Source organism: Myxocyprinus asiaticus, chromosome 33 (assembly GCF_019703515.2).
Source record: "Myxocyprinus asiaticus isolate MX2 ecotype Aquarium Trade chromosome 33, UBuf_Myxa_2, whole genome shotgun sequence".
Taxonomy (NCBI): Eukaryota; Metazoa; Chordata; class Actinopteri; order Cypriniformes; family Catostomidae; genus Myxocyprinus; species Myxocyprinus asiaticus.
Window position 1 is genome coordinate 11,608,051 of NC_059376.1, and position 62,364 is coordinate 11,670,414.

Consider the following 62,364-nt stretch of genomic DNA (forward strand, 5'->3'; position numbering starts at 1 on the left):
CCTGGCATTTATAAAAAAGAAATAGTAAACTAGTTAACACTGTTGTGATTGAGTTTATGCCACCGTCATTACACAACTTGTCCCAGAGTGACAACCCCAGGATTATTTCTAAATATTTAAAATGTTAGAAATAAAATACATTTGTGTTAAAAAAAAAAAAAAAAGAGGAATATCTTTCAGTGGAGCACAACAGTCTGGTTTCAGAAGTAAAAGTCCCATTCATTTTCCCCACAGAAAAATGTATTTTCAACGGTAACACATAAACCTTTAAAGATATACTGTACCTACAGTGAGCTCCAAGGTTTTTAATAGTATATGCTTCTGTTAAAGCCACCAGTCCACTTTATTTCATATTCATTTAAAAAACAAATGGTTTATTAGCAGAGTATAATTGATCATTCGCTAAGCTCCGCCCCCCTTTGCTACTGTTGCACACTCTGACAAGCTCTGCAAAACTCCCCATAGGAATGAAAGGGAGATTACCGTGAATGGCGCGGTATTTGGCAAAATATGGCCGGCATTATCAACCTTGAATGTGGACCACTTCCAGTATCAACCATTTCCAGCTATTTTAGCAATACAAAAATACTACATTATGCTGCTTTATATTACAGGCTGGCAATATACATTACCGGTCAAAACCTTTGAAACACTTGACTGAAATGTTTCTCATGATCTTAAAAATCTATTAATCTGAAGGCGTATGCTTAAATGTTTGAAATTAGTTTTGTAGACAAAAATATAATTGTGCCAACATATTAATTTATTTCATTTTAAAATTTAAATTGAATAAAAAAAAAAAAAACGTTTTTGAAATTGATGACTTGGACCAAATAATAAAGCAGCCAATAAGTGCCCAACATAGATGGGAACTCCTTCAATACTGTTTAAAAAGCATCCCAGGGTGATACCTCAAGAAGTTGGTTGAGAAAATGTCAAGAGTTCATGTCTGCAAATTCTAGGCAAAGGGTGACTACTTTGAAGATGCTAAAATATAACATAGTTTTGAATTATTTTGGATTTTGTTTAGTTACAACATAATTCCCATTGTTCCATTTATGTTATTCCATAGTTTTGATGACTTCACTATTATTCTAAAATGTGAAGAAAAAAAATTATAATAAAGAATGAGTAAGTGTTTCAAAACTTTTGACCGGTAGTGTATGTCGTCATATTATTATCATTAATTATGATTTTCATGAACTCATTGGTTTTGAACGCATATAGTTTTACCGTATATCGCATTTTGCCATCGTTGTATCACACTGTTGCACCTGCATAATGAATGAGAGATCAGGCACTGACAAAACAGTCCTCTGCACCGTCTGACATGCCTCCACAAACTTTACACAAACAGCAGAGAGAAGAAAGCCGCTGGGCAAATGCTGCTTTAACTTTCTTTGCACCAAAACTCCATCTTGTTTCATCTTGGCAAACTAATAAACGCATTTTACTCTCCGTTCTTGTCAGAGAGCATTCTCTCTTTCTTAGCGGTGTATAGTAAACAGATCACACAGATCAGGCATTCAGCGTGGCTTATGAAACATCGCCTTTGGAAATAAACACATAAAGGCATCATTGGAGGTTATGCAGGTACATATAAATGGAGGTTTACATGGAGACAAGAAACACTGCATCGTCACAATCTCAGTAAAGAAGCAGATTTTATTACCATCTCTTCAATACAACACACAGCAACAAGTGAATGATTTACTTACTCTTTTCCTATAAATGCTGAAGTTAGAAAATTATCCGACATTAGGCCATCATTCTGCTGTACATCCTGTGGTTGTGTGATAGTTTATAAACTTATATCACTAAATTCTGGTATTGTTATCCTTCTATTTATTTACATTGCGGTCAATAATAGCAGAACTTTTACACATTTGTCAGAAATGCAGCTGCTGCTTACTTCTTATTTGCAAAATAAGGTGGATAGTATGCAAAAAACAGTATGCTAATTGAGTAGTATGTCCGAATCCTCAATATTCATGAAGCAGTAAGCGAGAAATACCCTGAAGATATACTATTTCCGTGTATGATTCTGAAGAGCGGATCGACTGGACACTTTAAGATCCCATAATCCTGGGGCCTGGGTAGCTCAGCGAGTATTGACACGGACTACCACCCCTGGAGTCACGAGAATCCAGGGCGTGCTGAATGACTCCAGCCAGGTCTCCTAAGCAACCAAATTAGCCCGGTTGCTAGGGAGGGTAGAGTCACATGGGGTAACCTCCTCGTGGTCGCTATAATATGTGGTTCTCGCTCTCGGTGGGGCGCGTGGTGAGTTGTGCATGGATGCCGTGGAGAACAGCGTGGGCCTCCACACTCGCTACATCTCCGCAGTAACGCACTCAACAAGCCATGTGATAAGATGCGTGGATTGATGGTCTCAGACACAGAGGCAACTGAGATTCGTCCTCCGCCACCCAGATTCACTCGCCACCACGAGGACTTAGAGCGCATTGAGCATTCCAAATTGGGGATAAAAGCAGGAGAAAAAAGGATCCCATAATCCCTCAGGAGCTGAGGTGACGTCACATAAAAAACCTTGGATTTAAAAGAGTCTGTAAGTGCTACATATATTAAGATAATTGTTCCTTGTGTTTAAATGGAGCTTGTTTCACAAAACCAGAGCAGATAATTTTTGCGGTTGTTGTTCTTACATCATATATGCAGGTCATGGGTCAACGCTCACGTCCCCGGATGAAGTATGTGTCGAAATCTATTCATACTACTCGCATACATACCTAAAAGTACGTACCGTTTTGGTGGCAGATACGTACGTCCTTCATCAAATACAGTAGGGTACAATGAGACACAAAATGTATCAAGGTCAAAATGTTTATTTTTATTGAATATTGACGGAGCAACATAATTTGTGTGAAAAGAAATAATAACGGAAGGTTGTTTCGATTAAAATTTCGTTTTTTTTTTTAAAGGTGGTGAGGGAGCCTTTTACCCCAGGAGGAAGGCCCCTAGGGGGTTTAAAGTGATATCATGTAGATACTGGGGCAATAGTTATAGGGCACAATTTGTCAACTAATGCAAAGAATTTTGAGACACCAAGATGCTTTTTTTGAGTAACAAATTAAGATGATGCTTACTCAAAATAACTACTTCAGAAAAAGTCAACCATTTCCTGTTAATTGTAAACATATGTGACATTTTATTACATATCAAGTATTCTATAAACAAACTATTCTCTATTATGATCAGATGAGTCTGGATGTGAGCTCACTTTGAAAAATGTTCATAACAAATCTATTCCCCCCACAAATCTACTCCCAAAAAAAAAAAAAAAAGATGTGCTTAATAGGGGCATTTAGCCCCTGCAACATGGGGGGCTAAATGCCCCTATTAAGCACATTTTTTTTTTTTTTGGACAGTTATTGAAAAATGTCTGATTTAATGACCTTAAACAAAACTGAAAATGATAAATAAGTATTTTGTCGGTTTCCTCCGGGTGCTTTGGTTTCCCCCACAGTCCAAAAATAAATGCAGTTAAAGTTAATTGGAGACCCTAAATTGCCCGTAGGTGTGAGTGAGAGTGTGAATGTGTATGTCTGTGTGTGCTGCCCTGTGATGGATGGCCACCTGTCCAGGGTTTTTCCCTGCCTTCACCCCGAGACAGCTGGGATAGGCTCTAGCATTACCCGAGACCCTGGATAGGACAAGCAGCTATAGAATAAAATATTAAAATATTAAAATGGTGGGCTATAGATTATCTTACATCTCTCTCCTTAGGTCAGAGTGTGGGGGTGCAATGCTCCCATCTCTTAAAGACAACAGTGGAAGTCACGGCTCCCCCATCAATGGCAAGCTGCGCGGCGTCTTCCTCAGCTGCAACACAGAATTCGACACAGGCCTTCCTCCTAAGGACTCTCCGTACGGCCCCCTGCGCTTCCAAATCTCTGCTGAACGTCTCCTCAACCCGAGTACTAACCTTTACTTTGCTGACTTCTACTGCATGTACACAGCTTACCATTATGTAGTCCTGGTGCTGGCCCCTGCTGGATCGGAGGGGGATAGCTTTTGCAAGAGCCGCCTCCCATTACTGGATCTAACGGCCAATCCATTTCTAACATACACCCCCGGAGATAAACCGGTGTTTTGCCATTCCAGTGATGTTATACTGGAGGTGTTGTATACAGAGCCTTTGCTTTTGGAGCATGGCAACCTGGCACAGATTAGCGGCCACCACCAGCTCATGAGCCTCTCCACTGCAAATGCCAAAAAAGACCCAAGCTGTAAGGTGTGTAATATCAGTGCGGGGCGTTGAACTGCCTGGATTTAGTTACTGGAATTGAAACCACACAACTGGACCATGTTTAATAATGAGAACCTTGCTGGTGGTCGTCTGAAAATGGAATATGCTGAAACACCACCGACAGTCTCATTCAAATCAGAACAAATATTCACGTTATATAAAAGGCAGTAGTGCAGTACCATTCACCATTTTAAAATGTGTAGAAGGCTTTGCACTAAAACAGATAAATAAATAAGTGGGAACAATGGTAATTATGAGTAAAATTGTTATTTGTTAGATTGAAAAAGGTCATGGTCCTGAAGGTCTGGCTCCATGCAAAAATTTACAGAAAGCCAAATATGGGTCACATGGTATGAAGCTATGGGGGGGGGGGGGGGGTTGATATTCTTCCATTTTTAAGAATATATGTGATAAGAATATGTGATTTCTTTTTTATAGAATATGTGATGTTTTTGAGAATATGTGATATCATCTGAAAGCATAACAACTGAACTTTTAAGAAACACCATTCAATGAAGCATTTTTTCTGATAGACAATATACTGTTAATATACACCAATCAGCCACAACATTAAAACCACCTGCCTAATATTGCGTATATATATATATATATATATATATATATATATATATATATATATATATATATATTTTGTTTTTAAATTGTTCTGGACTGTTTTGGTTTGTGAACGGCACAAGTTTCTCTTGTAAACAATGACGCGCTTCCTGACTCCTCCTCCACGTGACGCGTGGCCTTACCAATGAGCTTACGTCATCCCTCTCATGAGCGCGCATCACAGAGATGCAGAAATATGCATTTTGGACCGTCAAAAAATGGAGTACATTCACTTGCATTGTTTAGAGGAGGAGACCTGAAATGAAATCCTAAAAGTCTTAAATTCTGTTTTGATGAAGAAAGAAACTCAGATACATCTTGGATGGCCTGTGGGTGAGTAAATTATCAGCTAATTTTCATTTTTGGGTGAACTATTCCATTAATGTAGTGGCTGATCGGTGTACTTAATACTTTATATACTGTTTCTTATGCTTAAAACACTGCTTTAATGTCAAATATGATCTTACTTGAACAATTTCAGAAGCTTGTGTCACTTCTCTGTCAACACTGTTGACTTGGTCACTGTTATTTTATATATATATATATATGCTACAAACATCATTATTAATCTAAAATAATTAGAATGGCCTAAATAAAAACATGGCAAAGTTAAAGAACAATAACATAGTTTATAAAATGAGATGTATACTATGACATATGATTATTATTGTCACACACACGACCCTGTTAAAAGAAGCTCTGAATGTCTGTCCCAGTCAGATATATTTTGGCTGGTGCCTGTTGGTCATTCAGCGTTTCTGTGAAAAAAAGACGTCATTAAAGACGTCCGAGATGAAAAACTCGCTAAAAGTGACCAAAACGTAAAATGTTTTCATCTGTTTAACTTACAGTAGTCAAAGATGACTTCTCTTTTCCCTCCAGTCTTGTCTCAGGTAGATTGCATTTTGTCAATAGCTCAGTGTCTGCTGCGCTAAAGTCTGGCAGGCTGCTGGGCTCATTAATATTAATTACGTTGTCTGCGTTTATCTGAACTGATTTGCTGAATCAAAATGCGGACGGTGACTTGTAAGCGCTAGCCAATAGAATTACCGCTTTGCGTTAGTTCCGCCCACTGCCAAAGCAACCAGCTGGCAGAGGCTTCTGCTGGGTCTTAAAGGCTTCGGGTTATACAAACCGCTGTAATGTTTCCCTTGCACCAAGATTGAGCAAAATAAACGTCTTCAAATATAATTATTTCTCAAAAAGAGAAATAATAAAATGCATTTCTAAAATTGATAGTGTAAAATATTAATTTGAAAGTGTTAAAGGGACAGTTCTCCCAAAAATAAAATTTCTCTCATCATTTACTCACCTTCATGCCATCCCAGATATGTATGACTTTCTTTTGCAGAACACAAAAGATTTTTAGAAGAATATTTCAGCTCTGCAGGTCCATACAATGCAAGTGGCCAGAACTTTGAAGCTCCAAAGAGCCCATAAAGGCAGCATAAAATTTAGTGTAATAAAGCTTGATCTCATGAACGCAGAGGAGACTGCTGATTGCAGTTACCATTTATAGTGAAAATGGAATTATATTTTGGTTCTCACCCAAAATCAAATGGATCACTTCAGAAGACAGTAATCACTGAATATGCTTTTTCTTTAGTTCTGATCACCATTCACTTGCATTGCATAGACAAACGGAGCAGAAATATTCTAAAAATCTTCATTTGGGTTCAGAAGAAAGTCACACACATCTGGGATTTCATGAGGGTGAGTAAATGTATTTTTCGGTGAACTATCCCTTTAACAATCTAAAGATTCAGCTGGGGCAGTTTCTGAAATTTGGATGACTTGACATAACCCATTAATAAGAAAGTAAAACTAATGTTCAGATCCACAGCCTCTCAATAGTGAAACATCTCCTGCTTATGACGATAATGATCAACAATAAATAATCGTAATAAGTGATAAAATACTTACATTTATTTGATAAAATACACCTGATAGTAAAATATTAAATTACATTATCCAGTTTCTGCAATATTTTTAGCCAAATATAAACAAAATGCCACGTTCCAAAAATAAATGTCTAAAAAACAGGGGGTAAATACTCCAATAAGCCTCCTAGTGATCAGGGCACATTTAGTCAGTTCTTTGTGCTAATCAGGTCAGCAAGCTGTGTAAACGGCACATTTTGTTATCAGTTTCCACACTTATGTGTCACAAACATGTATACAGTAGTTTCTGCCATAATTATTATCCCATACAGCATCACTAAATCCACATGGCAAATAGGACACGCAGAATTCAATCCGTCCTCGGGAGTCCATTTGTTCAGGAACTGTGATGTTAAACTCGAACACGTCTGTTCCCGGTTCACCATAGCGCTGATCCAGGTAAGTACACGGCACGTCCCGGTAACTGCGCCAAGTGTCGAAAGTAACGCGAATATGAACCGCTTTCTCGAAGCAGACATTCCTGACGCGCACGGTGCCCAGGACGGAGCGTTTGGTGACCTTACAGCTCTCCAAAAGCACCATGTTTTCCTGAAGGCGACTTCTGAACGCCTGGAAATCGACGCAAGGCTCGTCAAACCCAAGACGCAACCTCGATGTCTCGAGAACACGGTTCAGCTTCTTCAGCCGTGGCAAGGGCTCACACGCGATTTTCTCTTCTTTCTCGGAGAACAGGCGCACTGTGATGAGAGAAAGCCCTTTGGAGTCGGCAAACGCGACGCGCTTCCCCCTGCGGCCGCTCTTGGTGGTTGTTGGGAGGGCTGTCGGTGGAGGGTGTCTGTACTCTAATACCGGCAGACGGGTGATACAGGACCGCAGAGGTTTGGGAGAGGACACGGCGAGCAGGTGGTTGATGCGCGGGGAGCTTCTGCACCTGAAGCCGATGGCCAGATCCACAGACATCACAGAGACTGGCAGAACAGGGCTGCCCAACCTCGATATCACACTGTGGGGTAAAAAAATAAATAAATCTAGGCTAAATGCTGATTTACACGGCTCTCGTTACTTTATATCTCACTATTGTCATTTTACTTCATTCAGGCCAGCATGGCGTTAAAACTTACTTTGCACATGTCATCTTTACAAATGTAATCGGAAGTCCTGTTACAGTTCCTTTTTTCTCAAGTCCTCACGCTGACCTTACATTGAACTGAAAAAAATAAAAATAAATAAAATGCATTTAAAACAGTTAGCCTATAAATAAACAATACAAATATTTTAGATATTTATTCAGCTGGAAGGTTTCATCATTAAGCAATAGTTTTTTTCACACACTAAAACATTAAATAGACATATTTTACCCAAACAAGTAAACAAAACAACCGAAGTCATTATGGCCAATAAAGGATCTTACTGTGCTTTTATTGTGACCATTGAATCATCTGATGAAAATCTCTTGATTTATAGCCTATGTTCAGTCTGAATGAGAAAGAGTGAAGAAGTTCTGTATGACTTTGACCAGCTAAAGCTTCATGTGCGTCACTTCATCTTTTATAGTAACTTGATCCCTCCTCCAAACTCAAGCCAATCAGCTTTACAAACATCAGACACAACTTATCAGCTATTAATCACCTGCAGATCTGTCTGAAGAGTACGAGAGGACAAAGGCATTTGAGTTCTTGACAAATAAACATGAACTTTTTCCTTTTGGGAGTCTAACGTTTATATTTCCTATTGACACACTAAAACTGAAGATATAAATAACCATCTTAAGACAAATGCTTTTGTGAAACAACTTATGTGCCTAAGATTTTGCACAGTACTGTATATATAAGACACTAAATAGCAACAAAAACTTCCACAACACATTCCTAAATTTATGTAGCTAATTAAAATCCATGAAATTATCACATTTATTTTTCGAGACAAAGTACTCATTTTCAGTTTTGTTCAATGTTATTAAATCAAAACTTTTTCAAAAACTGTCCAATAACTGAAAGGATAGTATTTGTGGTTAAATGCCCCCTGTTGCAGGGGCTAAAGGCCCCCTATAAAACACACTGTTTTTCTGAAGTGGGGCGAATAGATTAGTTATGAAGAATGTTCAATGTGGGCTCACATTGACTGATCCAATCACAATGGAGATTCATTTGTTTACCTAAGATGTTATGAAATGCCAAATCTAATTGGCAGCGAGCTCCCCCACCCCCTGGCGGGCGGCAGTGGCTCCTTCGTCTCCTGGCGGACAGCAGTGCGCTCCTCCACCTTCGGGCGAACCACTTCAGTACCACCATATCATACCTCCTCGGCGTCGAGACCCTCCCCCAGCGGCGAGGTCTTTTCTGATGGCGCGTCTTCTTCCTATCTCGGGTTTCGGCACCACTGTGGCAGACATGCCTTCCCTACCAAGGGGGAAGCGAGAACCGGAGTGAACAATCAACAGAGCTTTAATTTGACATACAGTGCTGAACTGAAGCATAACGACACAAACACAAGCACGTGTGTCTCTCTCTCTCTCTCTCACTGGTGTCCCCGGCCCCTCTTTATCCCTCTCCCGGCTGATTGAGCTGATTCAGCGCCGAGCACGCATCCTCACAGCCCGGCCACACCCCCCTCCTCGTCACAGTTAGTAAGCGATTTTATCACACTAAAATCATGTTTACATGCATGTTGTTTACATCTTGTGGCTATACTTTTGAAACTGTATTTTTTTTTTTTAATTAATTTTTCTCCCCAATTTGGAATGCCAAATTCCCAATGCGCTCTAAGTCCTCATGGTGGCCTAGTGACTCGCCATAATCTGGGTGGCGGAGGACGAATCTCAGTTGCCTCCACGTCTGAGACCGTCAATCCACCCATCTTATCATGTGGCTTATTGAGTGCGTTACTGCGGAGACCTAGCGCGTGTGGAGGCTTCATGCTATTCTCCGCGGCATCCACGCACAACTCACCACGTGCTCCACCAAGAGCGAGAACCACATTATAGCAATCACGAGGAGGTTACCCCATGTGACTCTACCCTCCCTAGCAACCGTGCCAATTTGGTTGCTTAGGAGACCTGGCTGGAGTCACTCAGCATGCCCTGGATTCGAACTTTCGAACTTCCAGGGGTGGTAGTCAGTGTCTTTACTCGCTGAGCTACCCAGACCCCCAAAACTGTGAGTATTTGAATGTTTACGAATTGGCCCCCATTTACTTCCATTGTAAGTGCCTCACTGTAACCAAGATTTTTTTCTTTTTTTTTTTTTTTTAAGAAAAGGAGGAATGAGTCAAAATGTATTTTTGTGCTAGTCAACATTATGCCACAAATGTTGTCAATTGAGTTTAACTTGTACTGAACCCGGAATATACCTCTAAGTCTTAGTTTTAATGAATAATACCAACCTTGTTGCCTCTCCAGATGGGATCATGTCATGCCCTGGCATTCATGTGTTTCCTTGAATGGTAAGAATGATGATTGTTGCTTACATTAGGCATTTCTATTTAGAGCTGTCTGAAAATAAAATAAAAACAAATTCATGGTGTGGCTGTAACAAATTATTCTGAATAAGGGTGAACCAAGTCCACCTAAAATAATCAAATTATTATTGGCAATTCACCCTTGAATTGCCCAGTTAACAGTGTCTTGAAAATTATGCAAAGAGCCCTCTTTATTTCTTAATGATAAAGTTCTGTCATCATTGACATGTCTGAAAATTAATGCATTCAAGTCAAAGTGTACTGAGTAATATTTTCAGCCATTCCACAGAATGAAATGGACTCTTTCTATCCCTGTTTGAAGGAAGCGGTGAGTAGAAAAAACGGGGATGATATTTTTATTTGATGTGATTTATGTAACAGACAAATTAACATAATTATGCCTTAGAATAATGAGGAAAAGCATGAAAACTCCTGAGGTCCAGTTACTCGTCAAACAAATCGGTGTGTGTGAGTTTTAACCTCATTAGGCTTCACACATTCTTCATGCTTGAGTTTCCTTCATTAACAAACAGAGTGAGAGTGAGGGAGAATAATACGATTACAGCAATAGAGAAAGGGAGAAAATTACAATAACTGCCATATTAGACATGCAGTTTAGCACGTAGCATGGATTAACTTGGTTTGAACTCTTGCCAACTGATGCCTCAAACACAGAAGTGCAAAAAGATTCAGTTACTCTCAAATGATTCTAGTTAAAATCAAAACCAATCAAACTGCACAATCTGATGCATCTTTAAAAAAAGAAAAGAAAAAAGTCCTCTTGAAGATCAGTTATCTGTCTAAATATCCACTCATCCACATTTTATTTTTTAACAATGATAAAATTCACTCTAAAACCTATTTACCCCCACAAATATCAGTGATTAATGCTAGTAATGCATTTTACTATTAATTCACAAACTACAATGTTTGACAAAGAAAGTATATTTTCAAGCTCAGTAAGCCAACCTATAATTTGTTCTTCAGCAAATTTCTCTATGCTTATTCCTTACAGACCCATTACAGAAAAATTGATAATTACATTTATGCATTTGGCAGACGCTTTTATCCAAAGCGACTTACAGTGCACTTATTACAGGGACAATCCCCCTGGAGCAACCTGGAGTTAAGTGCCTTGCTCAAGGACACAATGGTGGTGGCTGTGGGGATTGAACCAGAAACCTTCTGATTACCAGTTATGTGCTTTAGCCCACTACCACTTAATACATGGAGTATGCATGAAATATGACTAAAGAGGCATTTTTAGAGATGCCTAAATATTTCAGTATTTCACCACTTAAACTTATAAATTGAAACAAGAGAAATGATCAGATGTGTAAATCTGATCTAGGGAGATAATGGGGGGACATGGCCTCTCCAAGTTTAAATGAAAAAAGTTAAGACAAGCTAAAACAAGTTCTTGTTTTTCTTTTTTAATCTCTTTTAACATGGAAATGCATAAGAATGAATCTGGAAGTGGGACGTATTCAAGTAGATCTGTGAGCATCACAGCAGAAAAGACATTCTAGAAACTTTAGATGGTGCAACAAAAAGGCTAAAGCATGAATATTTAGTTTTTATATGCCTGATGTTACATTTCGGTATGCCTTTGTTTCCAAATAAGTGGTCAAGTTAAGGTGCTACTACTTCCTGTCCAATATAACAAGATATTTGAGTCTTCATTCCAGTATTTGTACAATAGCTGGATCATGACCTCGTTTGACGACAGCAGATGAGCAGTTCCCTATGAGTCATGCCAGAGATGATGATATGCAGTGTGGACTTCCGGTGTCACAAATGGGTTCGAAGCTGTAAAAATAGGAAGCTGTGGCAGAGGATGTTGAGGCTGTGACAATACGTTGAAAAGCTCTGATGGTAAAGTGTGAATTAGTGACATCAGTTAATTATTAGTAAGACTGCAATGTGTTTTGTAGTTAGAAAATGCTTGTTTGACAAAAAGGAGCTAATAAGAGTACACTGAAAACCCTATTATGTTGACTTAACTGATTGAGTAAACTCATTCTCTCAATTAAATTAAGTAATGGCGTCTCCAAAACTTGTGAAATTAAGTTCACTTAACTTGGTGTTCATATAGAATGGTTATCTTAACTTAAACTATTTAAGATAACTAGATGTAATAGACCTACATCAGATTTGCTATTTGAATGTTGTTGTTTCTACTTAATAATTTTAGTTGAATTGACTCAAATTGAGGTCAAACAAACACAGCTCAAATAAAGGAGATTTTAACTGATTCTAGGTCAATAATTAAATAAGTAATCTTATTTCTCCATAAAAATGCATAAACACTTCTACTACAGTATCACTTACACAGAGATCTGAGATAGGGTCCATCATGACCAAAGGGGACACAGATCGCCCTAATGATGACATCACACGAAACAACTATTTGAAACAAAACAACATAAATCATAATATAAAAGAACAAAAACCTCTATGAATTCTTAATAATGACTATTTTAATGCCCCTATAGGTTCCTTTTAGACCAAGGAAACAAAATTAAATAATTCAAGCGCAAGGCATTGTGGGTATTCGTTTAAGTTATTAACGCTTTAAATCTTAAGTCTTTAGATTTCAAGGAATTTTGAGTTATGAGCCCAAAACTTGACATTTCAAGTAATGTTTAATTAAGACAACTTGATTTTTCCAGTAATGACAACATTAGGGTTTACAGTACATATTAGCAACTCTAGTAAGTGAGTCTACGTTTTACACGAAAAGTAATGAAAACACATTTTTCTTTGGGATAATGTGGACCGACGAATTGCTTACAATAAGACCAGGAATGTGGATTAAGAAAGCAAACAGGATTTTGATTTCATGCCAACTTTAAGCACTTTCTTGATTTTACAGTACATAAACTGTCAATTTGATAATTTTTTTTAGCATTTTTGGTTTAGTTGGCTATTTCTATGACAAAAGAGGTAGAACTAGATGAGAGTCATATCCCTTGATGAGATTGCATCAATGTGGCACTGGTGAATCCACCTATTTCATAATACTGGAAGAACACATAAAATGATGCAAGTGTTGACCTGCAGATAGAAGTTTCAGCATGTGAACCTATCAGACATACAGTAATTACCAGGTATGTAACTTGGAATGGAATGCACATACTCATAATTGCAGAAATGCATTTCTCAGACATTAAGTCATATCCAACGGCTGGTATGAGATGTAATACAGCTGCACCAAAAAGTCTTTGGACACTTTTGGATAATTAAGTCACATTTAAAAGTGTATGAATTTAATTGCATTAGATAACAAAATATCAAAGGAAGTGTGACCTTTAAACAAATTATGCGAGAGCTTTTCTTTTAAATATATATATATATATACAGGTGCATCTCAATAAATTAGAATGTCATGGAAAAGTTCATTTATTTCAGTAATTCAACTCAAATTGTGAAACTCGTGTATTAAATAAATTCAAAGCACACAGACTGAAGTAGTTTAAGTCTTTGGTTCTTTTAATTGTGATGATTTTGGCTCACATTTAACAAAAACCCACCAATTCACTATCTCAACAAATTAGAATACATCATAAGACCAATAAAAAAAACATTTTTAGTGAATTGTTGGCCTTCTGGAAAGTATGTTCATTTACTGTATATGTACTCAATACTTGGTAGGGGCTCCTTTTGCTTTAATTACTGCCTCAATTCGGCGTGGCATGGAGGTGATCAGTTTGTGGCACTGCTGAGGTGGTATGGAAGCCCAGGTTTCTTTGACAGTGGCCTTCAGCTCATCTGCATTTTTTGGTCTCTTGTTTCTCATTTTCCTCTTGACAATACCCCATAGATTCTCTATGGGGTTCAGGTCTGGTGAGTTTGCTGGCCAGTCAAGCACACCAACACCATTGGTGTCATTTAACCAACTTTTGGTGCTTTTGGCAGTGTGGGCAGGTGCCAAATCCTGCTGGAAAATGAAATCAGCATCTTTAAAAAGCTGGTCAGCAGAAGGAAGCATGAAGTGCTCCAAAATTTCTTGGTAAACGGGTGCAGTGACTTTGGCTTTCAAAAAACACAATGGACCAACACCAGCAGATGACATTGCACCCCAAATCATCACAGACTGTGGAAACTTAACACTGGACTTCAAGCAACTTGGGCTATGAGCTTCTCCACCCTTCCTCCAGACTCTAGGACCTTGGTTTCCAAATGAAATACAAAACTTGCTCTCATCTGAAAAGAGGACTTTGGACCACTGGGCAACAGTCCAGTTCTTCTTCTCCTTAGCCCAGGTAAGACGCCTCTGACGTTGTCTGTGGTTCAGGAGTGGCTTAACAAGAGGAATACGACAACTGTAGCCAAATTCCTTGACACGTCTGTGTGTGGTGGCTCTTGATGCCTTGACCCCAGCCTCAGTCCATTCCTTGTGAAGTTCATCCAAATTCTTGAATCGATTTTTCTTGACAATCCTCATAAGGCTGCGGTTCTCTCGGTTGGTTGTGCATCTTTTTCTTCCACACTTTTTCCTTCCACTCAACTTTCTGTTAACAGCACTCTGTGAACAGCCAGCTTCTTTGGCGATGAAAGTTTGTGGCTTACCCTCCTTGTGAAGGGTGTCAATGATTGTCTTCTGGACAACTGTCAGATCAGCAGTCTTCCCCATGATTGTGTAGCCTAGTGAACCAAACTGAGAGACCATTTTGAAGGCTCAGGAAACCTTTGCAGGTGTTTTGAGTTGATTAGCTGATTGGCATGTCACCATATTCTAATTTTTTGAGAGAGTGAATTGGTGGGTTTTTGTTAAATGTGAGCCAAAATCATCACAATTAAAAGAACCAAAGACTTAAACTACTTCAGTCTGTGTGCATTGAATTTATTTAATACACGAGTTTCACAATTTGAGTTGAATTACTGAAATAAATGAACTTTTCCACAACATTCTAATTTATCGAGATGCACCTGTATATATAATTAGTGGATGTATGTAGTCAGATCCTCTTAACATTAGGTGTTAACACACAGGTGTCCTAGCAGAGTGACCACATGTGTAGTTCATTAAGTGTTCCACTAATGTTTGATAACCAAAAAGAGACCACATACCTTGTATCTTATCATTTGAAACCAACTTCTTTTTGTAAAATGCCTTGCTTTAAAGGTGTTATATCTTCCTTGAAATTAAACGCCACTTGGTTTGGCATTTTCTTATATTGCAAGGACACGCATACATTTTTAAATGCATACATTCCAAAACTAGTCCCAGACAGACAGCACAAGCATGATGGCGCAATACGGAAACATAAATAATACAATTTTATTTTAAACCAGTACAACCTCAGTGACCATTTAAAAGACCACATAAACTCAGCAAAAAAGAAACATCCCTTTTTCAGGACACTGTATTTTAAAGATAATTTTGTAAAAATCCAAATACCTTTACAGATCTTTATTGTAAACAATGTTTTCCATGCCTGTTCAATGAACCACAAACAATTAATGAACATGCATCTGTGGAACAGTTGTTAAGACACTAACAGCTTACAGATGGTAGGCAATTAAGGAAACTAAAAAGACCTTTCTACTGACTCTGAAAAACACCAAAAGAAACATGCCCAGGGTCCCTGCTCAGCTGCGTGAACGTGCCTTAGGCATGCTGCATGGAGGCATGAGGACTGCAGATGTGGCCAGGGCAATAAATTGCAATGTCTGTGCTGTGAGACACCTAAGACAGCGCTACAGGGAGAAAGAGGGACAGCTGATCTTCCTCACTGTGGCAGATCACGTGTAACAACACCTGCACAGGATCAGTACATCAAAATACCACACCGGCGGGACAGGTACAAGATGGCAACAATAACTGCCCGAGTTACACCAGGAACACACAATCCCTCCAACAGTGCTCAGACTGTCCGCAATAGGCTGAGAGAGGCTGGACTGAGGGCTTGTAGGCCTGTTGTATGGCAGGTCTTTATCAGACATCACTGGCAACAACGTCGCCTATGGGCACAAACCCACCTTCGCTGGACCAGACAGGACTGGCAAAAAGTGCTCTTAACTGACGAGTAGCGGTTTTGTCTCACCAGGGGTGATGGTCGGACTCGTGTTTATTGTCGAAGGAATGAGCGTTACACCGAGGCCTGTACTCTGGAGCGGGATCGATTTGGAGGTGGAGGGTCCATCATGGTCTGGGGCAGTGTGTCACAGCATCATCGGACTGAGCTTGTTGTCATTGCAGGCAATCTCAATGCTGTGCGTTACAGGGAAGACATCCTCCTCCCTCATTTAGTACCCTTCCTGCAGGATCATCCTGACATGACCCAACAGCATGACAATGCCATCAGCCATACTGCTCGTTCTGTGCATGATTTCCTGCAAGACAGGAATGGCAGTGTTCTGCCATGGCCAGCGAAGAGCCCGGATCTCAATCCCATTGAGCACGTCTGGGACCTGTTGGATCGGAGGGTGAGGTCTAGGGCCATTTCCCCCAGAAATGTCTGTGAACTTGCAAGTGCCTTGGTGGAAGAGTGGGGTAACATCTCACAGCAAGAACTGGCAAATCTGGTGCAGTCCATGAGGAGGAGATGCACTGCAGTACTTAATGCAGCTGGTGGCCACACCAGATACTGACTGTTACTTTTGACCCCCCCTTTGTTCAGGGACACATTATTCAGTTCAGTTTATGTCTTAGTTGTTGAATCTTTTTATGTTCATACAAATATTTACACATGTTAAGTTTGCTTAAGATGTTTATTTTTTTGCTGAGCTTATATGCAAACCAGCAACTTCCCTTTTAACAGAGAAAACCACAGCTTCTGGTTTAATGGTTAGAGTGAGAAATTCACAATTCTGAGAAATTCTACGACAACTATGCAATTGGTAAGTGACGTAAAAGTTGCAGGAACAGAACCCAAGATACAGTAATCTAGATAAAGCCAATTCAGACTTTATTCAGTCTTAAGCATTTTCCATATGAATACTGCAGTGTATTGTTTTGGTATATATCCATCTGTCAGACTGCATATAACAATGTCTTATTTTTTTCCCGCAGTTATAATAAGACGCCTCCCTTTTATGACAGTTTTGTGATGTAAATTTGCCTTTTTTAAATTCAAATATAGATAGATGTTCAGGGTCCAAATGACAGCAGCTTTCTATTGTCTGTACAGAGTTGGCCATCAGTTTGGCATCCACCACGTAAGGGGCCAGAGTACAGAGATGATCTGTTCCTCTGTGGCATCTTCATTCTGTTGCTGAAGTTCTGTGAGCTTCTAAATAAGTTGCACAGCACCGTTGGCCACTAGAGGTGCTATAGTACGATAACGCATTAGATGCTGGGAACCTTCGTCCAAGTCCACAACATACTCCCTGATAGAGAGAGAGAAAGAGAAGAAAAACATCAGTAAAAGAGATCATAAAAAATACTGTTCTGACAACAGTCCAAGAATTGTACACGTTTAAGAATTCAGTTGAATTGCTTTATTGAATGAAAAGCTGTGGTTGATTTGATCCATCAGGAATTCAGTTAGGTCTGACACATTGTTGGAGGGGATGAAAAAACAAGAGGGCTTGGTGATGTCAGCGAAAAAGAAAAATCGATTTAGATATGGAGCAAGTTATTACAGCCTTCGCATTGAGACAACGCCTTAAGATGCTGTCTAGGTAGGAAGCGCACTTGGTTTTGTGTGGTACTCCTTTGAAAGTGTGCTTTTTGAGTTGAATGAAAGTGTCAGGTGATAATACCTCTGCTCATCTGTCTCAGGTTCCACAAGGATGTTCTCCTGCCTCTCCTTCACTCTCAGGAACACAAACGAGTCCAGACATGGCTCAGGAACTTCATGCCATGCAAACATAAACAGATTAGCCAATTTTCAATCATTGTAACCTACCATTTTAATCATCTGATAAAAACACTTTGGTTACAAGAAAACAGGTTGCTGAACTGGACTCCCTGTATTTTCTGGTTGGCAAATCTCAGAAATTCTATACATACTGTATATAATTGTAAATATAAGCCTGCATTCTTATGGTTTTTTTAATGAACAAGAATTCGTTCAGAAGTGTTGGTTAACTGTCTACACAAGGTCAAAACAACATTTCATTCTCAATGGCTCTTACCAGCCTTCAGCATGTCAATGCTCTGCAGGTTTGGGGGCATGTGTTTCAGAGCCACGGCTCGAAGGTACACCTCTGTGTTGGCCAGATACCTAAACACACAAGACATGACTCTTTAAAGGAATGGTTCACCCAAAATTATCATTCTCTCATCATCTACTCACCCTTATGCCATCTCAAGCTCATATGACTTTCTTTCTTTTGTATGCGGAACACAAACCAAGATATTTTGAAGGATGTATGAGGTGTTGTTGTTCATTCGATGTAAGTCAATGGGGTCAAAAACATTTTATGAAGTCCAAAAAGGAGATAAAGGCAGCGTGAATCAATGTCTTCTGAAGCGATACGATCACTTTCGGTGAGAAAAAGACCATAATTTTAGTCCTTATTCAAATCTTGACATCCAAAGTCTCCTTTGAGCGTTCATGAGAGAAGCTCATTCACACACTTCCTCGCACTTGATGCATTTTGCCAGGTTCACAGTTTTCACACTCAGTTGGGCTATTTTGAAAATGCAGACGAGAGTTAAAATTATAGGATCACGAGTTTAGTTTTTTTGCGGTACTTTTCAAATGTACTGCGGTCGCCAAAAGGTTGATGGTAAAAACTAGGAACATGAAAATACAACATCTTATTGATATGTAATGATACAGAGATTGAGGAATTGGCAACCGCATGCAGCGTCAAAGAATCATCATTTTGAAGCTTTGCACTTTGTCACAATTGGGCCTGATGTCTAGATTTAGAGTAAATAAGAACTTTAATTTTGGTCTGTTTCTCACCCACACCTATCATATCACTTCAGAAGACATGGATTAAACCACTGGATTCTTTTTTTTTTATGCTGCCTTTATGTGCATTTTGGAGGGTCCAGAATGAATTCACTCACTCTTTAGCGAAGGCAAACTCCTCGGGAGACAAAAACGAAGGATCCCCGTCCGCACGTGACTTTTCCTTTTCCAAAATATGAGGGAAAAATTTCTCTATCTGAACAGCCAAAAAAAAAAAAAAAAAGACAATAACATAAACATGTACTTTATATAAAAGCTGTTAAGTAGAAGGACTGTCCATTTGCATAAAATTGTCAGTAAACCGATTAGTAAATATTTTCTTAATTTAAAGGGATAGTTCACTCAAAAATGAAAATTCTCTCATCATTTACTCACCCTCATACCATCCCAGATGTGTGTGACTTTCTTCTGCTGAACACAAATTAAGATTTTTAGAAGAATATTTCAGCTCTGTAGGTCCATACAATGCAAGTGAATGGTGGCCAGAACTTTGAAGCTCCAAAAAACACATAAAGGCAGCATAAAAGTAATCCATGCGACTCCAGTGGTTTAATCCATATCTTCTGAAGTGATATAATAGGTGTGGGGAAGAAACAGATCAATATTTAAGTCCTTTTTTTTTTTTTTTTTTTTTTACTATAAATCACCACTTTCAAACAACCCTCCCAAGCGCTCTTTTCTCTTATGTGTTCTTCTCTTGTTTTTGGCGATTCACATTCTTTGTGCATATCGCCACCTACTGGGCAGGGAGGAACATTTATAGTAAAAAAGGACTATATCTGTTTCTCACCCACCCTTCTGAAGATATAGATTAAACCACCTGAGTCGTATGGATTACTTTTATGCAGCCTTTATGTGCTTTTTGAAGAATCAAAGTTCTGGTCACCATTCACTTGCATTGTATGGACCCACAGAACTGAAATATTCTTCTAAAAATCTTTGTTTGTGTTCAGTAGAAGATAGAAAGTCACACACATCTGGGATGGCATGAGGCTGAGTAAATGATGAGAGAATTTTCATTTTTGGGTGAACTATCACTTTAATAAAGATTTGGTTACCTTCTGTAGTCTTGAGCGGAGGTAGCTGCTAAGAACAAAGCGGATACGATCGATCTCCATGCGATGCACACTGGCCTTCACATCGCCTTTCCTCACCCTCTGGAGATTTTCCTCCTACAAATACACACATAACCACAAAAATTGAAGTGTAATATTTCAACAAACTGAAATGATAAATGTGGTGCACTGATCACTATATTCATTCTGGGCATCATTTCCTTTGTTCACACCTACCATGTGTGTGAGCTGCTCCATCACACACTCCACCAGCTCTGATTTGTTCTCCAGCAGTTCTGGGGAAAACTTCTCATTCAGCCAAGCCTGAAACAAAAGGGATGAAAACTTATATTCTTCACTCGTACAGTATCATAGACAGCATGATGACTGACACATATTATAAAACATTATTCTTGAATTTATCTTTCTATTCTTCAGTAGTACTAATAATTTTTTGCTCCCTAATATATGTGTGTGTGCCACCGTATTATTTTACACTGCTTTTGTTTTGTTTTTTCTTATACACTAAGCCCAGAGAGTGCAGAGCTGTAGGCTAATCTAGGCTAAATGTGTTTACTTTGAACTTGAAGCTACAATATAAGATTTGTTTCACATTTGTTGATCACTACATAATCACCATACCTCCATTAGTGTTTTATATATATATATATATATATATATATATATATATATATATATATATAATATGACTTTACTATTAATCTAAAATCTGGGAAATAATCATTTGACTAGTATTGTACAGCATTTTCTCGTAACTACTGAGCTTGTTGTTAGCCATTTTTCTGATAAACATATAATGCTGTATTCTGTGTTGATGTACAGCTGAACACATTAAAGATCATCTCTCACCTCCTCCAGTTTGGCGATGAGTTCTGCTGGAGTCATTACATCCTCTTGGCTCTCCTCTGCTCCACTGAGATCACTAGCATCGGACAGAGCATCTGCCATTGTAATATTACAGTAACACCCTAACGAGATCTTACAACACGCAGTTTTGAGTGCACACTAACAGTTTTGCCAACTGACAACGGAGTGGAAGTCTAGTTGTGTTGTTAGTTTGCTAAAAACTACACTCCCAGTGCATACTGTCCTTACTTTACAAAAAAACTGAAAGTGAATCCCCTTCTCCGAGCTGTTTACCTTCTACGGAAGGAAAACTCCTGTCCTGGTGCGGATTTTCGCGCCAAAAAACGACAACATGACAGGATGATGACGCCACCATGTGCTCAAGCTGGTTAAAGTTGCGCTTTTCTGCGCAATAAGCGCCAATAAAAAAATACAATAATAATAATAAATATAGTAATACATAAATGCGTAATAAGCACCAATAAAAATGATGATGATGATAATAATAATAATAATAATAATAATAATAATAATAATAATAATAATAATACACAGATGCGCAATAAGCACCAATAAAAATTATTATAATAAAATAAAAATAATATTTAAAAAATTCCAATTAAATTCGAGGTGCCAGTAGCATTTATACCAGAAGCGCTTTTGTAGTGCACATTTAGTTTTTTTCTAGTTCCATTAATTTTAGGAACAACAAAATTGTTCAAATGAGTGCGTTTTGAGAGACTTCTGATTTTGTGAAATTATGCAATTCATTAACTCTATAAGAAACTCTTTGAATAAAACAGCAATCAAAATCTCAATATTTAGAATTTTATAAAATATTTGTGATATTTTTTTTCTTTGCATTTATCTCTCTTTCTATCTGATGTTTTATTATCTGTATTTTCTATTGTATAATATTGTTGTTTCTTGAATTTATTTATTTATTTTTATTTTTTTACCTTTTATAAAAACGGGTTTATTGAAAAAAACTATTAAAAAAAAAAAGAAAAAGAAAAGAAAGAAAGAAAAGAAAAGAAAAAAGTGGATAAACTTATTTTCAACTTTCAGCACGCCAGACGTCCATAACGCTAGATGTTAGCATTGCGCTTTTATCTGCGGTGTTCTTCATAACGCTGCACAAGCATCTGTGACGCAGTCAGGTGTTTGACGGTGAGAATGGCAGGCTGACTGCTCGTGAGATTAGCGGCCCGTGCTGTTTACAGCCGCCGGACTCTCCCGCCTCTCGGTAGGTATGCTGCTGAATGAAGAGATTTTTTGTTTGGAAAATGTGCGCCTCAATCGGCTTAATATCTAACCTGAAATTTCCAACCTTAATGAAAAGTTTGCTGCTTGTGCACGTGCTTAAATGCAAGCTTTTGATTCGTCACTTAGTGTATATATATAATATATATATATATATATATATATATATATATATATATATATATATATATACACTATATATGAAGGACTTTTTCTATATGTCCGCTTTGCAGAGTTGTCAATGGACTCGCACTAGCTCTTTAATCCTTTTTGTTGCTGTCATCCGATTTAGTCGCCATTGCACTAACAAGAGATGTTTACTGCACAAATAATAGTGGCAGAATTAAATTAATTTTGTTTAGTCTAAAGAACATAAGTGTTTGCAAAGTAGCAACAACTATATAAAATTTGCAGGTAAAATGATTGTTAGAATTGTTGTAAACTCAAATATTGATGGATAAAAGAAAGAGATTGTTTGTAATATAAATATATTAGATATTGTCTGTGTGTGCGCATGCGTATGTATGTGTGTCTGTGTGTGCATGTATGTGTTTGTGTGTCTGAATGTCTGTCTGTCTGTGTGTGCGTGCATTTAACCTCTTGAGACCCCAACGTGGTTGCTGTGTGTATTTTCATTTCCCTTTTTGATTTGCAACCAGTAGCCCATAATAAAAATGCAATAAATGTATTCTTTTTTTTATATTTTTTTGAAGAGCAAATAGTTTTCCTAAAAATTGATGTCTTGTATATGGGGACAGCAGGACTAAGTTGTGACATTTTAAATAATACCAAGATATAGAAAGTCAGATTTTTTTTTAAATCAAATTGTTCATTATTTTTCCAGGAGTGTTGGTTATACATGTTTTGAGATGTTACAGATATTACAGCTGATTTTTATGTTACAATTCTTTTTTTAAATGTTTTATTTTTTGTACTTTGACAACAAAACCTCAATGTTCTCTCTTCGCACTGTCAGACAAACAAGTGATAGCCAGTGCTGAAGCATTTTACCAATCAGAAATTAGCATAATAATTCTGATACAATTAATGGCAAGCATCATCCAGTCACTGCCAACCATGTCAAATGAAATTTAGCATAATAAATTCTGAATCTATGTACTGATTACCATTGACTCATGTCTGGCAAAAATGTTGAGTGGTCAAAACATCTGCAGCTTGAAACTGAACTTTTGGTCGGATGTTAAAAGTGTATGCTACGGTGGTCATGAAGTGCAAAACAAAACAACATATCATAAAACACAATGACAAAACAACATTTCAGAAACACATCTACAAATCATAAAACACTACAGCAAATCCGAAAACAAAAGAGCAAATCAGAAAACGCAACAGAAATCCAGAAACAAAACAAGTTAGAAAACACAACGGCAAATCAGTCGAAATGGAAAGGGTAGGTACCATAACTGCTCACCTGAGACCCCAACTGGCTGCTGTGTGCATTTTAATTTCCCTTTTTGATTTGCAACCAGTGGCTGAGTGAATGAGACCTGGTCCTTTCTTCAGGATTGGTTCAATGATGTATAAAAGTCCATGCCAAGAAGTCACAGACTGAAAAACTAAATCATTTGGAGTGTTTTCTCTCTCGGGAAAACAGTAACCAGAAACTTTATAACACACAGAGTAAAGACAACGAGCAGAAAATGTTAGTTTTAGGGGCCGTTTACACGACAACGTTTTAAACTAAAAACTGAAAACTTTTTATGCACTTTGGCTGTTCGTTTACATGACAACGACATTTTGGGGCCTGAAAACACAAACTTTTGAAAACGTGTTTCAAAGTGCAAGTTTTTGAAAACGATGCGGTTATCGTCTCAGTGTAAACATACAAAAACGCGAATTTGTGAAAACGATGACGTCATGCGCACGCGTATTACGTGTTCAGCCTATAGGCATGCGCGCGAGTACTTCAAAACAACGTGCGAGACATTCAAAACTACAGTGGCGGACTACAGGAAAGTGTTTGTGCTGCTCAAGATTTTGAGTTTATTGATGCTTCTCCAGCAAAGTAATTGTAGTAATAAAGCAACCTCATCGTCCGTCCAGACAAAACTGCTTGATGCTTTCGCCATCTCCATTGTTTGTATTTACCGCTCTGTGGAAGAATGCTTATGTGCGCAGGTGCGTTGTGTTTCTTTACAAAGTGACATCGCCAACTACTGGCCTGGCATGCATAATACAGCGTTTTTAGTCGTTTTCACGGATCCGTGTGAACGGGGTCGTTTTGACAACGTTGTTGTCTATACGCAAAACTTTTCAAAAACGCAAAGGAAAAACGTTTTTAGTACATTGTTGTCGTGTAAATGTATCCTTAGGTACAATGTTCATCTATAGTCTCATGGGTCATCTAGTGCGTAAGGGACCGTCTTAAAATCCACAAACTGTGCTAAAACATTGGTGACGTCCAAGCGTTCATTCAATTTGCATGTTCTAACTTAAAACACTTGTTTTTAAAACAAAATTATAAAGGTTCTGGTTGCTGCCAATGGATAGATTTTCCAAGTATATCTAATTATATGGATACAGTATTAAATTATTTGAGAAAATACACCACTAAAATTCATCAAGATGACATTTTTACATTACAAAGTTTGTAGCAGGCTGCCAGTGGTGTGAATGACTAACATTGTTTTTTTTTATTTGTATTATTGTTATTTAAAAAAAAAAAAATAGTACTATGTATGTATAGTTCTACATCCTGGGAGAATCTCACCTAGAGTAAGTCAGCATATCTAATAGCAGCCTTCTACAACCTTTACAATATGAAAATAATATCTTGGTCAAATGTCAGCAAATTAGTTTTTTCTAAAATAATTCAACACTGTACTCATAATTGGACATGCTGGTTTCAAATGTAGAAAGTGAGCCATCACGCCAGCAGTTTAATGCAACCTTTAGGATGAGAAAGTGCTTTAATAACAATGTTTATGTTAGTATATGCAAGTCAATTTAATGAGCGTTTGGACACCGGCGTTTTAGCGCAGTTTGTGGAATTTTTAGATGGTCCCTTGCACACCGTAGATATAAAGATCGTATCTAATCGTACTTTTCCTGCTCGATGTTTTTGCGCTTTGTAATAAAGTTTCCCATTACTGTTTTACTGAGTGACAAACCACTCACATTTGAATTGGTCATGTATGCTTGCTGTTCAGCATTAGCTGCTTGAACATTCTAGATTTGCCTAAAAAATGCAGTGCATATTTGTCCTGTTGGATATGAATTATTCATATAATCTGTGACTTGAAGCATTACAAAAGTTTGCACATTTTTTAGCAGTGGAGATAGAGAAGTTGTCTCTGCTTTGCTTTTCAAATGTTAAGACCAAAATGTTACATTCCTCATTGTGTGGGACTCAAAATATGTTCAGTTTACTTTTGAAAGTCTTGAATTTGAATTCTCCTTGTTTGAACATCCTTTAAAATAAATCTGCCATTTCAACATGTATGGTGTGTCTTGCATTGTTTGTGCATCCTGGTGCTATAATCTTAGCACTTAATTCACAGACTTGACATGATTGTGACAAATGTAATTTATACAAAAATATTTTTTTTACATGCAATATACAATTGTACATTACAGAAAAATATTCCATACCAGAGGACAACTCAATTGTGGAGGACAACTCCCCTCCTGAAACACTGCTGGCATCCCATTGGTTGAAACCCTCATGGCCTTGGTGACATCAACCAAAAGGGAAAGCTGGTACAGAGGTCGCAAGTTATTACATTTAAATAACAGATTAACAAGACGAACACTTTTTTTCTTTTGAATAACGTACACTGACGAAGCGCGTACAATACCAGGAACGTGCAAGAAAGTAAAACGTGTCTTTTGATTTCATGTTAACTTAGCACGTAGTCCAGAAGGCCCTACAGAAGTCTTGACAGCAAGGACCAGTGGTTTTGCATTAGATCAGTATGGCTGTAGCCCTGCCATGCTGTACCCAGCAGGTGGATGCCAGAGTGGTAATGGATAAGGGTAGGAGGGCAGAGCAGTCTCGTAAGCCCCAGGAAAGGAGTTGCCTGCTGGCGGACAATGCATAGAGTGAGTCTGAGAAGGAGGGATGGTTAGATGGGTTGGAAAAAGGACCGGTTGTAGAGGTAGAGTTTTCAAGTGTTCGGCTAAGTTTCCACGAGGCCCCTCTAAGGCTGCCAGGTAGGGCATTGTCAGACTAGCATGGGGGTGATATAGATACTGCTGGGTAGGCAGAGGCTTGGGCAACACTGTCTTTGCCTTTTCTTTTCTGTCCATAATGCGAAGTGGAGATGCCACTGGTATCTTCTTCAAGTAGGCTTCATCTGTGCTGGGCCTTTTTAGGTGGTGCTGGTGGTAGGAGATGTGGGGTTTAAATGCAGGCTGTAGTGACACAGACCTGCAGGGATCACAGGGTAGGACTTTGGAGAAGCTGGAGGCAGGAGGAATCCAGCAGGTTTTGGTGGTGTATGAAGCAGGCGAGGGGAGCCTGTAGGATGTAAATCTGCCATTGGATTTGCCATCCGAGGTCCATGCCGAATGACTTCTCTGGGAATCCTTAGAATATGGCAGCCCAGCAGGCAAGGATTCCCGGTAGTGGTGGTGGTAGTTCATGAGTTCTTTGCTGGTGGGGTAACAACTGAGAGGTTTACATAGTCCAGTGCTACCGGCCTCTGACGTCGGGAGTGAAGAAGAGTGAGAGGACGTCCTGCTCTCAGTCTCTGCAACAGGAGACTTCTGACTTGTCACGGCTATGCAGTCTTCAGAAGAGATAGAGTAGGGAGAGGGGCTACGGGAGAGGGAGGCAGACGGAGAAGAGACCGGGAGGGGTGATCCATCGGAGGAGTGGCGGGTGCGAGTGGAGGAGGGGCAGGTGGGAGACTGGGAAGATTGGGAAAGCTGAATAACTGAGGGTCGCTCCAGTTCTTGTTCTTCAGTAGTCCCAGAGGTGGGCACAGTGAGGCTAGCCTGGGCAAGTCGCTTCTTTTTCTCCAGCGGAGAGATGACTTCAGCTGGGGTGGAAGTCTGAAGGAGGGGATTCTCCCTGGAGCAGGTGCTAGGATAGGGACCATGGACAGGGATTGTAGACGACTGGTCAGTGTCTGGGTGATCAGAAGATGCTGACCATCTGTGATGGGAACATGCTCCTCTCTCACAGTGATGTTCTGATCCAACTTTCTCCTAAGAACAAAAAGCAACACACTTAAGGACAATGAACAACTGGACAATCTAAATATACAAAATGTGCTAAAAGACACATCTTGTGGCGCGCCTGTGGAGATACCATGCATATTTCAGCTTCAGATCGGAAGTTACTGAACTGGGCATTCACAAAGATTTTTATCTTACCACTAGGAGTTCTCCAAAGAGTTCCTAGCTAAGAGTTTTTGCTTAAAAGTAGGGGTGTGACGAGATCTCGTGCCACGAGATCTCACGATATTAAAACGTGACGATATTTCTCGTTGAGGTGAAAAGCTGTCTCACGATATCAGCATGATGGAGTGTGAGGGTGAAACTGGCATAGAAGATGCCCCCGCCACTTTTAAATCGTTTGTGTGGCAGCATTTTAGGTACCCGGTGGAAACAATAAACAGCGACAGACAAGACACGAACAAAGGCTGTGTCCCTTTGGAAGGCTGCATCCTCTGGAGGTCGCATTTATCGGCCGCATATGTCATCAAGGCTGTCTCGTTTCATTTTTTTTAACGAGTATCAAACCAGACAGCCTCGATGACGTATGTGGCTGACACATGTGACCTCCAGAGGACGCAGCCTTCCAAACGAGACACAGCCAATATGTAAGCACTGTAAGAAAATAGTGCCATACACTGCGGCTAACACAAGCACTATGCAAAGACACCTACAGAACCACTGCATCTCTCAACTAAAATCAACCAGGTCTGAAGAGACTCATGAGAAATCATACAGGAGAGAAGCCAGTCAGTTGAGTTTGTGGCAAAACCCTTTACAGTGCTTTCATACTGTTCAGTCTTTTACTGCATATGATAATTCATACTCAGAAAGTAGAACTGAAGTGAGATTCATTACGAGATGATTAGTTAAAACATTTCAAAATGCACCTGCATTGTTTTGCATTTTGTGACTTTCAGTCGAATAAAAGACTATTTTTCCAGTCATATACACTACTGGTCAAAAGTTTTGAAACACTTGCCTGAAATGTTTCTCATGATCTTAAAAATCTTTTGATCTGAAGGCGTATGATTAAATGTTTGAAATTAGTTTTGTAGACAAAAATATAATTGTGCCACCATATTAATTTATTTCATTACGAAACTAAAATGTATTTAAAAAAAAAAAAAGTTTTTGAATTGATGACTATAATAAAGAATAAAGAAATAATAAATAATAAGCAGCCAATAAGTGCCCAACATAGATGGGAACTCCTTCAATACTGTTTAAAAAGCAACCCGGGGTGATACCTCAAGAAGTTGGTTGAGAAAATGTCAAGAGTACATGTCTGCAAATTCTAGACAAAGGGTGACTACTTTGAAGATGCTAAAATATAACACAGTTTTGATTTATTTTGGATTTTGTTTAGTCACAACATAATTCCCATAGTTCCATTTATGTTATTCCATAGTTTTGATGACTTTACTATTATTCTAAAATGTGAAGAAAAAAAATTATAATAAAGAATAAGTGTTTCAAAACTTTTGACCGGTAGTGTATATAGTGTTAAAATATTGTCTCGTTCTCGTGAACCCAGTATCGTGTATCGTCACACCCCTACTTAAAATCTATTCACAAAATTGCTAAGAGCAAGTTTTACTTAGGAAATCTTAATGTAAGAGTAAGGCGGAGTTGACTTTGTTGCTATGGATGACATCACATTTTATTAGCGCACATTATGAATTGTTGGCTGATGTGCGGTCTGGAGAGGGCATATAATTGATGATTCTGCTGACAGATGACAGAAATTCCCAATTCATCCGTGTTTCCCTTTGCTTGTGGCCAGAGAGCACAAAGTTGTCAATTTATCTCTGGTGTAATTGGGTTGTTTCGGTTTGTGGGAGAGTTAACTGCATCTCTAATTAACTTTGCAATAATGAAAACACCATCATGATTCAGAAGATACCTTCTTTAAAGGTCAATGTCAATATTATAACGTATATAATATTATAAAGTTATATTATTAAAATACATCGGCTCAACTGTGATACAGGCGATAACTTTTTAAAATGTTGATGTCATAATATTCTAAAACATTGTTTTTAATGTGAAGTGACGACAGCAGGCATGCTTCTGTGGTTTGTGAGTCACTCTTAGGGATTTTAGAAGTCCTCAGGAGGACTTCTAAGCTGTCATGTGTTTAGGAGCTACTTTTAGCATTAAAATGCTTCATGACTTACTCTTAGATTAAAGTTTTTAGAGGCCTAAAATTAGAAGTGATACGAGCCTAATTTTTTGCTTAGAGTTGCTCCTAAATTTCTGCGTAAGGAGCTCCTTTTAGCCTTAAGATTTTTAGTGAATACAGACCCTGGTTTGTAATATGTGTAAGAAGCAGGGCTGGGAACCGAGATCTGGTTCTTATTTAGAGCCGGTTCCATTTAAAATAAATAATGATTTTCATGACTTTCGGTTCTTTTTTTTTTTTTTTTTTTTTTAATTTGGAATGCCTAATTCCCAATATGCTCTAAGTCCTCGTGGTGGCATAGTGACTCGCCTCAATCCGGGTGGCGGAGGACAAATCTCAGTTACCTCTGCGTCAGACCATCAATCTGCGCATCTTATCACGTGGCTTGAGCGCGTTACCGCGGAGACTTCACGCTATTCTCCGCGGCATCCACACATAACTCACCACCGAGAGCGAGAACCACATTATAGCAACCACGGGGAGGTTACCCCATGTGACTCTACCCTCCCTAGCAACCAGGCCAATTTGGTTGCTTAGGAGACCTGGCTGGAGTCACTCAGCACGCCCTGGATTCGAACTCGGGACTCCAGGCCCCCTGACTTTCGGTTCTGTTAACGGTTCTCAAACGTTGTATTTTTCTGCAGATGCAACACTTTGCTAAAATACTCTGACAGTGTTTCCAGAAACATACAGTGTGACCAGTGTAGTATGATTCCTGAACAAATGACTCTTCTGGGCCAGTTCTTTTGAATCTATAGTGTCAAGCATACAGTGTGGCCAGTGTAGTCCGACTCCCAAATGAATGAGTCTTATGAGCCATTTTTTGAGCCATTTTTTACATACAGTGTGGCCAGTGTAGCCCATTTCCTGGATGAATGACTTTCATTAGTTTTGCTTGTATCTACAGCATGAAACGCACAGAGCGACCAGTGTAGTCCGATTTCAGAACAAACGTGTTTCATTAGTCGGTTCTTTTGAATCTACAGTGTGAAACATACAACACGGCCAGTGAAGCCCGATTCCTGAATGAATGAATCTTAGTTGCCCGTTCTTTTGAATCTACACCACCAAACTTACAGTGATTCCAACCAAACTAATGACAACTATAAGACATTTATTTTAGTGAATGAAAAACTAACTGAACTGCAAGTCATTCATCTTGTCTGACTAAACCAAGAACTGTTCCTGTGTAAAGTAACTTGGATTGTTGTCGATATGTAAACACTTTTTGCAAGAATCTGTTCTACTAGAGTTTAAAATGATCTCATCATTTGGTAACAGTCTGCTGAGGGCACTAATTTACATTTCTTATTTACAAATATTTCTTCCTCAAAAGTACTAAAAGAATCATTAATGGAACCATTAAGGAACTGGAATCGTTAAAGAGTTATCGGAACCGGATTAGTTCAATCCCTTCATTCACCACCCCAGAAAAGAGTATATTGTACATTGTCTGACAGAGGGGTGTTTTGATGTAAGCACATTTCTTTCTGCTCACCTTGCACTCTTCCCTCTCCATCTTCCTCTTCCTCTTGCTCTCTGGTTTACTTCCTCTGTTCTCAGGGCTCCTCTTGTACTGTTTGCGAGGTTTGGAGGTTGGCAGTGGTTTGTCCTCTTCTCCTTTCAGCTCCCGCTCAAAGGGCAAAACCAACCTGCACAAAGTAAGAGTTGGCACATGACACGAGTCGTTATTTCGAGTCCTGCTCACTTCCTTCCTGTTCATTTTCCACAATTTCTTGTCTATCTCCACTATCCATATAAATGAAAGTAGAGGAATGTTATAGGTTAAATATGAGTTAAGCTCTACTGACAGCATTTGAAGCATTATTTTGATTACCACAGATAAATAAACAAACAAAAAAAAAACGATATATAGCAGTTGCTCTATTGATTTAAATTGTGAGTGGATTTCTGTCAATGTGTTTTTGTTTGTTTTGAAAAAAAGGGGATGGGCAATTAATTTTTTTTCACCGTGTGGTAATCGACAGCATGCCACAGACACTGTTAAAAGAACTTTACTTGTATTTATCAGGAACATTCCTTTAAAAAACGAAGGGCCTTTTTCATGCAATGCAAGCAGAGCAAATGTGTGTGTAAATAGTTAGTAAAACAATTCTTTAATTCTATGGGATAAATTATGTAAGATTTGTTTTACTAACAATTCACACGCAAATTTGTTCTGCTCATGTTTTGTGAATTAGACCCAAAGAACATTCTCCCGATATGAGCACAATAAATGTCCATGGTCCAAAATAAATGCTAAATTTGATGATTTTGGCCTAATGTAGATGCTACAGTGTGACGCTGAATGTGTCTTTATTTATTGCTAAGCAGTTCTAGTACAACTATCAAACAACAAAACACAGTTATGTATAACTGTGTACACTATACACAGAATAACACACTGTTCTTGTTACACAGTTATCGTATACTGTGTATGCACACAGTTGTATGTAGGAAATACTGTCAAGCAGTTATCACTTTCTTGAGCATAGCTGCCTGGTGCATCTGCATTTCAACAATTGCTCGTTAACAGTTTATAAGTAATCTTACCTTTCGTAGTGTCTGCGTGTGCACGTGGCTGCACTTGTACTGCCTGGACTACCACCCAGCTCATCGTACACATTCTTCCATAGCCTTCGCGCTGTTACCTGTGAACACACACACAAACACACACACATTACTGTAAGTTATTATGCACCCTCAGCTGCAAATTGCCCAAGAAAGCTGTTCTTGCTCAGTCATATGCTGATCCCTAATAAAAAGGCTTGACATCTTAAAACCCATATGTCTAAATGTGAGAGATAACTGCATAATGTGAACAAATAAAAGGCAGTCAGTCAGCATAAACATCATCCATACGACTCCAGCTGTTAAATTAATGTCTTCTAAAGCGACACGATCACTTTTGGTGTGCAAAAGATAAATATTTAAGTACTTTTTTCAACTCTAAATCATGCTTCTGGTCAGCAGTGTTATGCGCGCGTGACGTAATAGCGCTGGCATTTGAAACACGCGAGAACTGAGGCACGTGTGACACATCTGGAAGAGCAGCGCTGTTTACAAGTGAGAAGGAGGAATACTGGTTCTTGAGTAGCTTGGTTGGTTTTGGTTTAGATCTGTTATTATCTGTTTATTTACTCACAGTAGTGCATTTGTGTGCTTATCCTGGATGAGCTTGGACTCCACCCTCTCTTGAAGCGTTGGATTATAGTTAAAAAAGTACTTAAATATTGATCTTTTTTTAGCACCAAAAGTCATCGTATCGCTTTAGAAGACATTAATTTAACAGCTGGTGTCATATGGATGACCTTTATGCTAACTGTCTTTGATTTTTGGACCTTCAAAAGAGAAATCTCCATTCACTTGCATTTTAAGGAGCTACTGAGCAGAGATATTTTTCTATTTTACTTCAAATGTGTTCTGGTGAAGAAAGAAAGTCATCCACACCTGAGATATCATGAGGGTGAGTAAATAATGAGAGAATTTTCATTTTTGGGTGAACTATCCCTTTATCAAAAATCAGATTTTACTCAGATTTCAAACCAGCAACGAAGGTAGTTTATGGCAAAACATCCTTTGAAGGTGGTTCAGTTTGGGATTGACAATTGGATTTCATGTGTTTCTTCTCTATTATATTCAGACTCCTTCAATTTAAACTTTTTGCCCATTTTATCATCCACCAGGCAAAAATCATAAGTCCAATTGCTTAGAAAAGTAATAGCACATCTCTCCTCATCAAGATGCATGATTTAAGCTATTATTCATTCCTGGAGCACAAATTAGTTAGGGATTAGTTACTTGGGTCAGGGACTTCAACAAACCCCTAACTCTAAATATGACCAATAGTGGTAGTGATGCATGCCTTAGCAAGCACCACTAATAAACAAAATGCACATTTTGTTTTCTTGAGGACATACGTGTATATTGCATGCACTCACTGCATTATTAGTCTGATCAGCTCTTGTCATAGTGGAACTTCATGATTAGTCACCGTTTAGTTTCAGAGTTCCTCTCACATGTACATACCCCAAATATATTTTCACAGGCTGATAAAGTTTTTCAGCTGTAAGATGCTTATACCGGTCTCGCTGTCTGACAAATTGCTGAATTCAGTTCATGGAAAAGTTACTTTGAATTAACAGGTGCCACTCATCTCAAGTCTGTTACTGAAATAGTAACCACTGATGCAATAATGGCCTTTGTTTCTTCAGCACTACTCTTTTTAAAGCATGCGGTCAGACTTTCCACTCTCAGACCCAATTCGCATAGAAACAAGACCCCCTTCGACCAAGACTGAAATCAAATGCAGACCAAGACATAGTTTTGACTGACCACACGCACACTTTACAAACACCTTAGCACCTCAGAGTGAGTGGAAAGTTGAGGGCGAGAGAACAAAGCTTTGTAGTAGCAGGTTTGGGCAGAAAGAGCTATATAGAGGATAGACCCCTTGTTCTCATTGTGGTCGTAACGGTCACTGCCGTACACAAGGTGTGAACTGCAGCCATCATAGTTTCCACTGTGCAAGATCAAGATGCAGATGCACAACCTCCTTCTAAACTTCCTCATTGGACGCTGAAGTGTTGGGCAGTTGGCAAAAGGTGTTGCATAGTTGCACAATGTTTCGGCAAGATAATGCCATCAAGTGCATGAGTGAGAGATTATTTCAGAGAATAGGTTCGGTTGTGAAAGGACTGTCTGGAGGTTTGAGGTTGCATGTGACACTTACTGCATCATATCCACCCAGTGTCTCCACAGCTTTGTAGATTTTCCACAGGTTGACTGGAAAAGAGAAATAGAGACATGCCTAGTTCAACACACATTTTAGTTTCAAATCCAAGTGATGAAATGTAGATACATGCTTAAGTCTTATGTTTTTGGTATCAGTGGGTCTCAACTGGTTGAACGTGACTAAAAAATGGGTTGCAGGACTGTTCTTGTCACGGATAGCGGAGGAAAACAATGCAAAATGAAAAAACTAAAATGCAACTAACTATATAATCATGCATAATTAGGACAACAAAATAAATAGGCTAATCAAAGGAGAAAATGCCAATCTTGACAATTGGGGCCAATGACTATTGGGGCCAATCGTACGGCAAATTAAGTAAATGCAAACATGGACAGGTTGCGTGACATGCCCACATCCTCAAAAACCATAAACCAAGGTAGAAAAGAAAATATGACCCAGACTACTTTAAATACAGGTTCATGTGCAGCTAGGATGAACATGTTTTTTGTCGACCACAATTTTTGTGTTGAGAATTATTAGCTTCCAAGAGTGTTCAACCATTGAATTTTAGGGAAATTTCTACACTAAACACTTAATAATTATGAATACTGTACAATCTATGCAGTTCTCTGTATATTTACAAATGTAAATGTTTGTCTACTTTTGTAAAGTAAACACCACTGGATTAAATGGCCTGCAAAATTATGGACTCACTCTGTTTAAAACCAAGGTGAGGAATTCTCTCTATAGGTGTCCCTCTCTCCTTCATAAAACGGTACAGATTGGTCACAAATGTCCTCTCTTCACTCTCGGATTGGTTGTTTCTGGACCCCTCCTCGCTGCTATTGGTGGATACCAAATTCTCCATATCTCTGATGGTCTAGTGACAAAAAATGTTGCACCATTAAGTTTTAATTGCATATTTTCTGAAATTTTGGAATAATTTTTACATTGTAAATGGTATTTACTTTTAAAAAGTGCTTCACATGTGAGACCATGGTCAACAAATAGCAAGCATGTAATTCAGAAAAATCTTTAATGGAAGCAGCATCTATTCAAATACACTAGAGTGCAACAGTGAGCATGTTTACATGCACACCAATACACTGATTACTCTCTAAAATCAGCTTATTTGCACCCAACCATGGTGCAAATAGTGTCAGATACTATTTGCACCCATATTTAAATACAGTATATGGGCATCACTGCAGTGTGTTTATTTAAAGTCCCACAGACACACTACATTAACCCCTAAACCTAACCTTAACCTTACCTTTTTTTAGGTACCACAAAATTAACCAAGGTTACTATATTACCACCATGTTACTGTACTAACACCATGGTAAATTGCATTAAAACTATGATTTCTGCCAAAAAAACATAGTTACTGCAATATTAGCAATGCAGTGATGCAATCTACACACAAGCGATGCTGAGCTGTGGGAACGAGTGCGTTCGACAGACTCCGCCTCCAGATCAGTCCCTTCTCTGCACTCCTCAACATTTACCGTGAACAAATCACTGTGATAAAATCAACATTTATGCTAATGTTTGTAATGTTTAATTATTTTAAGTAGTATTAAAGGAAATATTAAGAGTGGAAACCAGATGGAAAAAAGAGTGGGACAAATCACGGATTCGAACCGCGGTCGCTAGGACAATAGTACACAATCACACACTGCTTTACACCGCATGCCACTGCAGTGACATCTGTTGGTTAGTTTGTCGTATATTTCCGTGGTTCCACCAGACTATTGGGGTGAAAATTGCTGCCCTGTGTGGCAGATACTATTTGCACTGGTGTGCAAATAGACACTCCTTTTAAAAAATCTGACAAGGCAAGAAATCCACATTTACAAGACATTTGAAATAATCACATTATTCTCTGCTTTTGATGTCAAACCGTGAAGAGGCATGCGCTCAATATGTACGCACATTGGATGAGCCGGTAAGAATGGCGGTTAAGGTGTTTACATGCGACGTGAAAACCGCATAATGGGCAAAAAGCTACCCGTGTCCATCGGTTTATTTTTGGGCCGTTTGTGACCTTACAAAAGAACGCGTTTATTGTATTTACATGAACACACACGTTGTCGGCTTATTTAGCATAATCAGTATAAAACTTGCTCAGTTACTGCCCACTTTTTCAGCCGTCTTTGTTCTGGAAGTGTTTTTCCCATAAATTTTTTCCATAGGGATTTCATAAAAGAGTTATAAGCCATGAACCAAACCGGCCAGAATCACAACATTAAAAACTTTGAAGCAAAAAAGAATTTGAAAATCGGACAAAAAGACAAAGGTACACGGCTGTGTATTGGTTGTACAGCCTTTAATTGAATGCTGATTTAGTTTTTATTTATTTATTTATTTATTTATTTTTAAACAGTAATTCTTTTTCCTGCAATGCATTAAAAAAATGCTGTGTAAAAGAAATAAAAATGATATATAATGGGAATTTCTTTAGGCAAAATATAATTTAAGTGAAATGTGACCTGAACATGTTTTCACAAAAGTTTACAGAGATGTAATGGGAATTACTGTATATCTCATATTCTGTCCAATCCAGTAGTTTGATCATAAGAGTTTTAACAAATAAATACACTGTACACCCACTACACAATATAGCCAATATATGAGTACATGTGTGTTAGTTTGTGTCATTTACAGGAAGCAGTGTAATTTTGTGTCAAACAACCTACGAATTTCACTTTCACACAAATTGTCTAATAAACCTTCTGACTTATTCATTTTCTCAGAGCCTCATGCAAAATTGCAGGTGAAATATGTGTTCATGCAACTCCATTCCAAGGCCTGTCATATTAAGAATGTGAGACTGAAAACACAACAGCTTTGGCTTTCACCACCACTTTCAATAAGTAACCAGACATCCTGTTTGAAGGGAAACCGAACCACTGGTGGGGTTTTCACGAAGGGGAGAATGCACTATTGCTATACTACACACTGAGATAAAGAATCAAGTGCTGAAAACATGAGAAACTTTGCAAGAGAGGGAGGCAAAGGGTGGGAGTTACTTGTAAGTTCTCAGCTGAAATGCGGCTTGAAACAGAAGTAAAATAAATATTTTATTTAAAAATAAAATTGAAGAAATTAAATCTGAAGTGTGTCAATTTTTCGGTGTTAAATACTTTATCCATTCTTAATATGAAGAGACAACTGTAAGCAATTGTTGGCAGTGGCATGAGTTTGCTGCAGGAACTGTTTGTTCGACCAATGGCAAGGGGGAAAGTAAAAAACAGTCATCATTATTGCAGTTGTTTGTTGATGCTAGTAGCGCAGAAATGACACAATTCAGTTTTATAAAGATGAAGTGAGACTATGGGATATCTTTATTCTCACCTTACCTAAACAGATTCATCTATTCAAGTTTTTGTGAAATACATTTTCAAATGTCACAGACAACAGATTTCTCACAATGCTACTATTAGCTTAGCAAACTTACTAACAGCTTAAAGTTCACTTACTGGACTATAACAACGTTTAATCGTCCACCAGGCAAAAATCGTAGCTGCCTTCAAGTGCACCTGGGAAGCTCCTACGACCCAGTTGGGAATTCGTTCTTACAACATGTTTCACATTCAAGTCGAAATAAAATATAGAAGAACTAAACTAAATCAAATACTGTACACAATGAACAACAGCAAAAGCTCTTTTTTTTCTGTTGTCCCAGTCGTTAAGCATAACTGAATACACCTAGAGCACTTTTACACGAGCTGTGCCTTATTAATGCATGGTATTCAACAAATTATTAATTTGCATTAAACAAAACGCGAAGTGTGAGTGATTAGCTTTACATTACTTGACTATAAGCAAGGTGTGAATTACGGGGGGTCTCGGGGGGTCTGTAACCGGAGACCCCCTGGAAAGAGAATTTGCGCAGTCTTGGGGGATCTCATGTAAAATCATGCGATTGACCTGATTGGAATTGGAGCTGATCAAGATCTGAGCAGCATCCTGACTAAGGACTGTCATATGTAACAAATTAATTTGATTAAAATGGAAATAATTTAGCAAAATCATTGCTTTCCATAATTTTTCATGGCAACACACCCTTTCCAACATAATAACTCACGTATAATTACAAGTTTCCCACTGGTGAATACGATTTTGCTTGGAACTCATAATTCAGATATTTCTGGCTCTACTTGAAGGTCGCACATGATCACTTAGAAAAGTATTTTCATGCATCAAGCCACATGATTTGAGGAATCATAGATGTCCGTAGCATAATTGGAATGGGACGAGTTTGGGCAGAGAGAATTTAGCAGAGATGGGCAACTAATATTGAAATTAATGGGGAGAAATTGGAACGCTCAACCAAGGAGCTCTAGTGCCAGTTGACGGATGTAGAAAGGAATTCCTGCCTTACAGTTAAAAGAGCCAATCACCTTTTAGGTACAGACATCACCTGTCAATCAACTCTAGAACATGCATGCACATTAGCTATACAAGCCAGGAAAATTGAGTTGTTTGGCGTAATATGAGGTAAAGAATCACAATTTATGATACCAGTATTGTCAGATTTTATTGCTGATTTGAAATATGTTCTTTAATTGTAATCTTGACCAACCGTTTTTGAGATTTTGGTATTTCTCCATTCAAGTAGATAGGAGCTGCACTGGCATGACTGGAAATAGCCTCCCGAGAGCGTTCCAAAGATGGCCGACAGTGGACTGACTTGCTAGAAAGACTTAAATTTGGGTTTGTTGAAATCTCTAACCCTCAATATGAGCAATAGTAAAGTTGACAAAAAACAGGTTAAAATAGATGACTAACACCATTTAACCCTTGTAGATGTTCTTGCAAATCAGGGAAAGGAGGAAACAGATGTAAACATGTTTACCCTGCATGGCAAAGTGTTGAGCTGATCAGACCAAAGTGGAACTGCTAATAAATAACGCCCAGGCACTCAGGACAATGATCCAAAGTGAAGATGTGCCACAAGTGAGAAATGAAAGAGTGAAGGCATGCAGAAATAAACGCCAGCTGTCACAGGATTGACCACTCAGTAACAATACACATGATTTAGAGAAGGACAACAGAGAAGTTGGTAAACTCCAGAAAACAAGTTAAAAGGATAGTTCACGCCAACATTTTACTTGTCATCATTTGTCATCAAGTGCCTATTAAAGTCAACGAGAAACAGCATTCGCGACCCATTTTGCTTCCATACTCTGATAACATTTCAAAGTTAAACAGGATTGTCAATGAGAAAACATGTAGGACGAGAACTGATTGAATTGTAAAAGGTGGGCTTGACATATCAGAATAAAGCGCAACAGTCTGGTTCCGAATGTAAAAATCCCATACATTTTTTTCCTAGACTAATTGATTTTTAATTAACTTATAACTCATAAACCTAAAAAAAGACCTACCGTGAGCTCGAAAGTTGTTAATCGGTGGTATATGTTTCTGTTGAAGCCATAAGTCTGCGTTAATTCAACTTCATTTTTTAGGAATCGTGTTTTAATAGCGGAATTCTGCAGAGAAATCTATATTCTGCAAATATCAACCAATCAGAGAATCGCGGCAAACGAGCTCTGCAGCGACCGCCCACTTCCATGATGCACTGTGAATGTCAGTCTTCCTATACTCTTAAACTATTCATATATATGTACACATCGTAATATTTTGTGATAAGATTAAAATATAATGTTTCTATACTTATAATCAACTATTTTAAATCAATAGTTTTAATTCGATTATATAATTTGCAATGCTTTTTTTTTTTTGCTTCAAATCAAAGTTAGTAATGTTGTGAATCACCTCAAAGCTGGTTTGTTTGGTTCATGGCTTAGAACTCTTTTGAAGGATTTAAATAAATTCCTATAGAAAAAAAATGAATGGGAAAACCAAGATGGCTGATTTCAGAGGAAGGGCAAGTTATTACATTTTGATAAGTTTACAAATGTAACTGGTCCTGCTCGACCCGCTCCGAGCAATATTCAAACTGGCATCAGCCGGCATGGGAAGTGGATGCACTAATGAGGAGGCTAAAAGCTACAGCCTCTAATGTCAGTTGCTAGTGCGCCTCTTGAGGTCAGGGGAGTGAGGTTTACACATACCGCACAACTATCACTTACCAGCTGGCTCCCGTTCCACAAAGACCAAATTTTTTATTTTTATTTGTATTAACATGCACTGTTGAATCTTGCACAATGAGATCAGGAACCGATAAGTAAACAGGGTCAATTTTGATTTTATTTTGACTTTAAAGTGGACATACAAATTTAAAGTGCACACATCATGAAGTTTGAAGTATGTAGACTCTTAATATTCACCTTGTAGGGGGCCTGGGTAGCTCAGAGAGTATTGACGCTGACTACCACCCCTGGAGTCGCGAGTTCGAATCCAGGGTGTGCTGAGTGACTCCAGCCAGGTCTCCTAAGCAACCAAATTGGCCCGGTTTCTAGGGAGGGTAGAGTCACATGGGGTAACCTCCTTGTGGTCACGATTAGTGGTTCTCGCTCTCTCAATGGCACGCGTGGTAAGTTGTGCATGGATCATGGAGAGTAGCATGAGCCCCCACATGCTGGGAGTCTCCGGGGTGTCATGCACAACGAGCCACATGATAAGATGCATGGATTGGCGGTCTCAGAAGCGGAGGCAACTGAGACTTGTCCTCTGCCACCCAGATTGATGTAACCGCGCCACCACGAGGACCTACTAAGTAGTGGGAATTGGGCATTGGGCAAATTGGGAGAAAAGGGAATATATATATATATATATATATATATATATATATATATATATATATATATATATATATATATATATATATATTTCACCTTGCAAAGCTACATGCCCAGACAATTTATGAACCATTTTATTTAAGCTACAAAAACAAATCATTCTGAAATTGTCATTGTATTAGCGTTACATCCGTAAACCCACCTTTACATTTCAGTGCCTATTCAATATTGAGTTATTTGGCCCACCCTGATGAGTGACGGCTAGCATTTACAGATAGAGCTCATTTACATATCAATGTTTTAAAGGCACAGTAGCAAAAACTAACAGTAGCAAATGTGCTAATCTTCAACTAATCGACTAACTAATTATAGGTACACTTAAGGTAAGAAATAAGAGTAGAATGTGATTGTGGAAACAATTTTTGGATCATCATATTTACCAACCAAAAAAGCATTTGGTATACAAAGACGAAAACAATTCATAACAGCTTTGCAGTTAAGAAGAGAAACTCCCCAATGAGTATACACAGAAAGCTTTGGATTTCCTTTTGACGATTTTGGTGGTTGAGCTACATGCCGCATGCTGCCGAAACAATGTTCAGTCAGTGAGTTTCACAGTGAATCGAGTTCCCCAGAGAAGGTAACTTCTTCCCAGAATAGGCCTCCACAATGACTAATATTGTGCATATAGGGCTTTATTTTAACCACTGAGTAATATATAAGATAAGAGGGCCCCTCTTCAGTTTAATGAAATGAGTAACCATCAAGGCCTGAGTGTAAATCTATCTCTCCTGTAAAGGGAATAATATTATACACAAAGGCCCAAAAGCTGGGGCAACCTAAAAGGGTTTCAGGCCTGATTCATTTTTTCCCTCGCTTCAGTCGAGAATACATCAGAGAACAATTGAAACATGTCTTTTGCTCGGGGCACTGCTGATCTCCAACCTGTCCTGAGTTGAGTCATTTTCACTGAAAATTTCATATAAAGATTTATCTGACTGGCATCTACTCAAACACTTCCCGTTAGATTGACAACACTGATAACCAGCTTCGAGGAACGGTGTGCTAAAAAATGTTCTTGGAATCTTAAATCTCTTTTAAGCGAAGAAAAGATTCCTCACATTTCATGGCAAAGAGCATTTTAAAAAATAGACCTGAAAAAACACGGCCACATTTCAGTATGCTATTAATGTCATTTTCATTCAGAAATGGTTTACGATTTTGTTTAAAATATTTAGTGCACCATATTCGTACACAATATTGTGTTTTGTATTTTCTTCATTATTACTATTGCCCATATGTTAATATAATAAAAGTATTTAAAGGTACCAAAATAAATAAATAAATAAATAAATAAATAAATAAAAAAGAGGAATGGAAACAGTGGTGTAACTCGGATCTTGCGAGCCCCAGTGCAAAGAAACTGTCGGGCCCCCTCCTTGGGGGTCCTTGGTCATTTTTCATCACCCCTCAGGCCCTCTCACTCAAAATGATGCAGTGACCAAAAATTTTAAAACAAATCAAACTCATTTATAGTGTGTGTGTGTATGTGTGTATGTGTGTGTGTGTATATATATATATATATATATATATATATATATATATACACACACACACATACAGGTATACTGTATATAAGCAATATATATGTTTGCTTTTTAAACAGTATTGGAGTTTCCATGTATGCTGGACATTTGGCTGCTTTTCCTTCACTTTCAGCTCCAATTCATTCATTTACAAATAACTTTCTACATTTAAATTTTAGTTTTGTAAAGTAACTCATATGTAGACCATATTTGTCTACTAAAATAATTTCAAATATTTCAGCATAAGATTTTAAATTCAATCAAGAGTGTCTAAACTTTTCACTGGTCGTGTATGTAAGATCATTCAATAAATTTAATACATTCATATCAACACCACAACAGGGAAGAGCTTAGTTCTTAAACAATACTTTCAAGTTTCAAACAGGAAGAGTCGAGAGCAGTGCCCCCGTCCTCTCTAACCATGGCTAAAAGTAGCACAGACCCCAGTGTGAGAGACTTGCTTCAAAATGTAGCTCTTGAATTTCCACCTCATTCAAATTTCGGAAAAGTGTGTGGGTTAGTTTGCTATGGACATGTCAATAACACTCTCAAAACGAAAGTTTCTACGCACTGTTGAAGACGCAGTCACATGGCCAGCGCTCGCCACCAAAACCACATGGCTTTCAACTTCTGATACCAGCCTGAAAATATGATGCATCTTCGCAACAGCATACGAAGGCTGTTTTCAATTACCAGAAATGTGAGAAAGAAAAAATCCATCTGTGATTGTTTATATGTGAATCCATGTACTTGTGGCATAAATAAATGACTATACGTGTCACATTTTACCATCGCTCTACAAAGTGACACTCAAAACTCACTTATTCACTTGTAATTCTGATGTTTTGCCGAAATGAGGAACTGAAAACTGTAACCACCAAAACGGTCATCAAACCGGTACCAGAGAGCGTTGAGTCAATACATATAAATAAACTGGAATACAAATTTTCCCACACACATCAGATGAAAATACAAATAAATTCTTGGAAAATAAAAGTCAAATGAACAATCTAACCACAGACTGACATGGTCATATGTCATGTCACTATCTACTCTTACTGACATAAGCATTTCACAGTTACTGAAATATTGCAATAATACCAGAGAACAATTTGGCAACAGTAATTAGAAACGGGATATTTAAGCAAATCTGCCACATCAAGAGGATGGTATGAAAAGAAAATTGGCTCATGACATTTATCTACACCTTTCTGTTAAGTTTGGGGAATTTAATTTAAAAAAATGCAAATTATGTAAAATTACATAAACTCAATCCCAATTCAAAAGTTCAAACTATCATGATGTTTATAGTTAAGCTGAGTTACAAGAAGGGGCATAGCAACCATTTTTAGAAATTTCAACATTATACCACAAATGCTCTCGATGAAATTTCACTTGTATTGAACCCAGAATATTCTTTTAATAATATCAAATGCTGAGTTTAACAACACATAGCTAGGAGTTTAGCAACACTCAGCAAATTTAACAACATTAACTGGACTCTGAGTTCGAAAACAACCAGTGTTCAAAATATTTGCAAGACATGGAAAGACTAACTTTTCCTTACTGAATGAGACGATTGGAGAAAATCTAGATTTATATTCCAGTTTTCCGTATCCATAAAATTAATTACAATAATCATTATGTTTTTATTTTCAAAATGAAGATTACCGAAACGTATTTTTTAGCCGATGATGTAATGTTTATTCTCCAGCAAGTCTTATTTTAAGGAATATACCCTGATTTTATTGTACTGTAAATAAACAAACAGTATCAATAAAACAGAAACACCCTTGATACTGTTTGTTTGCTGTACACATACTCCTGATATGATCATGATTTACTTGATGAATTAAAGTACCAATTTCCTTGCGAACAGCAAATCTGTACATTATGCTGCCATAATAATAGATTTGGCTGCCAGCCAAAATTGATCTGGCAGCCAAAAGTTTGGAATAATATATAGATTTTTCTGTTTAGGAAGGAAATTGGTACTTTAATTCACCAAAGTGGCATTGAACTGATCACAAAGTATAGTCAGGATATTACTGATGTAAAAAACAGCATCATCACTATTTGAAAAAAGTTATTTTTGGTCAAATCTAGACAGGCCCCATTTCCAATAGCCATCACTCCAACACCTTATCCTTGAGTAATCATGCTAAATTGCTAATTTGGTACTAGAAAATCACTTGCCATTATATCAAACACTGCTGAAAGCTATTTGGTTCATTAAATGAAGCTTAACATTGTTTTTGTGTTTGTTTTTGAGTTGCCACAGTATCCAATAGACTGGCATGTATTAAGGTCAATATTAGGTCAAAAATGGCCAAAAAGAAACAGCTTTCTCTAGAAACTCATCAGTCAATCATTGTTTTGAGCAGTGAAGACTATACAATGTTTGAAATTGCCAAAAAACTGAAGATTTCATACAAAGGTTACACTACAGTCTTCAAAGACAAAGGACAACTGTCTAACAAGGACATAGAGAGATGTGGAAGGCCCAGATGTACAACTAAACAAGAGGATAAGTACATCAGAGACTCTAGTTTGAGAAATAGACACCTCACATGTCCTCAGCTGACATCTTCTTTGAATTCTACCCGCTCAACACCAGTTTCATGTTCAACAGTAAAGAGAAGACTCGGGGGTGCAGACCTTATGGGAAGAATTGCAAAGAAAAAGCCACTTTTGAAACAGAAAATCATAAAGAAAAGGTTAGAGTGGGCAAAGAAACACAGACATTGGACAACAGATAATTGGAAAATTAAGTTATGGATCTTAAACCCATTGAGCTTTTGTGGACTATAAGGTGTGTGAGAAGTGTCCAACAAGACAGCCACATCTATGGCAAGAGCTACAGGAAGTGTGGGGTGAAATGTCACCTGAGTATCTGGACAAACTGACAGCTAGAATGCCAAGATCTGCAAAGCTGTCATTGCTGCACGTGGAGGATTTTTGGATGAGAACTCTTTGAAGTAGTTTAAAAAGTTCTGAATTTTTTTTTCAAATTGTAATAGTAATTGTTCACGTTATTAATGTCCTGATTAAACACTGTGATCAGTTGAATGCCACTTGGTGAATAAAAGTACCAATTTCTTTACATAAGAGCAAAATCTGTACATTATTCCAAACTTTTGGCCACCGGTGTATAATATATATATATATATATATATATATATATATATATATATATATATATAAAAGTTGGCCCCCCTCAAGTTTTCCTATAGATAATCTGGCCCCCAAAATAAAGTAGAGCTTCCATTTACTCCTGCATTTAAATGTGACTGTCACTCCCAAAACTTTGCAATGTTGCCAGTGCCTCTTCCCACTTTTCAAATAAAAAAGGATTCAAATCAAGTAAGTACGTGTTGGCATGTGGTCTTACCTGGCTTAATGAATTCTCCTCCTGCTCCCTTTCAGTGGCTATCTGTTCTTCACCAACATTGACCTCCCCAGGAGGGTCCAACACTAAAACAAAGGCCAGCATACCAGTTACACACAAACAGAGAGTGCTGTACACATACTCCCGATATGATCATGATTCACTATGTAAAGGGCCTCTTCCAGAGAACACACACACAAAAGGCAATGGTTAATTTGCATATGCTTCGGAAAGCATTGGGTAAATAGTCTTAACTGAATTTTAAACTTATTAGGTCAACTTACACATCTCTGACCTTTATACAGTCAATGACCGTGACATTCCATATCAAAACCAACTGCTACGATAGCCTCAATAGAACTATTCTGAAATTTTCTTTTGAGTGTCTTACATATGTATTTCCTTTTAGGTACTGAATTAAATGAGTGTGTTTTGAGAGAGAGAGAGAGAGAGAGAGCAAGCATTCTAATATGAAACCACATGATTTCAACACTACTTCCTGTCTGTATGCATAAACCACAGCTGCGATACTCATTGTATTATAAAAAGAAATTTGTGAGCTGTCTACTACAATTCATCCTCTGGCCATCATAAATTAAATATCTTCCATCTGGGAAACCTGTTTGCAGACAGTCATTATTATTTTTCCATTTCTGTCACCCAATTCTGCTTGGAGACACTATGGTGGCGCAGAATTGTAAAAAAGAAATAAAAATGCAAAACCTTTTATTTCTTTAGAAAGTGCAGGGCAACACACTATTATCATACTGAACTGTTTCTGTGGCCAAATCTCAAGTCAGATCGCTCGCAAGCAACCAAATCAAGCAATCTATCCTTCAAGCATTGGGTGTGAATAGAACATCTTATTTACAAACCACACAAGCATTGAATTATAGACTCACTCTGGGAGCCTCTACCTCAAAGCCTCCACTTCCCTTTCTCATAGCCTCCTCACCACTCTCTACACTCATATCTCTGTCTGTAACATCCAGCTACGCTTTGCTTTCGAGATCAGATGTTTCCTGTGCCAGGGCACAAAACAGCCTTCTGTTATTTTACTTCCCCTTCTCAGCCACAGTGCAGAAAGATTGCGACAGCTTTGACTGATATTATCACTGCTTTGAGTTCTGCATTGTCTCTGTGAGGCTGGTATCCTCCGTATCTGGCAGTTGGGGTTAAAAGGCACTTTTAAAGATGGCTCGAATTTAACTGCTCAATTTCAGGGTCGTAACCACTATAGACACTCGTGCCAACCCCCGTCCCCCCGCCCCCCCCACACACCTTAATATTCAGATTAGTGGTCAATCAAAATGCACTAAAAAAAAATTAAACTTGATTCAATCATGGACAGTGGTTTCATGTGTTTAAAATGAGCTTTCTTAAATTAAAACTACCATGTAATCTCAACTTAAATACTTCAACTATAAGGAACCTAATTAAATTGAGTAAAACCAACTAAATTAGACATGTAAAAGCAATCTCTTTCCGTGATTAACTAGCTAGAACAGTGAATGCTTGCATGCTTCCCAGTTTCAGTTATCCAAACAAAAAATATTCATATTGTCCCAACACAAATAGATTAAGTAAAGCTTGAAAGCATTGAAACAACTCCGTTAATTTAAGTTTACTTGGTTTTATGTTTTTTTTATTTAGTAATGTGAACAAGGGAGGATTCAGTAAATCTTTTTTTTGTGTGTGTGTGTGTGTGTAGGTATTTAATGACTGATTCATAATTGAATTGTTTTGGTTACATCCTTGGGCTATTTAATTTGTTGTTTATTACATAAAGCTAGAAGACCTCAATGTTCAAATTTTGTTGAGGTTAAGGGTCGAAATTCCTTTGCACATGTTACCGCAAATCTGTTATGTTCAGGATCGACCACATCTTTCCTGTCGCAAAACAGGGCGATAACATTGTCCTAATGTCACAGTCATTGCATTCACGTTATGACTAAACTGTCGAAGTGCGTGCATCAAAAGACACTAAATAGTCATTATTAACCATGAAAGGCATATTTACAACCCCTGATAAAGCTTTCTAACCAGAAGATGCCCTGTGATGATCTGTGATTGTGCTTACCTGCGTCCCTCGCGTCAGTATGCTGTGAAATTATCAGATGAGGGGTTTTACGCTTCAGCAGCAATGTGTTGCTATTTCTCTAAACCACTTCCGCAAAAAGCAGAACTTGTTCATATCTAGTTATTACTCATTACTGTCACTTAAATGACTGAACAATAAAAGAAATATGCATTGCTATTTCAATGTTACCACTTGTCACATTTGTACACAGCTTTATAATGGAAACAAATTAAAGTCTGCAGAACCTCAAAGTGTCTACTACTATTTTTCCATCTATGAATATATTTTGAGTGACAGTAGATGTTTTAAAGGAAACTGGTGTAAAAGTAGACCACTGTTCATGCTGTTATTTCTGGGTGTTTCCTCAGAAAAGCACCAAGCAACTTTTAAGTGGCCGACAGTCAAAACCTCAATAGGAGTTTTAATATAGAGATATGTGCCCAACGATATATATATATATAATCATATAGCCAAATTAAAAATATAAATTAAAAAAAGAAGAAAAAAGGAAAAAATAATGCTTTCAATGAGTTAAGGACAATGGCACAAATATATGATTTTAGAAATTAAATCTAAAAAAGGGCATGACTGTTTTTAGAAGAGAAAAACTATTCCTCTGCTGCCAATGCCTAATCGCCTCATCTCTGAATGCTCTAAAGTTTGCTGCAGTGCCCCGAATTTAATACTACATATCATAAACAGTCATATTAACCGATTATTGCCAAATGGTCATTAAGAATATCAGTTATTAGTAATATAATCGCTGATAAGGACACTTACCCATGTTAGAAACGCGCCTCGCGTGTACAGTGTATTCTCAGCGCGCGGCAGTCTCGATCTCTTCTCGACACTGATTGACAGCTCGCTCTTCAACGCACGTGCTCGCACAGCGAAAACAGCGCTTTCGAAATCCTGTGGCACTCATTGGACAATTTGTTTCTGTAGTACGTCCTCACTCTAATAAACGAGGAACCTTGGGACTTTGAGTTTTCTCGTGTTGAAGGACTGATTATGTGTTTTAAACGGTACAATTAGCTTTTGAACATGTTGGTGTAATGGTAATGCTTTCTGTATCATATGCCTAAATACACGTTTCGAGACACCTGCTTCTGTTCTGTTCGTAGCGCTGCGCCCACTGTGGCTATTTGTTTAGCGCAAGACGTGTTCGGTGTGAACGACCCCTTAGATTATGTCAGTGTGTGTACACTGTACTACCAGTCAAACGTTTGTATACACTTAACTCAAATAAATAAATAAATAAATAAATAAATAAAAATAAAAACATAAAAATAACTGTTTTTAAGATGTACGCATTCCAATTTTCAAAATTCCATCAAATCAAACTGTCACGTTTAACAAAATGTAATTAAAGGGATATTCCGGGTTCAATCGACAGCATTTGTGGCATAATGTTGATTACCACAAAAATTAATTTAGACTCGTCCCTCTTTTTCTGAAAAAATAAATAAATTAATAAATAAATAAAAAAATTGAGGTTATAGTGAGGCACTTACAATGGAAGTCAATGGGGCCAATTTTTGGAGGGTTTAAATGCAGAAATGTGATGCTTATAATTTTATAAAAGCAGCAGTCTACAAAATAAGACTTTAAATATGTGTTGTTGTTGATGTTTTGTTCATTACATAATTCCCATACCTCCATTTGTGTTAGGCTATTTCACAGTTTGGATTTCTTTATTCTAAAGTGTGTAAAATATAGTGAAAATAAAGAATGAGTAGGTGTGTCCTAAATTTTAACTAGTTGCTGGATTATGTTTTAAAATCTGTCATCAGACATAGTGCATGAGAAAGGGGTTTGCCCTGACGTATTGTTCTCAGTTTTTCCCCTTTGTATTTATTATGAAAATGACAATCAAGCACAACTTCTGTATAGTGCTTAGCAAAACCTCTGAAACTGTAAAAGGGGATAGGACTATATTTTAGCATAACAAGAAAGTGTGTTCATCTCTGTTGTCCAAAAAGAGATGAGAAACCAAAAACAATTACGATAACACAATAACAGCAACTGAAAGTAAATTCCATTACATTCTGACTTTCTCAGCAGTGCAAAGCCAAAAGTAAATGAATATGTATAGCAGTTATGATGCTTTTCAAATTCAAATCAATTGTTTTTTATTATTTTTATTTTTTTTTACATTTACAGCCTTTTGATTCAAAGTCTTTATGAAACAATTCTTTTTCACCATACTTGTTTTTGTCATTAGTGTTACTTTCCAGACTACTGAACACAAGTACTGACACTGGGCAAAACAGGGTATTGTTTTGACACTTTATTCTGCATAATTAACAACTAAAGTGAGTGACGCATTTCAAAGTCAGAACACAAGAACATTTCAGAGGAACAGACATGGATGGCAAAGCTAATGCACACAAGTTGTAGCGAGTCATTTGTTCATAACTCCCATTCAAAGCAATTTCATTGCATTGTGAGCTGCTCTGTCATTAGCTGTCATTCTCTGTCATTTTTCTATTTGTACTAGCTTATTTGATATGAACAAGTGAACTTTTAGAAATAGCGTTTTTTTAAAAAAATAGCGTTTTTTTTTTTTTTTAAACAGATAGAAATGGGCAAATGTTGAACTTTGTTTTACCTTTTTGATTAAACCAAAAATTCAGCTGAAATACTGTTTTGGCATGACCCTGGACATAAGAGTGTGATGTCATGATGTGGTGGAATGCCCCATTAAATGCAAAACACCACCATTGTGCGATCCAATTTGTCTAGATTGACCATAATTATATACTGTAGCATGTCTGTTCATCATATTGAACATGAGTTATAAAGAAGAAGACTGGAAAGCCCCACCATGATTTTAGAGAAGAAAAAACAATTCTTTGTTTTGAAGCTGTCAGATGTTATGTACTGGTATGAAATTCTGAGCACGATGATGAACTGAACTAGTTGTGCCGTTGAAGTTTCGGATGTCTCGTTTATGGATGGGGCCTCTATCTTTCACCTGCCCGGATAGTCCCTGACATTTAACCATATTTAACCTTTAAATGTCACAATAACAGTTTTCAGCCCAGAGCCAATTGCTCTGAGAGAGTTTCTCAGGTAAAATATTAGACATAACATCCGTCTGTGTTATTGGGAGTTATACGCACACCTCAGTCTGTGTCTACATCCTCCATGTCACACTAAGATCCTAAAAGTGTATTACAACTTCATTTCTTTTGGTATATTGAAAGCAATAAGCCTATGTTGATATCAGGCGAAATGGAAATGAGGGAGTTTATAACTTGTGTTTTCATATTCAGTGTGAGAATTTCAGGTTTCAGTCAGTCTGAGATCACACCAGAGTTTCAGAATACCTCAGGTGGTTGTCATAGCTACTGTTCTGTACCAGATGGACATAGAGGTCTCAACTGCCCATAAAATTAACTGATAATGGAGGCAGATATTACTGTTTGCAGCTGAGTACATTCATATCCATTCTGTATAACACTGATCATTAGTGGTATTTGCTAATACCGAAATGGTTTGGGTCAGGGGGTAGAGTTAATAATATATCCATTCCTGTTGACTGTATTGCATCATTTACAGCAAGAATTTAACGCATTAATTCACTGCGATTAATTATTTAAAAAATGACAATTTAAAAAAATAAAGCAAGTAATTTGTCCCCGGAAAGAAATGAGGATTACTTCTACCATCGGAGCAATTCAAGTTTGAAGTACCTCTGTTTTCTCCAGGGGGCAGTAAGGGAAACTCAAGCTGATAAGGCAACACGCATCTTATTGACCTGTTTCATGTGATGTCACTGTATGACCGTGCCGCCATGTTTGTGACCAAAACTCCACATACTGTACCTTCAACGTGCTGCGCTGTGGGATGCGACAAAAGCCTTCTTCAGGAGTTAAAAGAAGCTCTTACATTCATACAGACGGGATCATCACAGACATTTTGTAATATTGTGACCAAATCAGACCTGAAAACAACACAAAACATTTGTAAAGTCTGATTGAGAGATGTTTACGGTGATGTACCGGTGGGCCACACATCAGACTCGCCATGTATGGAGATGAAACGTGGATAAATTATATTTAAATGTCCGCAAAAGTCCAATTTGGCAATATTTGTGATGTCTTCAGACCTCTATGAACTTTTCCTGGAATTTGGCATGGATGAAAAGGTTTCTTTTCCATTTACCGTCATTGTTTCCTCCCGCTGATGGTCACAAATATGGCGGTTGTGTGGAAAAAGTGACGTCACTGAAGCAGGTCAATACAGAGAACAAACCACACTTACCCACAGCAGACAGCACAAGATGAGTCTCATTCTTGCATTGAACACAGCTTGATGGAGCGCAAATCAGAACGCAGGGATCTCAAGACGTGTTTTTCTATGTTTCAAACTATGTTAAACTTTACACAGCAACTTTAAAACGGAATGTTTATGATGCAATGAAACCAAAGTAACTAGCTTTTGGTGCCATCCTGTGGACATTTCAACTCAACAGCACTTCCAGCTTTGGCTACTAGGGGCAGTGGTTCGAATTTTAGAAGCATAACTCATCCTGCAGTGTTTGTGCTACAGACATGATATCTGAAGTCCTGCGGTTTGTGAAAGAGAGATGTACTTTTACATTTCTACATGATCAGACTTATGATTCCATCAAAAAAGTCTGTTTTATGGTGGACAAAATACTTATAAAAATACTTAAAATGACGGAGGGATCCGAATCATATTCCATGGAAGGGTCTAAGGAGAGTTTCTGAGTGCCCTCATAACCAGTAAAAAGTGGACCAGCAAAACAACACTACACAACTAGGGCTGAGTGATACGTAAATACAAATTGCACTTTAAACTAAACAAAAAAATCTATAAAATAACGAAGTGGTCAAAAAAATCTTATATAACCACCTCCCCAAATTCAAACATTTACCGTCTCCAACGGCTCAATTTGCCATCACGCAAGCATTCGTCAACGACAATAGGTGGAAAATTACTAATAGTCTACAGATTAAGAACTAAAGACAATTATAAATGTAAAGATAATTATAATAATCCTTATAATAAATAAGCCTAATAAATTCCCTTTGGTTCCCAAAATAAAGCTGCCAAATGTGTGTTCTTATCGAATTTGTGTTTGTATTGCGTTTTGGTAATACAGTTAATGCTGCCTTAAGAAAATAAAACTCAATTTTAGGTTCAAGGTGAACGTGTCTTGCATTACTTTATGATTTAATCACTTTAATATTTGTTTATTTAATACAAAGATACATATTACAGAACCTGCAGAGTTGCGTTCACAATGCATGCCAAATGAGTGGAAATTACGCAAACTAAACTAACAGCACCTCCTGAGATGATCGGAGATCATTTGCAGCATTCGAATAGATGACATTATTCTTGCAAAGAGTTTTCAGAGGAAAGAAACAGAGAAAAGAGTGAAAACTCTTTACATGCGCTTGTTCCAGAAGACAGGCTCGTGCTGCACGCCTCTGAACAAACAGCGAATCAGACAGGAGCATTGATGGCTTTTCTTTTTTCTGTTCTTAAACATATAATAAAGCGCGATTCTTCAAGCGCATGTCTTTGTGACTAACAACATTTCTTGTCATGTATCACACCGAGACGTCTTACAGGTCACCTGATGAGCAAAATTACTCGTGCATGAACTACATTTGGACGAGGAGCTTGCGAACTGGATTCAGCCTCATCGCATTTGGCGGGTGGCGGGTGCTAGTTTCACACCCTGGCCACTGTTTAATATATTTGCCGTCTTCCCAGATCCATGGTTTTGCCATTTCCCGATATTGTCGATCATCATCTGTTCGCAATTGGCATTGGGATCTTTGTAAGGTATCGTCGATATCCGATTATATCGTCCTATCGCCCAGCCCTATTAGCAACCACACAGAACACCATTTCAATGCCCTAGCAACCATCCAAAACACCCTGTCAACCACATAGCAACACATAAAAAAGCAATGAGAACACCCTAGAATTGTGATGGCGAGTTTTGCACGGGTAAGCACCATTTACATTTTCAAAGTCTAGTTTCAAAATATGCTCTCAACCACAAGTTTTTCACATGATACATACCAACCATCGATTGCCTAATGGATGTCCTCGTGCTCAAGATGGATCATGATGCTGAGCTTGGCAAAAACATCCTACTAATCAGATCAACATACAACATCTCATTACTGACCTTCCAGTATACAGTTTTTAGAATAAGACCCGTGTTAGAATATCACGTTACCCAGCCTGTGCTATTCAACTCGGTCGGGAGGAATTGTACATAATATGATCGGTGACTAAAATCTAGAGCTGTAGGCCAACCGTTGAGAGAATGTATATGCAAGTGAGTCACTTAGAGGAACACTTAAGTCAGAGCTTTGAAGGAGAGTGGAAGATCAGAGATTTGAAGAAAAGAGAAATTCCCCGTTTATTCATGTCAGTGAGAGAAATAGTGAGAGAGTCAGAAAGAGGTGTAACAATAAAGAACGAGGTGTGGAAGGGTACTAGGCCAGCCCAACAGAAATCATACGTTAGCGTTAACAAGAATTGTGACTGGTTTGTCATACTGGTCTAAAGCCATCAGGTCTGATTTGACTTATCCTCATGGGATTTCTCTAGTGGATGTTGCTCTGATATCATCGCACACATCATAATACAGTTAACTCGTTTAAACCATTTCGATTTTTGAACTGTCACACTATTTTCATGACAATCAAGCACATTTGTCTTAATGCGAAATTTCCCTTTTTGCACAATGGAAAAAACACATTCTCATTATAGTATTGCGACATAAAATGTTTTAAATACTATTTAAATTGTAAAGTATTGGATGTTTTGATATTGATTTAAATGTATGCGAATTTAAACAAAACAAAAAAATATATATTTTTACTGTATTTTTAATGTTTTACATAAATGAGAATCTAATGAAAATCATCAGTGAAAATAACAAGAATTACAACAACAAAAAAACTCAATGTACAAACACAGTATGCTAATTAGAATTTGAGGGGGAAAATATGCTTATTTGTCATTAAAATAATGTCAACATGAAAAAAAATTGCATAAGAATGTTTTTTTATTATTATTATTTTTTTTATGCAAAATATAATTTCACATTTTTTTCCTCTTGATTTTGGGGTTACATTTTTTTTTTTTTTTGTACTTTCATTTTAATATTCCACTCTTTAGATATAATTTGCTGGTTTATAAAGGTAGAGAGCAGATCATAGCAGATGATTTCATATGGCACCACAAGATTATAATACTCTAATTATTACACATGAATATATTCACCTCTATATATTATTACACAAATAAATAATAACCTTTGCCTTAGTTATGCTATGACTGAAATGTCAGTAAGGCAGACTAGAACATTTCACAGTATCACATGAAATTAGGCTGTTTATGGTACAGATATTATACATGCAGGCAAGCTATGATTCTAATATTGGCATAAAAACATAATGCCCATGTTAGGAATTAAATGAATACTCATAAACATGCTCATGTACACGTGTGGTTTGCGTGACTCGATTCAGAAGTTCTGTTACCACAATGAAGAGTTTTACATTGAGTAGGTATTTCAGTTCAGGGAACATATTTGTTTGCAAAGTCTCATGGGACTCTTGGGACACAGTTGTCTCTCTTAGCAGGCCAAATAAAATAACAAATTCTTAGATATCAGTAATTTTCAACAAACACAACACAAATGAATACTTTTGAAATCAATCCAACTTTTGCCAGAATATACTGTAATGTGATTAATATTAATAATTAATTTTACTGTTATTGATAACATTTTATCAATTTTAAAAACTACACTGCCATATTTCTTCGAGACAATCGTGTAGAAACTCCTAATTTATGATTCTGGTTTCATTATCTTTTTCTTAACAAAGGAAAACTTTGCTTAGAATGAAATTAGCTGACAATTACGCCACATAGACATTCACTCTGGTTCAGCAAAGAGTTCCGCTGCCACTTTTACAGAAGTGAGTTGATATTTTCCATCAAGACGTTTCTTACTTCCCTTTTCAGAATAAAGTTAATATTGTGCTAGAATGCATCATCTCTCTGTTCCCAACAGATACCTCTCTACATCTATAAATGGCAGATCTAAGAGCAATGTAGATGGGATATGGGATAGCACATCAATGGAAAAAGCAAATAACTAATAGGTGAAATGCTATCTGAAGAAACAAAAAACATCAGTTAGACTTTCAGTTAAAAAACAAGATGATTGTGATCTCTGAAGAGGGGGGAAAAGTACAGTCTCTTTTCTTTTTTCTTCTGAAAATGAAACTGGGGGTGATCAAGCAAAAGAAAAAAGAAAAAATCCCCAAACGGTCATGTTTTATCTTATTCCAGGAAACTCGGTAAGTGACACATGCAGGTCAGAGATCACAAGAATCATGGCGTTTGCCATATATGACAAGGAAAATACTCGTAGTAGCAAAATTGATTTGTTTACATCGGATACTCTAATGTTATGTAATTTAATGCAATTTAAAATGTATCATGCACTGTTAAAAAAAAAAAAAAAACGAGACTCAATTTTTCCCCATCCATTTACTGTAACTTGTCACAATAATTTCTTACATTTCTACTCAAATTTATGAGTTTTTAGAGTTTCAACTCTATTTCAGAAAAGTTTTAGAAACTTTTTAAAAAAAATTTTTTTTTAATTTAATGCAGCAATTAAACTTAAGTTTTAGGGGGGCCTGGGTAGCTCAGCGAGTATTGACGCGGACTACCACCCCTGGAGTCGTGAGCTCGAATCCAGGGTGTGCTGAGTGACTCCAGCCAGGTCTCCTAAGCAACCAAATTGGCCCGGTTGCTAGGGAGGGTAGAGTCACATGGGGTAACCTCCTTGTGGTCGCGATTAGTGGTTCTCACTCTCAGTGGGGCACATAGTAAGTTGTTTGTGGATTGCGGAGAGTATCATGAGCCCCCACATGCTGTGAGTCTCCGCGGTGTCATGCACAACGAGCCACGTGATAAGATGCGTGGACTGACATCTCAGAAGCGGAGGCAACTTCAAGATTGAGGTGAGTAACGGTGCCACCACGAGGACCTAGTACGTAGTGGGAATAGGACATTTCAAATTGAGAGAAAAGGGGATAATTATATATATGTATATATATATATATATATATATATATATATATATATATATATATATATATATATATATATATATATATATAAGAAAAACTTACGTTTTACATTTTAGTGAACTGAAATTTACAGCCTGATCTCATGAACATGACGGTAGCAACATTTTTGCAAAAGGAAATTGCATAATTTATTACACGCTTGCCAGTGAAACTGTGTCGTAATAAGACAAATCTTTTAAAGGAATATTCCGTGTTCAAAACAAGTTAAGCTCAATCGACAGAATTTGTGGAATAATGTTGATTACCACAAAAATGTATTTTGACTCGTCCCTCCTTTTCTTAAAAAAAAAAAAAAAAAGCAAAACTCGAGGTTACAGGGAGGCACTTACAATGGCAGTGAATGGGGCCAATTTTTGGAGGGTTTAAAAAGCAGAAATGTGAAGCTTATAATGTATGAAAACACTTACATTAATTCTTTCATTAAAACTCATGTATCATTTGAGCTGTAAAGTTGTTTAAATTGTCATTTTGACAGTCATTTTAGGGTTTGTTGACATTACATCGTTATGGCAACGAAGTTGTAAAATTGGCTATAATTTTACACAGAAAACTAAAATCATGTTTATGCATATTGTTTGTCTTGTGGCTATACTTTTGAAAAAGTGAGTATTTTAATATAAAAAAACTGGCCCCCATTCACTTCCATTGTAAGTACCTCACTGTAACCCAGATTTTTCCTTTTTTGGGGGGGGGGGATTTTCTCCCCAATTTGGAATGCCAAATTCCCAATGTGCTCTAGGTCCTCATGGTGGAGTAGTGACTCGCCTCAATCCGGGTGGCGGAGGATGAATCTCAGTTGCCTCCGCGTCTGAGACCGTCAATCTGTGCATCTTATCATGTGGCTTGTTGAGCGCGTTACTGCAGAGACCTAGTGCGTGTGGAGGCTTCACGCTATTCTCTGCGGCATCCACGCACAACTTACCACGTGCCCCACTGAGAGCGAGAACCACAGTATAGTGACCACGAGGAGGTTAACCCAACGTGACTCTACCCACCCAAGCAACTGTGCCAATTTGGTTGCTTAGGAGACCTGGCTGGAGTCACTCAGCACGCCCTGGATTCGAATTCGTGACTTCAGGTGTGGTAGTCAACGTCTTTACTTGCTGAGCTACCCAGGCCCCCCAATTTTTCCTTTTTTTAAAGAGAAGGCAACTCAAAATTAATTTTTGTGGTAATCAATATTATGCCACAAATGCTGTCGATTGAGCTTAACTTATATTGAACAATGCAATATTCCTTTAAGGTGAATGTTAGATGGAGGTTTTAATGAGTAAAAATTACCTACCAAACCTAAAACTTTAACCTAAACCTAACCAATAGTGATCAAAAATCAAATAAGAGGTAGACACACACACAAAAAAACATTCTTACCCTTAAACAACGCCTAAACCTAACCAATAGTGTCCAAAAGTAAAAAGACAAATGAAATGCACATTTTCAGAAGCAAAAATGTCTTTTCTACGTCACTTTCATCTCACGCGTCAGCTTGCGTGCCTAACTGGTGTTGAACTGCCCAAGCTAATCACATTGGAATAAGTGTGTAAGGTGAGTCTGTAATACAAGTGTTAAATGTATCGTTTTTCAAATAATGCATTATAGTAAGAGTAATAGTGCAAAAATAAGTGTTAATAATATCATAATCAGCCGTTGTAGTCGTGATTTGTGTGAAAGTGAATAAAACACACAGTTGTTGTGGTGCCTCTACTGTTAATTTCATCAGGACACTGTGACAAAACCTAGAATTCGACACGTAAAGTCAGTTTGCAAAAATTTAGTTACATTCATTCTATGAGACTAGGTTGAAAATATACCTAAACACAAAAATGCAGCATTATGCAGCTTATACTTTATGTGCCTACTACAGTGAAAAATGCAGTTTAACCACAAACAACTTGGCCAAGGTAAACCAGTGGAAAGTTTATGAATTATGTATGTCCAATTATGAAATGGACAAAATTGCCAATATTTCATACCCAGGAATATACAACATTTAGTTCCAGTTCTCGAATATGATTTGGTGTTACACGGCTGCTGATATTTCTTATAACTGGGGTGGTTCACTTTTTGTGTCTGTGTTTTTGGCGTTCCAGACTACAGTATGAGACTGGTGAAGTGTGGAAGCTAAACAGGTAGTGGGTATCTGAAAGAAGGCTGAGTCTGAATATGCATGCTTCCCTACTATTCTGTAAAGTACACCAAAAGCAGTATGTCAGTGGGGGTGTCTGAATCCTCAGTATTCCTAAAACTGAACGCGATAAATACCCAGATGACCTACTACATCTAGCAAGACTCTGAAGTGTGCATCCACTGGACCCTTTACTATTCATAATGCCACGCCAGCTTAAGAGCCGTCATATTAACCCTTAAATGCACAGGGTATTTCACCAAACATTATTCCATACTCGCAGGGGCGTAGCAAGTTCATCTGGGCCCCTTTCCTATTAAAAAATACAGTTTAGAATTTGTTATGGGGCCCCTTAGATCTTTTGGCCCCTAGAATCGTTACCTCCTTCAACCCCACTAGCTACAGCCCTGCATACTCTGGTGTTTAGAGACCAGGCGTGCATATCTATCACAAACAGATCTACAAAATACCCAGATAGTTTAAAATTTTCAAAGCATTTATAAGACAATTAGAAAATAACAGTATAGAATATATTCTGTTACATTTTGATGTTTTATTTTACATATGTCACAGAAATTATGCAGCAAATATAGAACAGGAATCATTACTTCCACGCTGAAATTTTATGAGATACAACTGCTTTCAAACACATATTGAGCTACACAACACATAAGCTACAGTTACTGTAAGTTACACATTTGTATTTTCTCAGGCACTTATTGAGTCTAAATAGACACGTACTTTACATATTTTCAGAAGTACATCCAAATGTCAGTAGCCATATCATACTGTTTATGTTACACTTGCTATAGTTTACTTACATGTTGCTTCTTCAACAAATGGCAAATGTAAAAAATAAATAAAATAAATAAAAATCAAGTCAATCACTGAATCAACAGTGTCACCTTGAGTAACAAATTATAATATGTATGTGTATACACATATGGGTTACTGATAATTCACCATCATTGAACAGAAAATTGACATGATATGGTAATAATATGTATGAACATAGTCCAAATTTGTCTTGTAATAACCAAATAAAGAGATATCCTGTGAAATGAAACTTTAATGGACATGAAATAATCATAAAAATGATATATGGAAGTGCAAAAAAACAAACAAACATGACACTATTACATACCAAAGGTCTGCAATGACCCTAAACACTTTTGGTACTTAAGTATAATTCTTCTTCTTATTATTTTTTTTGTTAAACTATTTATAAGAGAAAAGTTGAAGAATACTAAAGAGGTGTGGGCACAACTCCAAATTAAAGAAAAAAGAAGAAAAAAAAAAAGAAAAGAAAAAAAAGATGAGGTACAGGGGGTGGAATTAGGTCCCGGGTCACTAAAGACCAGAGTTGAATGGCTAAAAATGCAAAAAAAAAAATGCAAAAAAAAAAATGCAAAAAAAAAAAACAAAAAAAAAAAAACACACAAAATAAATTGTCATAAATGTTTTTTTTTTTTTTTTTTGTTTTTGTATAATAATGAAAATATATGCCAATTTATTCTTATTTCTGTTTTATTTCTACCATCGGCTAAGATTGCAGGGACTAAAGACGATTTTTTTTTACATTTGGTTCTTTCTGAGCAAAAACTCAATTTTTTCGCTCCGTTTCAGAAGTTCCGCAGCCTTCTTTCCAAAAGGTTACCAGTTAGAACAAAATATAAGAATGACTAATAACATTCTTTTTAAAGTCACAGTACTCTGCACTGTTGGGTGGGTGAAATACCAATTGCAGTGTTGCCAGATCCTGCAAGTGAAACAAGCTACACGGTCTGGAAAAACAAGCCCAAAATTAGCTACTTGCCTCACCAAAAATAAGATATTTTTTTCCTGTGTGGTGGAATTATCGGCACAGAAATAATAAAAAGCAGTTAATTAACTGTTCAGTATAATTTTATTTACAGATCTGCTTCCGAGTCAAAACCCAGCAGCATCAAATCTGTATTAACGCATCATATCTAACAGTAATTCAGTGAAGACTTAGAAACTTACTTCTTACCTCTAATAATGTTTTCCTTGTATCTGGATTAGCCGTGCATGTATATGTAGTAATTATACCTACAGTTGCAATCACAATTATTCAACCCCCCCTGACCAGCAATACATTCTGGTGATGTGAATTAAAACACATCAACTAAAACCTCAATAAACAGTCAAAGTATGTTTTTAATACATATTTGAGTGATTTTGAGAACAAAGAGTTCAGTTTATCCAAATTTTAAAATAAAAAAATAACTAATTCTCTCCACAAATGTCATGTCAAAAATATTCAACCAATATTCCCCAAAGTCAGTCATTTGTGGAGCATCCTTTATCCTTAATAACAGCAAATAAATGTTTCAGGTGTTCTCAGGCTTCAGACACCTCTCTATTAGAATTTTTACACATTTCTCATGAGCAAAAGCTTCCAGCTCATTGACATTCTTTGGTTTCTGTGCTGCCACTGCTTCCTTGAAATCCCAACAAAGGTTTGCAATGGGATTTTAATGATGGACTGAAAGGGCCATTTAAGGACATTCCACGACCTATCCCTGATACAGATTTTGGATAAATTGGATGTATCCTTGGTGTTATTGTCTTGCTGGAAAGTCCAGTGATCACCGAGCTTCAATTTACACACCGAAGGCATCACATTTTTCATGCCAAAATGGCCTGATACCTGAAAGAATCCATGGTGTCAGTCACATAGTCAGGATAGCCGTTTCCTGCAGCCGCAAAACACCCCCATAACAGGACTGACCCACCTCCATGCTTGTCTGTGGGGATGGTGTCGTTCTTGTCATCACCTTGTCATCTTACTCCAGACATACTGCTGACCCATGGGTCTAAAACTCATTTTCAGTTTAGTGTCATACATCTATAAAACCTTCTTCCAGGACTCCACAGGACTTT

The 62,364-nt window shown here is 37.7% G+C and overlaps 4 protein-coding genes across 8 annotated transcripts in view; 1 reads left to right on the forward strand and 3 right to left on the reverse strand.

The window, feature by feature from the left end:
- Positions 1 to 5,726, forward strand: part of LOC127423975 (phytanoyl-CoA hydroxylase-interacting protein-like) — a 21,288-nt gene extending 15,562 nt beyond the window's left edge. Inside the window, exon 5 of the mRNA XM_051668714.1 lies at positions 3,748 to 5,726. Within this exon, the coding sequence (XP_051524674.1) occupies positions 3,748 to 4,282 (535 nt within the window). The 3' untranslated portion in view covers positions 4,283 to 5,726. The remainder of the gene's footprint in view (positions 1 to 3,747) is intronic.
- An 840-nt stretch (positions 5,727 to 6,566) lies between these two features.
- Positions 6,567 to 8,422, reverse strand: LOC127423979 (protein phosphatase 1 regulatory subunit 3C-B-like). Its single transcript, XM_051668717.1, has 3 exons — positions 8,198 to 8,422; positions 7,908 to 7,993; positions 6,567 to 7,789 (listed from the first exon to the last, which is right to left on the reverse strand). Exons 2-3 carry the CDS (start codon positions 7,919 to 7,921, stop codon positions 7,042 to 7,044), a joined length of 762 nt encoding a protein of 253 aa, XP_051524677.1. The 5' UTR covers positions 7,922 to 7,993; positions 8,198 to 8,422; the 3' UTR covers positions 6,567 to 7,041.
- Positions 8,423 to 17,156: 8,734 nt separating this feature from the next.
- Positions 17,157 to 21,392, reverse strand: LOC127423980 (DNA replication complex GINS protein SLD5-like). Of its 2 annotated transcripts, XM_051668720.1 has the most exons (8): positions 21,278 to 21,392; positions 21,041 to 21,244; positions 20,408 to 20,494; positions 20,174 to 20,287; positions 19,214 to 19,311; positions 18,328 to 18,416; positions 17,953 to 18,043; positions 17,157 to 17,577 (listed from the first exon to the last, which is right to left on the reverse strand). In XM_051668720.1, the coding sequence occupies exons 2-8, from the start codon at positions 21,137 to 21,139 to the stop codon at positions 17,481 to 17,483; spliced, it is 675 nt and encodes a 224-aa protein (XP_051524680.1). In that variant the 5' UTR covers positions 21,140 to 21,244; positions 21,278 to 21,392; the 3' UTR covers positions 17,157 to 17,480. The 2 variants fall into 2 exon arrangements, with proteins under 2 accessions (XP_051524680.1, XP_051524679.1); XM_051668719.1 differs by having other exon boundaries at positions 21,041 to 21,387.
- Positions 21,393 to 24,972: 3,580 nt separating this feature from the next.
- Positions 24,973 to 49,021, reverse strand: LOC127423964 (AT-rich interactive domain-containing protein 5A-like). 4 transcript variants are annotated; one of them, XM_051668695.1, is made up of 8 exons: positions 48,946 to 49,008; positions 46,089 to 46,171; positions 45,268 to 45,355; positions 35,116 to 35,281; positions 34,399 to 34,451; positions 32,220 to 32,317; positions 31,165 to 31,318; positions 24,973 to 27,472 (listed from the first exon to the last, which is right to left on the reverse strand). In XM_051668695.1, exons 4-8 carry the CDS (start codon positions 35,267 to 35,269, stop codon positions 26,231 to 26,233), a joined length of 1,701 nt encoding a protein of 566 aa, XP_051524655.1. In that variant the 5' UTR covers positions 35,270 to 35,281; positions 45,268 to 45,355; positions 46,089 to 46,171; positions 48,946 to 49,008; the 3' UTR covers positions 24,973 to 26,230. The 4 variants fall into 4 exon arrangements, with proteins under 4 accessions (XP_051524655.1, XP_051524653.1, XP_051524652.1 ...); XM_051668693.1 differs by having other exon boundaries at positions 45,263 to 45,355; XM_051668692.1 differs by lacking the exon at positions 45,268 to 45,355 and having other exon boundaries at positions 48,946 to 49,021.
- Positions 49,022 to 62,364: the final 13,343 nt, after the last annotated feature.

What these genes read in the sequence shown, in the direction of transcription:
- LOC127423980 (XM_051668720.1), bottom strand. Translation starts at nt 21,139, where the DNA reads ATGGCAGATGCTCTGTCCGATGCTAGTGATCTCAGTGGAGCAGAGGAG. An exon ending in TCATCGCCAAACTGGAGGAG is followed by an intron (nt 20,495 to 21,040) that starts GTGAGAGATGAT and finishes CTTTTGTTTCAG; the next exon opens with GCTTGGCTGAATGAGAAGTT. An exon ending in CATTGACATGCTGAAGGCTG is followed by an intron (nt 18,044 to 18,327) that starts GTAAGAGCCATT and finishes CATGGCATGAAG; the next exon opens with TTCCTGAGCCATGTCTGGAC.
- LOC127423964 (XM_051668692.1), bottom strand. An exon ending in TCACCTTGGTTTTAAACAGA is followed by an intron (nt 34,452 to 35,115) that starts GTGAGTCCATAA and finishes TCTCTTTTCCAG; the next exon opens with TCAACCTGTGGAAAATCTAC. An exon ending in TGGAGAGGGAAGAGTGCAAG is followed by an intron (nt 27,473 to 31,164) that starts GTGAGCAGAAAG and finishes TTTTGTTCTTAG; the next exon opens with GAGAAAGTTGGATCAGAACA.